The sequence below is a fragment of the Balearica regulorum genome, chromosome W (genome assembly GCF_011004875.1).
Source record: "Balearica regulorum gibbericeps isolate bBalReg1 chromosome W, bBalReg1.pri, whole genome shotgun sequence".
Classification (NCBI taxonomy): Eukaryota; Metazoa; Chordata; class Aves; order Gruiformes; family Gruidae; genus Balearica; species Balearica regulorum.
This window is the reverse complement of record NC_046219.1, coordinates 26781025-26853113: the sequence shown is the minus strand read 5'-3', so window position 1 is coordinate 26853113 and position 72089 is coordinate 26781025.

Genomic DNA, 72089 nt, shown 5'->3' with positions numbered 1-72089 from the left:
GATAAAAACCACAAATATTTGATCAGAACATGCCTTTCATCACAGCAATGTAGCCACATATCACAGCAATGTCATGGGGATGGTTTAAAGCAGAAATAGCAGTAGCCAACGCATGGTTTCACAGCTGGGACAGTGGTAGGACTTAATCTTTACAGTGTTGATACCGAAGAATCTTATAACCATGAGCAAGAGCAAAGCACAAGCAATGTGAGCCCAGATGGCTCCACCACAGGTGAGAAGACATGGATTTCCTGAGAATATAAATATTTTTGCTCACCAGGATTCCTCCAAGGTAAAAGTTTGTAGTTTCTCTATCCCTTGACCAAGAATTATGTTACTTACTCAGCAAATAGTAGGCACATGCTGGAATTATTATTCTCATGGACAGACTCACTGATTTGAAAATGCAAGGGTTTGGCCCTGCCTTTTTTTTAACTAAAAAAACCCCAACTACGATCATTTACACTATTTCAGTAGTATGAAAAATGACAAAAAAAACTGTACAGCAAGTCTGGTTTATACAACCGCAAAGGTGGAAAAAAGATATAGGATGTTTCTTTATTAGGACAACTGATTTGTTCTAACCAAAACATTAATACTACCACAATACAAAATCTTAGTGAAGACAAGGCGGCATATAGCTTTCACACATTGTGGTAGACTGTGCAGATATAGAAGGAAAATCTAAGGCTATGGATAAGTGTGGTGGTTTGGCCCTGGCAAGACACCAGGTGCCCAGCAAAGTGGTTCTATCATTCCCCCTCCTCAAGTGGATGGGGGAGAGAGATTATAACAAATGGCTCGTGGGTCGAGATAAGGACAGGGAGAGATCACTCAGCAATTACCGTCCCAGGCGAAACAGACTCAACTTGGAGAAATTAGTTTAATTTATTACCAGTCAAATCAGAGTTGAGTAATGAGGGGGAAATTAGGGGAAATTTAATTCCAACAAGGGGAGACCATGACCACCAACTCATTGACCATCCACCCTAATTACACCACCGACTCGAAAGATAAAGGCAGAGAAAAGAACTGAGCATGCGTTCTAGTTTGCATGCTAGACAAAGAAATCTAAACCAATCATTTAATAGAATAACAATGCATATCTATTAGAAAGATGAATATGTTAATGTTTTATGTATAAATAAGCACTGATTGGGAGCTTTGGTGTGCTGTCTTAGGACAGACACCCATATCTGCGCAAATATGCAATAAAATGCCTCTGCTCTGTGTGCATATTGACGTATTGCACACCGGGTAAACGAACCCCCAGTTTTGGGACAACAGTTTTTGGCGACCCAGATGGGACCGCGCTGACAGCCTTGCCCGGATTGTCTTGCCATACCTGATGGGGAGAAGCGGACTGACTGGAATCCAGTGCGCACTGACCTGTTGATCAGGGACTCCATCGGCTCCTCTCCTGCAGTCGGGCGGTGAGTGACACAATGGTGCAACACTACTAAAAAGAGGTGGGTTTTGTTTTGTTTTTTTTTAATAAGAGAAAAGGACTAACCTCTGGGAAGTAGCTTGCATTTGGGGGACATAGGGTCCCATTTGAACTCTGCATAAGACGCATCAATGGAAGATATGTGGCAGTAGCATAGTATTGTTTCCACACATTGTTTTGGGTAATGAAGGGAGACGTCCCTCATTTTGGTTAGTGCATGAAACATTGGATTACAAAATTCTTTTTCCGTACCAATATGGGCATTGCTACTTCCCAGGAGACTCCCCTTTGTTCTCCCTTAGGATGCATCCTGAAAAATTGGAATAAGTTTGGAGGGGAGCCCATGACAAAAGATAAATTGATACAGTATTGTAATGAATGGTGGCCACAGTATAAATTAGATGATGGTGAAAAATGGCTTAAGTATAATACCTTATTACAATTAATGTTATTTTGTCAAAGGACTGAAAAATGGGATGAGATACCTTATGTGGATTTGTTCTTTGCTCTACGAAATGATTGGGAAGTTAGAAAAAATTGTGGACTTGTGGATTCTAAATATCAAAATGGCATTTATTTGATTAAGAAAAAGGATAGTAATTCTTGTTGTACAAGCTGTAAATCGAAAAGGAAGGGATGTATAGCACTATTAAAACTGTAATGATGACTCATAATCCTAATTGGGGTGGCATTCAAGCTCTTTTGGAATATTTGTTTAGTACAGAGGAAAAGAGAACAGTTGTAGAAAAAGCTAAAGAAGGAGTAACCCAGGAATATGGGGGAATGCCTAACATGGATATCTATCTCCCAAGGGGGGATCCCAGGTGGGATCCAAATACTGGTGGAGGTTTACAAAAAAATAAAAGAGTACCAAAAATTTATCCTGTATGGTATCCAGCATGGAGTCCAGAAATAGCAGAATTGGGCAAAATTGTATGAAATATGACAGGGAGATAAGGAACCTCCATTTGTCTTTTATGAAAGATTATGTGAAGTGGCTCGGAAGTGGACTAACCTGGACCTCGAGGACAGAAATATTTCTAAACTTTTTAATGTGTTGTTTATTGGTCAAGCAGCACCCGACATTAGAAAGAAATTACAGAAAGCAGACGGTGCTGATGGCATAACAATATCTCGATTGTTATCGATTGCTTATAAAGTCTATAATAATCGGGATTTAGATGTAGAGGAGGAGGTCGTGGAAATATTGGAAAAAGCCACTGTGATATTCCTGTAGGAGTAAATCAGTGTGGCTATTGTAGACGAAAAGGGCACTGGAAAAAAGATTGTCCACAGAAAAAAGGAATGGAAGCAGCTACCGGGGTATTGGCAGAAATAGGGTTGGATTGAAGGGGACCGGAGGAATCTATTAAAGTCTCCCCAGCCAATCTTCTGGTTCCAGCAAAGCTGGGGAATGAAGCAGTAGATTTTTTTAACAAATAGTGGAGCAACTCACTCATTACTTACTGATTGCAAGGGACCTTTAAGTAAAATTAGAACCAGTGTAATTGGTGCCACTGGGAAAAGATCATTTTTTACAACCAATGGAGCGTACTATTGGAAAGACTACGGTAACTCATTCATTTCTCTACATGCCAGAGTGCCCCTTGCCACTGTTGGGACGAGATTTGTTATGTAAGTTAAATGCACAAATAACCTTTTCTGAAAATTTGGTACAGTTACACATTGCCCCAGAAAACACCTGGAAAGCACAGATGTGCCTTACTGACTCAAGGTGAAAAAGATGAAAATGCAGACATTCCGGAAGAAGTATTGGATGTTGTAATAATACCAGTGGTATGGGCATCAGGGAAACCAGGACGAGCAAAAAACATTACTCCAGTCAGAATTGAACTGAAAACTGGAGCCCAGTCGGTAAGATATGGACTGTTACGGGAGTGCCAATTGGAATTTAATACCCCCATTTTGCCAGTAAGAAAGCCTAATTCTCAAGAACATAGATTGGTACAAGACTTGCAGGAAATAAATACTCGGACAGTCGATGTCCACCCTGTGGTGCCAAACCCATATGCATTACTTGCTTCCATCCCTGAAAGTAACACGTGTTTTACAGTTTTAGATTTAAAAGATGCTTTCTTTTGCATTCCATTGGATGAACAGAGTCAGCTCATCTTTACTTTTGAATGGGAAATCCCAGTTACTGGATGAAAGACTCAACTATGTTGGACTGTATTACCACAAGGATTCAAAAATAGCCCGACGTTATTTGGTAACATATTGGCAAAAGAATTGGAACACTAGCAAAATAATAATGGGCGTATAACTTTGTTGCAGTACGTTGACTGAATTTTTTGGGATTTGCAGGATATCGTGTTTCTAAGAAAAAAACGCAAATAGCAAAAGATAGAGTCCGATATCTGGGATTTGAAATTATGCAGGGACAGAGGAGACTGAGTGCAGAGCGAAAGGAGGCAATTTGCAGAATTGCTCTACCAACATCAAAGAAACAACTGAGAGGATTCCTGGGTATGGCTGGATGATGTTGGTTGTGGGTCCCTAATTTTGGATTGATTACTAAGCCACTATATGCTTCCACCAAGGGTCCAGAAGGGCTATTGGAATGGCCTGCTGAATGCCAAAAAGGGTTTGATGAAATCAAGAAAAAGCTTATGGAAGCTCCTGCATTAGGACTTCCAAATTTAGAAAAACCCTTTCAGTTATATGTGCATGAGAGGCAACAAGTGGCCTTAGGAGTCCTAACTCAATTGTTGGGAACTTGGAAGAGACCTGTGGGGCATTTCTCCAAACAGTTAGATGACATCAGTAAAGGATGGCCTGGAAGAAGCCAGAAAACTGACTTTGGGACAACCTATAACTGTGTTTGTACCCCATGCTGTGATCTCTCTCCTAGGAAACAAGGGATACCATTGGATTTCTCCTCGCAGACTAGCTACATACCAAGCTGTTTTGCTGGAGCAAGATGATGTCACCCTTTCAATATGTACCACTTTAAACCCTGTGACTTTGTTGCTGATCTCAGTGTCACTGAAATCGGGAATAAAACTCCTTAACACCAATGTAGTATTAAAGAGCAGGCATTTTTTATTGCGGCGCCAGATGCACGGGGGATAGCTCCGCCTGTCATGCATGCCGCCAACTGCAACCAGTGAGGGTTATATTGCCCCAAATCATACATATTCATTATGTTTCCCAGAACTCATTATAATATTTGCATCTTAATTACGCGTGCGCTTTAAGTCTCTGGTGGTCCCTAGTGTTTTTATTGAAGAGGCGCTTTTGGTGTCCTTTTTCATGAACTTCCGAGTCTTTCTTCCACATATGGTCATGAGTTGGCTCATCGAGCAATCTCGTCACAGTGTGTTGCAAGAGGTGTTTCCTGACTCTTATCTGGTGGTCTTATCTGGCATCTGTTGTTGGGTCGTTTGTAAGTAACCCCCCCCCAGGATGGACGTTCTTGCAACATCAGAACAAAGTGAACTATAACAGGATTGTCTGACAACAATCAAGCAAGTTTATTCCAGCCGGTCAGATTTACAAGATACTCCTCTTTAGAATTATATACAGATGGAAGTAGCTTTATGTCTGGAGGAAAGCAATGTGCTGGATATGCAGTAGTGACGCAAGACCGTGTTCTGGAAGTCGAACCTTTATCTTATGATACTTCAGGCCAAAAGGTGGAGTTAATTGCTTTAATTCGAGCTTTAGAAATAAGTACTGGAAAAAGAACTAATATCTTCACAGATTCAAAACATGCTTTTGGAGTTGCCCATGCTGGTGGGGCAATCTGGAAAGAAAGAGGACTTTTGAATTCACAAGGAACTCCTGTTAAATATGGAACTGAGATCATGAAATTGCTACGAGCTGTATTACAGCTGAAGAAAGTTGCAATAATTCATTGTCGGGCACAACAAAAGAGGGAATAAATCGGAGAGCTGATAGAGCTGCACAGGAAGCAGCCCTGAAAAGACTGGATCCAAAAAGAAAGATCAATTAGCTGAACAATTAGATTGTACCAAAATTGAACAAGGGTGGTTGGTGATACCTTTAAAGCAACTCCTAATTCCTGAAAGAACAATGGAATCTGTGTTAAAGAAATTGCACCAAGAAACACATATGGGCTCTGATGCACTAGTCCTTGCTGCTAAAAAATATGTTATAGGGCCGAAAATGCAAAGTATTGCTGACATAGTGTTGAACAAATGTTCAACACGCTGTGCTAATAATCCAAAGGTGAAGAAGAAAACAATAGGGGGAAATGTAAAACGAGGAATAACGCCTGGGGAATACTAGCAAATAGATTATTCAGAGTTACCTAGGCATAACCTGTTTGTTAATGTTAATAGATACCTTTGCTGCACCAATAAGGCAAGAGAAGTAATTAAGGTAATGTTAAAAGAAATAATTCCTGGGTTTGGTGTCCCAGAAGGAATATCTTCTGACAATGGACCTCACTTCATAGCGGAAGTGGTGCAAGGAATATCAAAAATTTTGAAAATAAAATGGGATCTCCATGTTCCATGGAGACCTCAGTCTAGTGGGAAAGTAGAAAGAATGAATCAGATCAAATGCACCTTAAAGGACAGGAAATAATTAAAGAATACTTAATTTCTTTTTGGCAGACTTTATCTTCTTTGTATAGGTATTTAAATCAGAGAGCACCGTTGTCATTGGATACCCCTGTTGTGGTGGGTTGACCCTGGCTGAGGGCCAGGTGCCCACCAGAGCCGCTCTATCACTCCCCTCTTTCATTAGACAGGGGAGAAAAGGTACAATGAAAAAAAAACCTTACGGGTCGAGATAAGGACAGGGAGAGATCATTCTCTAATTATCATCACGAGCAAAACAGACCGAACTTAGAGAGGGAATTCATCTTATTTATTACTAAGCAAAACAGAGTAGAGGAATGAGAAATAAAACCAAATCTTAAAACACCTCCCCCCACCCCTCCCATCTTCCCAGGCTTAACTTCACTCCCGGCTTCAACCTCCGCCCCCCCAGCGGCACAGGGGGACGGGGAGTGGGGGTTACAGACAGTTCCTCACGCGGTGTTTCTGCCGCTTCTTCATCCTCAGGGGGAGGACTCATTGTTCCCCCGCTCCAGCGTGGGGTCCCTCTCACGGGAGACAGTCCTTCACGGCCTTCTCCAACGTGAGTCTCCTCCACGGGGTGCAGACCTTCAGGAGCAAACTGCTCCAGCGTGGGTCCCCCACGGGGTCACAAGTCCTGCCAGCAAACCTGCTCTGGCGTGGGCTCCTCTCTCCACGGATCCACAGGTCCTGCCAGGAGCTTGCTCCAGCGCGGGCTTCCCACGGGGTCACAGCCTCCTTCAGGTGTCTCCACCTGCTCCGGCGTGGGGTCCTCCACGGGCTGCAGGTGGAATCTCTACACCCCCTCATCCTCCCTCCATGGGCTGCAGGGGGACAGCCTGCTTCACCATGGTCTTCACCACGGGCTGCAGGGGAATCTTGCTCCGATGCCTGGAGCACCTCCTCCCCCTCCTTCTGCACTGACCTTGGTGTCTGCAGATGTTCTTACATCTTCTCACTCCTCTCTCTGGCTGCAAAAGCGCTCTCTAACTGTTTTTCTCTTTCTTAAATATGTTATCACAGAGGCGCTGATTGGCTTGGCCTTGGCCAGCAGCGGGTCCGTCTTGGAGCCGGCTGGCATTGGCTCTGTCAGACACAGGGGAAGCTTCTAGCAGCTTCTCACAGAAGCCACCCCTGTAGCCCCCCTGCTACCAAAACCTTGCCACACAAAACCAACACACCTGTTCATCCCTTTCAGCCGGAAGACCTTGTTTATATTCGAACTTGGAAGGAAAGAGTCTAATTACTAAACAAATGCCTCAGTCTTATGTATTAGTTGTGCAAAATGGAAGTGAGACTTGTCGAAAAATAGGACTTCAATAAGTCTCAAAGGGGGGAAATTGTTACAGTAAAACCAAATGTAAAATGTGATATGAATCAAGTTGTCATGCTGCTGCAAAAGTCCATTGTGTAGCCCTACCCCTGCTGGTCTAAGGCCAGGCAAGAAATATCTAAATAATGTACCTTCGTCTGTTAAGTAGGATGTGATTGTCAAAAGGCAGAAGCATAGCTGATATATTGCTAGTTTTACCAACAAACCGTGAAGAATCGTTGAGGATTGCCAAAGAAGAAGGAAATTAGGGGAAATTTAATTCCAACAAGGGGAGAACGTGACCACCGACCCATGGACCACCCACCCTAATTACACCACCGACTCGAAAGATAAAGGCAGAGTAAAGAACTGAGCATGCATTCTAGTTTGCATGCTAGACGAAGAAATATGAACCAATCATTTAATAGAATAACAATGCATATCTATTAGAAAGATGAATATGTTAATGTTGTATGTATAAATAACCACGGATTTGGAGCTTTGGTGTGCTGTCTTAGGACATATCTGCCCAAATATGCAATAACATGCCTCTGCTCTGTGTGCTCAGCTGGGGGGAGGAGGTAGAGAAAACTGGGAGTAAAGTTAAGCCCGGGGAGGAGCGGGGGGAAGATGGTCTTAAGATTTTGTTTTATTTCTCATTACTCTACTCTGATTTGATTGGTTATTAATTAAATTAATTTTCCCAAGTTGAGTCTGTTTTGCTCGTGACAGTAAGTGCTGAGTGATCTCCCTGTCCTTATCTTGTCCCACAAGCCTTTCATTATATTTTCTCTCTCTTCTCCAGTTGAGGAAAGGGACTGATAGAGTGGCTTTGGTGGGCACCTGGCATCCAGCCAAGGTCAACGCACCACTTAGCAATATAGAAATTTTAAAACCAATTAGAAAAGGAGCTGAAATGGGAATAATTAGATAATATAATTGACGTTGTTTAGCCCCAGCTGGCAGGTGAGCACCACGCCGAGCCTGCCCCTCCCCGACTAGCCTTTTCTGGTGAGCATGATGTCACATGGTATGGAATAGCCCCCTGACCAGCTTGGCTCACCTGTCCTGGCTCCTTGGGAAAATTAACTCTATCCTAGCCAGAACCAGGACATTATCCACCCCTTATTCTATACCATCTATTTATTATCAATTTATTGGCTATTCACACCCAAAATCAAATCCCCTTGGGGTACACTTCCCCATCCTTTCTCATCACCCACCAAGTGCACCCTGGTTCCTGAGCAAAAGGAATCCAGCAGATGGGCTTGCCTTTGCCTGAAGCAGGGATAACCCAAACTGTCTTCCCCAACATATTCTTCATGCGCACTACAGGAACTTTATCCCCTTCTACTGGGTGTGGAAATTTTGATTGGGCAGGGCCAGCTCGATTGGCAGATCCCCTAGTGTTAACTAACCAGGTGGCCTTTGCTAACTGTGTGTCCCAGTGTTTGAGGGTCCCACCACTCATTGCTCTCAGGGTAGTCTGTAGCAGTCCATTGTACCTTTCAATTTTCCCAGAGGCTGGTGCATGATAAGGGATGTGATACACCCACTCAGTGCCGTGTTCTTTGGCCCAGGTGTCTATGAGGTTGTTCCGAAAATGAGTCCCATTGTCTGACTCGGTTCTCTGTGGGGTGCCATGTCGCCACAGGACTTGCTTTTCAAGACCCAGAATAGTGTTCCGGGCAGTGGCATGGGGCACAGGATATGTTTCCAGCCACCCAGTGGTTGCTTCCACCATTGTAAGAACATAGCGCTTGACTTGGCGGGTTTGTAATGTAGTCAATTTGCCATGCTTCCCCATATTTATATTTCAACCATCGTCCTCCATACCACAGAGGCTTTACCCGCTTGGCTTGCTTGATTGCGGCGCACGTTTCACATTGATGGATGACCTGTGAGATGGTGTCCATGCTCAAGTCCACCCCTCGATCACGGGCCCATCTATATGTCGTATCTCTTCCTTGATGACCTGAGGTGTCATGGCCCCACCGAGCTTTATAGTTCACCCTTATGATGCCAGTTGAGATCCACCTGAGCCACTTCAATCTTGACAGCCTGATCTACCTGCTGGTTGTTCTGATGTTCCTCAGTGGCCTGACTCTTGGGTATGTGGTAGAGAGGGCTTACTATCAGACTATAATTCGGAATGTGCATTTGCCAGAAACCCACAACACCTAAGAAAGCCTGTGTTTCCTTTTTGTTGGTTGGTGGAGACATGGCTGCTCTTTTGTTGATCACATCCATTGGGATCTGACGACGTCCATCATGTTATCTTATTCCTGAAAACTGGATTTCCTGCGCAGGCCCCTTCACCTTACTTCGTTTTATGGCAAAGCCAGCCTGCAGCAGGATTTGGATTATTTTCTTCCCTTTCTCAGAAACTTCCTCTGCTGAGTTGCCCCATACAATGATGTCATCAATGTATTGCAGGTGCTCTGGGGCTTCGCCCTTTTCCAGTGCAGTCTGGATCAGGCCATGGCAAATGGTGGGGCTGTTTCCACCCCTGGGGCAGTCGATTCCAGGTGTACTGGACGCCCCTCCAAGTGAAGGCAAACTGTGGCCTGCACTCTGCTGCCAAAGGGATCAAGAAAAATGCATTAGCGATATCAATTGTGGCATACCACTTGGCTGCCTTTGACTCCAGTTCATATTGAAGTTCCAACATGTCCGGCATGGCAGCACTCATCGGCGATGTGACTTCATTCAGGCCACCATAGTCTACTGTCAGCCTCCACTCTCCATTGGACTTCTGCACTGGCCATATGGGACTGTTAAAGGGTGAGTGGGTTCTGCTGATCCCTGACCCTCCAGTTGATGAATTAGCTTGTGGATGGGAACCAGGGAGTCTCTGTTGGTGCAGTATTGCCACCGGTGCACAGTTGTGGTAGCAATTTGAAATACTCTAGCATTTTATCAGGGTCTTGCAGTTGTTCGGGAGTGAAGCTCCAAACCATTGGGGGTGAAAAGGTCTCTAGATACCCGCCCATACTCTCCCACATGCCATGCCAGCCCTGACCATTCATCTTCAGGGCAGATCCCTCAGTGGTATTCTTAAAACAATTTTTTGCTAACCCTGAACAGGACTTGGAAAACATTCAGGAGACCTAGCAATAGGAATATACTGGCCTGAACATTCCAAGGGTATTCAACGTTCTCAAAAATTGTTGTAACCAACCAAAAGGGAAAAGGGGAGGTGAAAGAGTGGGAGAAGGTATCCCCCCCCGTCTTCCCCATAGATTGGGTCCAATTATTAATCAATTCTGAGACATGTTGACCAAGGTACGGGCATGGCAGAAATGATACATACAAGTACCAGCTCAGACTCATGACCATCGATGATATCTTATCATAAGTCGATATCACACAATAAAACAATATGAGAACAGGAACCCCTCTCCCAGAGGTGATAAAGAGCACCACAGGGATTACATAGAGTAAACACGGGTTTACAGACCAGAGCCATGTGACCAAACAGAACATCATTATGACCAGCGACTGTTTCAATAACATTATAAATGCTTATAACATTATGCTTTGTTTCCAGTTGATGAAGGATTGAATAAAATTTATTTGAAACATATGGTGAAACATATTGCAGCTTTTTGTTTGCATCTGTTATACTTGTTAGTACTTGCTTCACAAGTTGCTTTTTATTTTATTTGTTGTATTTTTTTAATATATTAAGTGAAAACAGAGACGTTTTAGCAGATGCACAAATGAGAGGATAAGCATCTCAGAAAGCTTTGAAGCTATTTTATGTTTTTTCTCCAGTTGTTTTGTATCACTTGGACTACACACAGGACTTTCTGCTGATGAACATGTACATGGGCATAAGTCTTTTTTATGGGGTCACCTGGATCTGGTGAGAAAAGGTTCTGTATCTGAAATCTTATTATAGCATTTTTCTGAAAAATAAGATTTTAAGAGAACCTAAAGTAGTAGAAACTTTTCCTCTGGTATATCTGTATTTTTAAAAGAGTTGACTCATTGTATCAGACTTTAAGGAAGTCCTAGAGTGTTTATTTAGCTAAAGCCAAGGCACTGTCACATGATTAGTCCTTTTAAAATGCCTTCAAACTGCGAGCAACCCAATATTTAAAGTTAATTCTTAAGGATGCAATGCAGTGTATTCACAACAGTTTCACATCTTTATATAAGGATAAGGAATTGGCTGGATGGTCGCACTCAAAGAGTTGTGGTCAACGGCTCAATGTCCAAGTGGAGAACAGGGACAAGTGGTGTTCCTCAGGGGTTGGTACTGGGACCAGCACTATTTAAAATATTTGTCAGCGACATGGACAGTGGGAACGAGTGCACCCTCAGCAAGTTTGCTGACGACACCAAGCTGTGTGGTGTGGTCAACACGCTGGAGGGAAGGGATGCCATCCAGAGGGACCTTGACATGCTGGAGTGGTGGGCCCGTGCAAACCGCATGAAGTTCAACAAGGCCAAGTGCAAGGTCCTGCACGTGGGTCGGCACGATCCCAAGCACAACTATCGGCAGGGTGAGGAATGGATTGAAAGCAGCCCTGAGGAGAAGGACTTGGGGATATTGATCGATGAGAAGCTCAACATGAGCCGGCAGTGTGCGCTTGCAGCCCAGAAAGCCAACCATGTCCTGGGCTGCATCAAAAGAGGTGTGACCAGCAGGTCGAGGGAGGTGATCCTGCCCCTCTACTCCTCTCTGGTGAGACCCCACCTGGAGTACTGCATCCAGCTCTGGGGGCCCCAGTACAAGAGAGACATGGAGCTGTTGGAGCGAGTCCAGAGGAGGGCCATGAAGCTGATCAGAGGGCTGGAGCACCTCTCCTATGAGGACAGGCTGAGAGAGTTGGGATTGTTCAGCCTGGAGAAGAGATCTAATTGTGTCCTTCCAGTACCTGAAGGGGGCCTCCAGGAAAGCTGGAGAGGGACTGTTTATCAGGGAGTGTAGTGACAGGACAAGGGGTAATGGGTTCAAGCTGAAGGAGGGTCGATTTAGATTAGATGTTAGAAAGAAATTCTTTACTGTGAGGGTGGTGAGGCACTGGAACAGGTTGCCCAGAGAGGTTGTGGAGGCCCCCTCCCTGGAAGTGTTTAAGGCCAGGTTGGATGAGGCTTTGGGCAACATGGTCTAGTGGAGGGTGTCCCTGCCCATTGTAGGGGTGGTTGGAACTAGATGATCTTTGAGGTCCCTTCCAACCCAAACCATTCTATGATTCTATGATTCTCTTGTCAGACCATGAAGAACAGTTAATCATAACCCCATGATCTGTGAGTGTAGACCATGACAAGCCTAAAAGCCAGTGTGTGTGCTTCAGTACAATCAATTTTGTTTGTTATTTCAGTGGCATGATTCCTGTTTACAGCAATCATGCCAGCATGAAACACAGAATAAATCCATAGGGTGATAATTTAGCTGTTTACTGTTCTTACAGAGTTGCCTGTGACCATGTCTAGGACTCACCATACCTTACAATGCAATGCTCTTAATTTTTATTTCCCTTTGGATTGAGGTTGACATAATTCACAGGTACTAGCAAATCCTACCATGCTATAAAATGTAACATTGATAAGAGATACATCTGGTACATATTTATAGTGAGTAGAATAAGGACTTGTTTTAATTATGCATGTGCATTACCTCTTTGAAGAAAAAAAGTAGGTGTTACCTGATGCCCATATAAATCCTGTAGTAAAATATGCCTAAACCAAAACTCTCTTTATGTGTCATTACTTGTACATGCACCTTAATGTGTTTCAGACACAGCTCTTAACAAGATACACAGACATATGCTGCTATGAATCTTAGAGAATGCACTGTGCTTACATTTTTCAAGCTATGCAACAGTTCCTGCAATAGATTTATGTTGTGCCAAAAAGGGACAATATATGGATATCCTGTGGGCATAGAACAACATATTTTCAATATACATTAAATGCATATAGGTAGATGAGTAAGTTACTGTTTTACTAAGGTAAATTAGGAAGTGAACATGCAGCGTTTCAACTGTTTGCAGTAGCATCCCATGCACACACTATTACCTACTGTATCTTGTAGTGTACCCCGGGCATCCCATCAATCTTTCATTGAGATGTAAACAACATAATCTGTGGTAGAGGACACTGCAGAATAATATTGTGTCAGTCCACTGTGACAGATTAAATGTTTTGCCACAAATTTACTCTAACTTACTCTGCAGCAGCTAGCTCATTAGAGAAAAATTAACAACAGTAAAATTGGGTCAGCTAATTGCTATTAAGAGTTTGTGGATATCCATTCCATAGAATGGAAATTGCAGACTGGGGTCCCACATCCCTTTTCTGGGAGGCACAGGAGGATCAGGGAGAAGCAGGAGCAGGACAGCATGCTGCAGAACCTCCATGCAGAATACTGCTTCCCAATTCAGCACATAATCTATCAGATAATGGCACTGCTATATCTCAGATTTTTATGATTTTTCATGAAGGTTATGTGCAGCCACTTTCTAAACCATGTTTTTTCTGAAAGGAAAAAAAAAAAGCAGTTAAAAGCAGCATTACTTTCCAGTTACATGGAGGCAAAATGGAGATTAATGATGCCAAACTTTCTGCTTCCCTTGTCTGTAACTAAGTTACATTTTTCTTTCTGTATTCTCTTGAAATGAATTCATAAGGTGTGATATCTTGAAGACTCCTAGCGTTATTTGCAGCATGAGCTTTTTTGGAAATTAGTGACACTGATTCTCTCTTCTTGAATGTCTCCTATTTCAATTACTTCTAGAGCGCAGAACCACTGCCTCCACAGTGTGCCAATAGAAAGAAACTGTAACGTGTCATGGTCTGAAAACTTTACAAGAGCATGCTAGGTTGGCGGTTCTCCCTCTATCTTCCACAGACTTCCAAATATTCACTTGAGGGGAGCATTCTTTGGCAATTCCCTAAGTAAACCTTGCTTTTTTACCTAGGGTTTCTGCCTCTCTTCCTTAGGTTTTGCTCTGTGTGAATACACTATAGTCATGAGACTCTTGGCAGATGATGGTCCATTCCTATAGATTCCTGTAGGGTCTCTTTCAGGGTCTAGATCATACCAGGTAGCAACATTTCTTTTGGTTTTGTGATAGCTTTTCTATAATAACTTTGCATAATAAGCATTTCTAAAATAAAATTTAAGTGTTTAATAAAACTAATACAATTTTTTTTCAGAAGATTTGACATTTTATGGAATCCCATTGTCCTGGTTTCGGCTGGAATAATTTTCTTCCTAATAGCTGGTATAGTGCTGTGTTTTGGATTCAGTATGAAAAAATTTTAACACAGTAATGTTTATTTGTTGCTAAGCAGTGTTTACAATTAAGTCAAGGACTTTTCAGCTTCCCAGGCCCTGCCAGTGAGGAGGCATGAGCCTTCCACAGCAGGTGCACAAGAAGCTGGGAGGGGGCACAGTCAGGACAGCTGACCCAAAATGGCCAAAGGGATATTGATACCATATGACGTCATGCTCAGTATATAAGCTGGGGGGAGTTGGCCAGTGTATTGGGTCTGGCTGAGATGGAGTTCATTTTTCCCATAGCAGCCCTCATAGTGCTGTGCTGTGTATTGGTAGCGAGCAAGGTGTTGATAACACACCAGTGTTTTGGCTACTACTGAGCAGTGCTGGCACACATCAAGGCTGCCTCTCCAACATTTCTCCCCCCTCAGCAGTAGGCTGATGGAAAGTAGAGAATAATCTTTTGCTTTTTGCTTTGCGTCCGCACGCAGCCTTTTGCTACATTAAACTGCCTTTATCTTGACCCATGAGTTTGGGGTTGTTTTTTCCATCTTATTTTCCTCCCCTCCCTGCCCTGCTGAGGAGGGGAGTGATAGAGTGGTTTGGTGGACACCTGGCGTCCAGCTGAGGTTAAACCACCAGAGCCAGGGAGCACCACAGGTCAAAAACTAGTTAGGCATTGGTCAGTGGGTGGTGAGTAATTGTGCTGTGCTTTCATATGTAGATTGAACTTCCTGTGTTCCAGTTTGTGCCCATTGCCCCTTGTCCTGTCACTGGGCACCACTGAGAAGAGTCTGGCCCCTTCCTCTAGACACTCGCCCTTTAGATATTTATAAGCATTAAGATCCCCTCTCAGTCTTCTCTTCTCCAGGCTCAACAGACCCAGCTCTCTCAGCCTTCCCTCATAGAAGAGATGGTCCAGTCCCCTAATCATCCTTGTAGTCCTCTGCTGGACTCTCTCCAGTAGTTCCCTGTATTTATTGAACTGGGGAGCCCAGAAGTGGACACAATATTCCAGATGTGGCCTCACCAGGGCAGAGTAGAGGGGGAGGATAACCTCCCTCGACCTGCTGGCCACACTCTTCTGAATGCACCCCAGGATACCACTGGCCTTCTTCGCCACAAGGGCATACTGCTGGCTCATGGAGAGCTTGTTGTCCACCAGGACTCCCAGTTCCTTCTCTGCAGAGCTGCTTCCCAGCAGGTCAACCCCTAACCTGTACTGGTGCCTGGGGTTGTTCTTCCCTAGGACTCTATATTTGCCCTTGTTGAATTTCATATGGTTCCTCTCTGCCCAGCTCTCTAGTCTGTCAAGATCTCGCTGAATGGCAACACAGCCTTCTGGTGTGTCAGCCACTCCTCCCAGTTTAGTATCATTAGCAAATTTGCTGAGGGTACACTCTGTCCCCTCGTCCAGGTCATTGATGAATATGTTGAATGAGACCGGACCAAGCACTGACCCTTGGGGCACACCACTACACACAGGCCTCCAACTAGCCTCTGTGCTGCTTATCACAACCCTCTGGGCTCTGCCATTCAGCCAGTTCTCAATCCACCTCACTGTCCACTCATCTAACCCACACTTCCTAAGCTTGCCTATGAGGATGTTATGAGAGACAGTGTCAAAAGCCTTGCTGAAGTCAAGGTAGACAACATCCACTGCTCTCCCCTCATCCACCCAGCCAGTCATGCCATCATAGAAGGCTATCAGATTGGTCAGGCATGATTTCCCCTTGGTGAATCCATGTTGACCACTCCTGATAACCTTCTTTTCCTCCACATGCTTGTAGATGACCCCCAGAATGAGCTGTTCCATCACCTTTCCAGGGATGGAGGTGAGGCTGACTGGCCTGTAGTTTCCTGGGTCCTCACTCTTCCTGCCCTTTCTGAAGACCGGAGTGACATTGGCTTTCCTCCAGTCCTCAGGCACCTCTCCTGTTCTCCATGACCTTTCAAAGATGATGGAGCATGGCATAGCAATAACATCTGCCAGCTCCCTGAGCACTCGTGGGTGCATCCCATCAGGGCCCATGGATTTGTGGATGTTGAGATTGCCTAGATGTTCTCTAACCCTATCCTCCTCCACCAAGGAAGGTCTTCCTTTCTCCAGACTTTCTCTCCTACCTCCAGGGTATGGGATTCCTGAGGGTCAGCCTTAGCAGTAAAGACTGAAGAAAAGAAGGCATTCAGTAACTCCGCCTTCTCTGTATCTTCCATCACCCGGGCACCCACCCTATTCAGCAGCAGGCCCACATTTTCCCTAGTCTTCCTTTTGCTGCCGATGTACTTGAAAAACCCCTTCTTGTTGTCCTTGACATCCCATGCCAGTTTTAATTCCAAGTGGGCCTTAGCCTTCCTCGTTGCATCCCTACATATTCTGACTACATCCCTGTATTCCTCCCAAGTGGCCATTCCCTTTTATTATTTCCCATATTCTTTTATCATTATTATTATTATTACTATCATCAGCAGCAGCATCAGCAGCAGCATCATAATCATCTTCCTTTTCTGTCCTATTAAACTGTTTTTATCTCAACCCTGAGTTTTACTTTTTTTTATTTTTTGTTTTTCTCCCCCATCCCACTGGGGTTGTTTAGCTGCCTGCTCAGTTAAACTACAACACCCATTTATTTGTGTTTCGATCCATTTTGTTAACGATGGCAAAGTTAGTAATGATGTTTGGCAATAAAAACATTTTATGAAATATTTGAACAATACAAGGTTAGTTAAGTTAAAGGAGATGTTGTGCAGAGCATTTCAAATTGAATTTGGATAGTGGCAAGCATCTGTGTGTTTGGAAATCCTTAAGTTTCTGCCTGAAGGATAAATTGAGCTTATATAAACAAGAACTTGTGATCTAATGTTTGAGCTTTTACTGACACAGACACAAAGACACACACAAATCCACACACATAAACCTCTATGGGAGGTTACAAAAGATAGAAAAAAAGAGAGAAGAGGTAGAGGAAGAGATGAGACATGTTAGCTGTCTATTTAGCATTTTTCACTCATGTAATACAAGCGGGCAAGCCTTTTTCCACAGTTCCACCAAGCCAGACATGTAAAAGCAATTATCTGTCATCAAAACATGAATCAAGCTTGCAACTGCTGTGGTTCTGAAAAGTGTGTCAAACCTAACTGAAATTTACGCAGTGAATAGTTTTCACTTCCTGAGATAAGGTGTGTTTTCAGGGTAAGTTTATTGCTATTTTGTCTTTAACTATTCTTAAGGCTCTTGTTAAAGGATTTGTGTTATTTCTGTAGGTGGATCATAGTCTCATCCAATTATGACTTCAGTAGAGCCAAACTTTGTGTCATATGCTTTACCAGCCAATACTGGTTTGCACATTCCTCTCACTTCACAAGAAGATTTAAAAAAAAAAAAGGCAAAAAAAAAATCTCTCAAGTGATTACAAACAGTACTTTGGAAGTATCAAATTGTGGTTAAACTTCATTTCATTCCAAAAATATCGTTTTGGTGGTTTAGTGGTGTATTGTTTTAGTAGCTACAATAAAATTGTTTGAAATCTGGCAAATTCTCAGCCCAAAAGCCAAATGTGAAATATTCCTACATTTTCTTGGCTAGTTATAATCTCCTGATTGTAGAGCAGCATGCATTCACTTTATACCTTTTTAAAAGTGATCTCTGTATTAAAATGGCTTACTGTTAACAACTGAAATTCTGAAGGCATTCATGGCATTGGTACTAGTGCAAGTAATTTAAGACTATGGCAAGGAAACTGGAACTTTCTGAGTCCCCGGGGTATATTACATGCCTGATTCTCTTTTTAGCCCAGTTTTGCTCTAATATCATTCCACTGACTTGCAGTGGAGTTGTTCCACAGCATGATCTTGTAAGATGCTCAGTATCCTCAACCCTGACTGAAAGACTACACAAGAAAATTAATTCCTCACTCCATTAGTGGGGGGGGGCAGCAGGGATGGGGAATTTCTGGAACTTCTTGGTGCTGAATCAGAAGAAATATCAAGTTTACCATCTGATTTTTGGGGAGGTTTTTTTAGACCTGATTATTTTGATACATTTGAAAATTTTATATTGATGTTGGCCCTTAGTTCTTGCTCTTGGGGTTTTTTTATTTGTCACATACAGAAATTTTTTAGTCTCTTTGAAGAAAAAAAATGTTCTGAAGAATTGATACAATGTTACTAAAAAATCTGTCTTGTGAAAGTAGACTTATTATTTCAGTGCATCAAGAAGAGTGTGGCCAGCAGGTTGAGGGAGGTTATCCTCCCTCTCTACTCTGCCCTGGTGAGGCCACATGTGGAGTTCTGCGTCCAGTTCTGGGCTCCCTAGTTTTAGAAAGACAAGGAACTACTCGGGAGAGAGTCCAGCAGAGGGCTACAAGGATGATTAGGGGACTGGAGTATCTCTCTTATGAGGAAAGGCTGAGAGAGCTGGGTCTGTTGAGCCTGGAGAAGAGAAGACTGAGAGGGGATCTCATCAATGCTTATAAATATCTAAAGGGCAGATCCTCCTGGAAACCATGCTCAGGCACATGGAAAATAAGGAGGTGATTGGTGACAGCCAACATGGCTTCACTAAGGGCAAATCGTGCCTGACAAACTTGGTGGCCTTCTATGATGGGGTTACAGCGTCGGTGGACAAGGGAAGGGCCACTGACATCATCTACGTGGACTTGTGCAAGCATTGAACAGTGTCCCACACGACATCCTTGTCTCTAAATTGGAGAGACATGGATTCGATGGATGGACCACTCGGTGGATAAGGAATTGGCTGGATGGTCGCACTCAAAGAATTGTGGTCAACGGCTCAATGTCCAAGTGGAGAACGATGACGAGTGGCATTCCTCAGGGGTCAGTACTGGGACAAGGGCACTGTTCAACATCTTTGTCGGCGACATGGACAGTGGGATCGAGTGCACCCTCAGCAAGTTTGCCGACGACACCAAGCTGTGTGGTGTGGTCGACACGCTGGAGGGAAGGGATGCCATCCAGAGGGACCTTGACAGGCTGGAGAGGTGGGTCCGTGCGAACCGCATGAAGTTCAACAAGGCCAAGTGCAAAGTCCTGCACGTGGGTCGGCACAATCCCAAGCTCAGCTATAGGCTGGGCGAGGAATGGATTGAAAGCAGCCCCGAGGAGAAGGACTTGGGGATGTTGGCTGATGAAAAGTCAGCAATGCACGCTTGCAGCCCAGAAAGCCAACCGTGTCCTGGGCTGCATCAAAAAAGACATGACCAGCAGGTCGAGGGAGGTGATCCTGCCCCTCTACTCCGCTCTGGTGAGACCCCACCTGGAGTACTGCATCCAGCTCTGGGGGCCCCAGTACAGGAGAGACATGGAGCTGTTGGAGAGAGTCCAGAGGAGGGCCACGAAGCTGATCAGAGGGCTGGAGCACCTCTCCTATCAGGACAGGTTGAAAGAGTTGGGGTTGTTCAGCCTGGAGAAAAGAAGGCTCCGGGGAGATCTAATTGCAGCTTTCTAGTACCTGAAGGGGGCCTCCAGGAAAGCTGGAGAGGGTCTGTTTATCAGGGAGTGTAGTGACAGGACAAGGGGTAATGGGTTTAAGCTGAAGGAGGGTCGATTTAGATTAGATGTTAGGAAGATATTCTTTACTGTGAGAGTGGTGAGGCACTGGAACAGGTTGCCCAGAGAGGTTGTGGATTACCCCTCCCTGGAAGTGTTTAAGGCCAGGTTGGATGAGGCTTTGGGCAACGTGGTCTAGTGGAGGGTGTCCCTGCCTGCAGCAGGGGGGTTGGAACTAGATGATCTTTGAGGTCTTCCAACCCAAATCATTCTATCATTCTATGATTCTATGAAGAGATACCAGTAATATACGTAGGACCCATGGCTACTCAAGACATTTGCAGAGTTAAGCCCTAAATAAGAGCAGGAAGCCTTAGTCTTCCTGTCAAACCCCATATAACATAAAAGGCCAAAATAGCATTAAACTACAGCTGTATGAAGATTTCCTCTCAAAAACACTAAGCCTCTTTATGGCAGCCTCCTGCAACTCCCATTTCATCTTCCCTCTGACCTCCAGCATTCCCCAAATATGTCTGAGGCAAGAGTGAGGATGCAATGAGGGTCATACTGGACTCTAGTCTAGCAATTCTGGGCGGTTATGAGGCTCCCAGGACTACTGCAAGACCTGACATCACTACCTGAGGCTTAAATTTAATCTCACTGAAGTTCATTAGTGTCCAAACTGATGCCATGGAAGTCAATCCAGCTTTTAGGGACAGCAAAATGTTTTAGAGCATACAGAACAGGCTTCCATGAACTAATAATTTGACCAGAACATGTTTCCTTATTTTAATTTTTTTTCAGATGAACCTGTAGAAGATCTGCATGCCCCAGATCTACTCAGACTTGCTGGGTATTTGGGGCTAATGCACAGAACTGAGCATCTCAAAATTGAGTCTGAGCCTGGGAAACCAGTGGAATTGCACCTGAGGAAAAGTAAAGCCCAGTGTGTGAGCAGGCACTGTTGGACAGGATGAGCAAAAGACAGGCATGCAGCTAACACTGCAATGGTAGCATTGTCCTTTCCCACTGCTCTGCCAAATGCACTTATTTGATTATAACAGTTCTAGTTAGGCCCATCATAATGCAATGGACATTTCCCAGGACAGACTTCATTGATAGAAATAGGCTAAATGAACCTTACTGGAAGTGTTCTTTCCCTGTAAAGTAGTGTCGTGGTTTTACCCCAGCTGGCAGCTGAGCACCACGCAGCCACTCGCTCACTCCCTCCCCATCGGGATGGGGAAGAGAATTGGAAAAGTTAAAGTGAGAAAACTCATGGATTGAGATAAAGACAGTTTAAGAGGTAAAGCAAAAGCCGCGTGCACAAGCAAAGCAAAGCAAGGAATTCATTCACCACTTGGCAGGTGTTCAGCCATCTCCAGGAAAGCAGGGCTCTGTTACGCGTAACGGTTACTTGGGAAGACAAACGCCATTGCTCCGAATGCCGCCGCCCCCCCTCTCTCTTCCCCCAAGCTCCTTACAAACTGAGCACGACGTCATATGGTATGGAATATCCCTTTGGTCAGCTGGGGTCACCTGTCCTGTCTGTGTCTCCTCCCAACTTCTTGTGCACCCCCAGCCATCCCGCTGGCAGGGCAGTGCAAGAAGCAGAAAAGGCCTTGGCCCCGTGTAAACACTGCTCAACAATAAGTCCATAGAACAAAAACGTCTCTATAGTATCAACACTGTCTCCAGCACAAATCCAAAACGTATCCCCACACTAGCTACTATGAAGAAAATCAATCCTCTCAGCTGAAACCAGGACAAGTAGTTATATTGTTTTCTTTCTTGCTTCTGGTGCAAGCTCTAATGTTGGACATGCAAACAGCTTTACAGTTTTTCCCCATTTCCTTTACCCTCTCCAAACTGTTGCATTTTTGTACACTGAAGCACATGCATTAGTTAAGTATTACATTTCTCCTATCTGGCCTGCAGCCATGCCCCCTTAGGCAGTGAGCTCATTGGATCTCATAAACCGTGGCAGGGTTAGACTAGATCAGCACATATCAGAGAGGATCTCCAAGGAGGAGCCGGGTGCTGCAGGAACTGTGGGTGGAAGTTCAATAGGTGGCACCCTTTCCTATGGAGTTCACTCCAAAATACAGTTGCCTGGTGCGAACCAAGTTCAAGCTGCCCTCCCCAGTGCCACAGGTCCACCAGGTTGCAAGCAGAGTGGCAAGTGCCCTCTCTCTTTCCCAGGGTTAGCATCATCGCTGCCAAGCCCCACGTGGGCACCACTGGCAGGATGGCACCACTGTCCATCAGCAAGATGTGCCGCCATGCAGTCCCTCTGTGAGAGGCGCACCAGGTAGGCTCGGAGATGATGAGGCCCACACGCTCTATTGCCTGCTACCCCCACCTGCAAAGAAAACATCTTGAGGAGCAGGGAAGAAGAAACCCAGGGAAGCTCTCCTTCAGGGACATCAGGACCTCACAGGAGCTGGGAGGAGTGAAGCCAAGATTAAATCTGGCCTAAGTAATGAGATATGACTGCCCAATCTCTCCAAAGTGTGACGTGGCTTCCAGCCCCCTCTGTAACTCTTTGGTTGTGCTGCTCTGCATCATCTGCAGCTCTGCTTTGTCTTCCCTTGAAAAGGCTTAAAGCTTTCTGGCTGCTATAGACACCGAAAATGTAAACCAGTGTCCAAAACCCAAACGTTAGCAGTTTTTTCCCACAAAAATTAAAGTAGAAGGGTTCCCCAACCCAATGGCATCCCAGGTTTTTTTGCTCTGGAGACCATTCACACGAAAATAAAAAAAATTGCCTTCTCAAGCACTCAGTTCCCTTCCCCAAGATCTGTCAGGTATGGTGTAGCTCCCAAAATGTTTAATTCCCCAGACCACCTGGGAGAGTCCCAGAAATCACTGGTGGTCCATAGACCGCAGTCTGAGTGCTGCTGTGTTAGGCTACTGGTTAAAGAAAAGGAAATAAAACACAGAAAGCTGTTAAAATGACATTGCATGTGAGTCATGGCTCCACATTAAGTAATGCACTTATAGAGCACTTGTCCCCCTGGATGAAAGCTCCCCACCTTCTCTCTCTAGTCTCTACCTCAGTAAATAAATATCATGTTTTATTATTAAAGAAATGAAAGAAATGCTAATGCTTTGAGAAACAATGAAGTGTTAGCAATAGAAATATAATGAGAGGTATACGACAATACAGCATTCATATTTCTGCTACTGACATGCAAAGAATTCTTTAAATTTCCATTGAAGGCTATTTAAATGAGATTTGCCAAAGAATACTTCTTTTTCACATTCTCCCTTTCCAAAGTGCACCCTAGTGCAACCAGACTCTGTCTGTTCATTTAATATTGTGCTGTAACAAGCTTGCTTCAGCCCTGCCTGCTAACTGGTGGGGTCATGCAGAGAAAGGGTCTAGCAGCCACAGGTTTGTACAGTTCCCTGTCTCATTTTTAAGCCATTTTTTAATGAGTTAATTTTTATGATTGCAGACTCAGGCTTTAAAAAAAAATGAATTTAGACCTGGGGAAAGGCTGCCATGCAACAATGGCCCATTACAGTTGCAGTTTATTGTTATTATTCATCTTTCATCATATCACAAATATTGCCCCCTCAAACCCCAGGTCTGAAGATGCACAATACAGATGCACAACCCTACAGACGACATCAGAAGGCGGCTTTTTTTCCTTGGCATCCTCCCACTTTCAGGTGCTGAACCTAACACACTCTGCTAGTTTGCAAAATGGTCACATCCATAAACAGATATCTCAGTTCAGCCCCTGCCTGTTGACATGCATGGAGTGAACAGAGCTCCAGATTTGGCTGATTCCTTCTGAGAAGCAATGGGGCCAAGGTCTGGATTTGTCACGCTTGGGACCTACTCCCAGCACTGGGTGGGGTGATCTTGTGCAACTCATGGTAAAGGGGAAGGGTCAGAATGATAACTGCCTGCCAGCAGGGATATAAAAAATCTAAGTGTCAAAAATATGGTTTGTGATAATTGTCATCCCTTTGAAGTGGTAAAGTCTAAACATTATATTTTCAGCTCAGTGCCTTATCCCTAAGGTTATTGGTTACCTTCTCTCAATATTGCACTGGAGGTACAGATAGACAAGGCAGGACTGCCAAATCCCTCAGTTGTATGAGGCACATGGACTTTGGCAGGCTGGCAAGAAGCTGGCTGTGCTATTGTCCTGATCCAATATCGGGGAGGTTTCAATACGATCCCAAGAGCGAGATTAAGACACAAACGAGGTCAAATGCCGTACACCAGAAACAGTTTTTATTATGAAAAGAGTAAAAAAGAAAAGGTAACCGATAAGAGCGATAGGACAGGGCAGAAAAGAAAGGCAGAAAACCAATTGCAAGAATAGTCACCACCATGAGTCCACAGTGTCTCGGTGGGGGGGAAAGGGGTCCAAATCTCTCGTTCTGCGACGGCGGACGAAGAGGTGGGTCCACAGTGTCTCGGAGGTCTGTCTCGGGAGAGTCCAAATCTCTTGCTCTGTGGCGGTGGGCGAAGGCACGCCATCCTCATCTTGGCGGTCCCCTTTTATACTGGTGGTGGTCTTCACGATGGCACGTACGACACGGCTTCCACATTCCTGCACATGCATACACACAGTTCCAGCCCCATTCTTCACACGACTGTTATCTGACTCCGTGGCGCGTGATCCGGCAAGGCGTTTTTCGAAGGTTGAAAGTCTCGACGACCCGGCAATCGTCCTTACGACCCGGCAATTGCCCTTATCGCACTCAGTAGCTGAAGGGGTTTCCCGCTTGAGCAAAGCGATCTTTGAGACAAAAGTTCTTTCAGTCCGGTTTCTCACAGCTGTCACAGCAGTGGGGCAATGATCCCTGCCCTTCTCACCCCAGAGCTGGGATCTTAGCAGCTGCCTGCCAACAGAAAGGTGAGATTTCTAACTTTTGTGCTTCCAGGTGTTTCACATAAGCTGCTGCTTTTGTGTTATCACTTTGTGAGAGCATGACTTGGTTCACTTTTATTGTTTAGAAAAGAAAGTGTGTTTTTAAAGCATTTCCCAGCAAATGAATGATAATGACAACATTTCAGCAAGGCCTGACAGCATAAAGCTGGTAAGAAAGGGAGGAATGATATAGGCAGGACTCTCCAGAAAAGCTCCTGTTAGGAATGACTGAATGGTCCAGCTGGTATTCATTGCCCATCTCTCCAGCAAAGGTTACACAGCATCCAGGCAATCTCTGGTTGGAGACCACCAACACAGTTCCTCTGTGATATGTGTACAAAGGGGTGAGTCTGGAGAATTTGAGGGAATTTCCAGGAGTATGTTGGCTACTTCTGAATTTTGGTATTGATGTTCTGAGCTTGGATGGTAGACCCATGATATCCATCAATGATAACTTATTACATTAACAGTAATAATAGTAACAGGAGTAATTGATGGTAATAATACTAAGGAACAATATTTTTTTCAAAAGAATTCTCAGAATCACTGTTCAATATGCAGATATGGAAACTTTCACTGTGCCTCCAGCAGTGAACAGGATATATCCTAACCTTCCAGAATTAACTCTAGAACATTTTTTATAGTAACAAGCACACATTTTCTTTGGCTACTTTTAGTAGATTTTCATATCAGTGTGTCATGGTTTAGCCCCAGCCGGCATCTGAGCACCACGCGGCCACTTGCTCACTCCTTACCCCCCCCAGTGGGATGGGGAGGAGAATTGGAAGACAAAGGTAAAACTCCTGGGTTGGGATAAGGACACTTTACTGGGACAGGAAAGGGAGAGGGAAACAACAACAACAGTACTGATAACAGAATACACACAATGGGTGATACACAATGAAATTTCTAACCCGATGACTGTACACTCCGATTGTCCCGGAGCCAGTCCCAGAACAGCACCCCCCTCCCCGACTAGCCCCCTTTTATGCTGAGCATGACATCATATGGTATGGAATACCCCTTTGGTTAGTTTGGGTCACCTGTCCTGGCTGTGTCCTGTCCCAGCTCCTTGTGAAAATTACCTCTCTCCTAGCCAAAACCAGGACACAGTGTAATGCAAATGAAATGTCAAACTGCTGTTCACTGCCAGACACTTTACTATTTACACTTGGAGACAAGGTTCAGAAAGTAAATAATTTGCATTTCTAATTTTTACTTTGATGAGGCATTTGAGTAATGTTAGTAATGTTAGAGGTAGCAAACAGAAAATTATTAAGAAAGCACTGGAAAACCACTTCCAGAGCTTCTGGCATAGTGTGGAACTTGTGTCCCTGTCATGTAGGGCACAGTTAGCACAGAGCCTGGTGGAACAGTTTTTTTCCCATAAGCTAGGCTTCTGAATTTGTTGGCCTCAATACAGGACATCAGCATTAGAACATGTGAGGTACCTGAGGGAGGGCATCTGTGAAAGGACAGAGATCTGGCCAGAGCTGCAGAGAATCCACAGAGCAGCCGCTCACTGCAACCACTGCCCAGATTGAATCCAAAGCTGAGGCTGAATGGATAGGGATGGAGACCCACAGAAGGACCCAGGAACCTCATACAGCTCTCTGTGATCCAGCAACATGTGCAGAGGAAGAGCTGGAAATGCTCCAGTTTTGAATTTGAAGCCTGGCAACTTTTATGTTTGTATGGACAAGGAATGCCAGAATTTGGGTAATGGCCACTACCTGGGGAAAGCCAAATATTCCAGAACATCAGGAGTCGAGCTCCAGAACAAAAAATTTATGCTAATTGGAAACATTGTAGTATAAGCAGAAATACTATTAAATAATACTGGAGTTTGAGAATGGGTTACAAAATGCATATGGACATAGCCCACAGCAAAACTATTCAATGGATATTTAACACATTCTGAGTTAGTTCCATCATCTCCACCACCTTAGTACATCAAACTCTTTGGCATAGGGATGGTCTGGATTACTGTGGAAGCTAAATGAACCTTTGTCGTGGTTTAACCCGGCCGGCAACTAAAACAACCACACAGCCGTTCATTCACTGCCCCCTACCCCTCACAGTGGGATGGGGGAAGAGAATCAAAAAGGAAAAAAAAAAAGTAAAATTTGTGGATTGAGATAAAGACAGTTTAATAGGACAGAAAGGGAAGATACTACTACTAATAGTAATAATGATAAAAGAATATACAAAACAAGTGATGAATAGCACAATTTCTCACCACTCGAAGCCGATGCTCAGCTAGTTGCCATGCCACCATGCCTCCCGGCCAACTACCCCAGTTATATATGGAGCATGACGTGATATGGTATGGAATATCCGTTTGGCCAGTTTGGGACAGCTGTCCTGGCTATGTCCCATCCCAGCTTCTTGGGTGTCCCCTGCCTTCTCATTGACAAGCCAGTATGAGAAGCTGAAAAGTCCTTGACTGCCTGGCAACAACTAAAAACATCAGTGTGTTAGGAACATTATTTTCATACTAAATCCAAAACACAGCACTATACCAGCTGCTAGAAAGAAAATTAACTCTATCTCTGTGTATTGGGTTTGCGTGGCAAGGTTTTGGTAGCAGGGGGGTCTACAGGGGCGGCTTCTGCGAGAAGCTGCTAGAAGCTTCCCTGGTGTCTGATAGAGCCAATGCCAGCCGGCTCCAAGAACGGACCCACCACTGGCCAAGGCCAAGCCAATCAGCGCCTCTGTGATAACACATTTAAGAAGGGAAAATAACAAGTTAGGGGGAGCTTTTGCAGCCAGAGAGAGGAGTGAGAAGATGTAAGAAACTCTGCAGACACCAAGGTCAGTGCAGAAGGAGCAGGAGGAGGTGCTCCAGGCACCAGGGCAGAGATTCCCCTGCAGCCCATGGAGGAAGGATGAGGGGGTCTAGAGATTCCACCTGCAGCCCGTGGAGGACCCCACGCCAGAGCAGGTGGAGGCACCTGAAGGAGGCTGTGACCCCGTGGGAAGCCCATGCTAGATCAAGCTCCTGGCAGGACCTGTGGACCCGTGGAGAGAGGAGCCCATGCCAGAGCAGGTTTGCTGGCAGGACTTGTGACCCCATGGGGGACCCACGCTGGAGCAGTTTGCTCCTGAAGGTCTGCACCCCATGGGAGAGAGCCACGCTGGAGCAGTTCATGAAGGACTGTAGCCTGTGGGAGAGACTCACGTTGGAGAAGGTCGTGAAGGACTGTCTCCCTTGAGAGGCACTCCACGCTGGAGCAGGGGAACGATGAGAGGAGTCCTCCCCCTGAGGAGGAAGGAGTGGCAGAAACAACGTGTGATCAATTGACCGTAACCCCCATTCCCCATCCCCCTGTGCTGCTGAGGGGGGAGGAGGTTGAAGCTGGGAGTGAAGTTGAGCCTGGGAAGATGGGAGGGGTGGGGGGAGGTGTTTTAAGATTTGATTTTATTTCTCATTCCTCTACTCTGTTTAGCTTAGTAATAAATTAGATGAATTTTCTCTCTAAGTTCAGTCTGTTTTGCTTGTGACGATAATTAGTGAGTGATCTCTCCCTATTCTTATCTTGACCCACAAGCCTTTCTTTATACCTTTTCTCCCCTGTCTAGTGAAGGAGGGGGAGTGATAGAGCAGCTCTGGTGGGCACCTGGCCCCCAGCCAGGGTCAACCCACCACACTCTGCCAAAACCAGGACAACCCTTAACCATAATAAATATGGAATGGTGTGGTATTCCCTTGTTTATTTCATGGAAAACAGGGCATGATAGCATGTACGACTTCCTTGCTTTTTTACATTGCTCTGTTTACTTCCTGCACCTGGTGCCTTTTGATGATTAATTTTAATGTATTCAACACATGCTTGTACACAGACTGAGCTCGTGACAGAGAAGCACTGCAGTGTGAGTATCCAGGGATCTATGCCTAATCAGTTGTTGACAGTGAGAGAGTGACAAATGCTGTCAATATTGTATAATGTGAAAAAAAAAACCTACTAGAAAATTCAGTCCTGGAAAATTCTGAAGAATGTAGATGGTTTCAGTACTTAAAGTCAAGCACACACATATGTTCTGTGGTGATCCAAAGCTGTTACCGCTGAACGTGTATGGCTTTATCTCGGTTCCCCTTCTACTGTGATAATTTGTCAGATTTAGGATTTACTGTAGATTTATGACATATACCAGACTGTCATTCTTCATAAGTAGATAGCTGAATATTTAGCATTATACCTAGAACATGCATTGATGGTACTCAGTAAGTTTTGCTGAAATGTATGCAATTCCTTATAAGGGTATGCAGTACTCAGTGCTGAAGAGGAATCCAGGGATGGAAAATAATGTGTCCTGTTATTCCGAAGTACTAAAGGCTGGCTTTGGAGTGCATTTTCAGTCTTGTTTCTTTACCTTTAGGAGCACACATTACTTTTATTAGATAGGCAGACAGACAGACAGATAGATAGTTATGGCTAAAAGTACCACCACAGGAAAACAATGTTTTTCATTTAAATTGTTTTGCTTTTCGTTCAGTTTGTCTTATTCAAAAGCAACAGAAGACCCTTGACTTCATTTATATTTCAAAGCATAGTTGCTCTTTGACATCTGTTTTGGTGGAAGTTTAAACTATGCTGACTTTGTTACTTTATATAAATGTTTAAAGACAATTCAACAAAGTGCAATTTCTTTGAGACAGGTACTATCATGTCAGTTTGAGGTAATCATGACCGTGCCTGCTTACATGTTTTTAATGCCATTTGATAGGTGTCACTGACTTTTATGAAAATCTTTGAGGCACTTCCTCATAGACTGCGTTTGGAATTACTGTAGATATCTCTTTCCTGGCCTCTGGCTGAATGTTACAATGTAAATAGGTGCATATGGCTGGCACAGAGAGGGATAATGTGTGTTTTACTAGAGCAAATACTTCAAAGGGGTATGCATGGTTTCAACCAAAATTAAGAACAGGAGAGTCCTGTGTAGACACTTTTCTTTTTTCCTTTCCCTTTTTTCCTAGTTCCCTCTTTAAATGAAGAATGTCTGGGGTGAAACTTTCCAAAGAATTCTTTTAAATAATGTAAATAAAGTTATGTCTTATCTTACTTGGTCATTTTTTTTCTTTTGAAATTGTTGGTATTGAGACATAACAGCTTAGGGATGTTAGAACTTCTCAGATATATTTATTACTGAATTACTAGCATGTTGAGCCAAGGAAAAATACAAATGCCAGTACTTGTTATTAACAACGAAATAAAATATTTTTAAAATATGACTACCAGAAAAAAAGAGTCAACTATACAAATACTTTTAAAACCACTGTAAAGCTCTATACAGTAAAACACCAAACCCATCATCTGTAACTGTGCTATTGGAGCAACCTGTATTCATTAATATCTTATTCCCATTTAAAGGTAAGAACTGTAAATGAATTCATAACATGAAGACGTTCATGTAACATATAATATGACTTTATACACTCTTAATGTCATTAGAAGAGTGAAAAGAAGTATTCTGTTGTTTCATTTCAGGCTGGGAATGAAAACTATGCAACAGCAAATAATTTTTTTTATGCTTTCACTGCAGCTAAGGAGACACAACTGTTTGAAATTAATTGCACTTGATCTCATCAACACTGAATTTGGTCTGTAAGCACCAGTATAATGGATGTGCCCCAAATGCTATTATTACACTTATTTTGTATTGCAATCATAAATAGTATTTTTTTGCTTGGGCAAGGCCCAGAGAAAATTTATCTCAATTTAGAGTGGATAAACCTCAAGGCCAGGCTAGAGAAGAGTACTATACTGTTACAGAAATAACAGGAATTACAAAATGTTTAAAACTTTCTTCTATAGTTCACACTAAATTATCTGATGCCAGATGTGTATGCATCTGGGGTTTGGCCAAAGCTTTCCACTTAATAGCTTTTTTCTTCTCTTTCCTTTTTCAGCATGTATTTTGGGTACTATTTCTGGGGTTATTGTCACAACATCAACTTACATTTTAAAGGAAAAAAAGAAGGCTTTTACTTCTGAAGCCCCAGTGGTTATGGGGGAAAAAAAGCTCAGATATAACCAGTTTAAGTGTATCTGTTCAGATAGAGAATAGCAGCCCTACAACAGCTTTTGTCCTATATACAGACAGGATGTGGGTAATCCTAATTCCCTGCATGAATGAATAAGGCATTTTACAACCGAGTTTTTCCAAGGCCACTCAATCTCAGCTACAACAACACAGCAGATGAAGAATATGCACTAACATCCAGACAGTAACACCTCTTGTCTAAAAGCAATTTGTTGGAAACAAATATTGAAACACTATTTTTATTTCACAGATAATACATCCTCTCATTCCTACTATATGTAAACAAAACAAAAAAGCAGCAAATACTTTTCCTTAATAGAATTATGTGCAAGACATTAAACCAAGTGAATAATAATTATGAAGTGACAAGAAAAATAAGTTATGCTTATATTTGTAGAAGATGAAAATCCTAAAATATCATCTGCAAATTGTGCATCATACAGCATCTGATAGCTTTGATTTTTTTTCTCTGAATATTAAGAAAATATGGTTACATCAGCTGAAAGCAAATGCTGCTTTAATCTTCTGTATGCTGTGAAAGAGAAATCATCTTCAGTTGCATCCTGTAGGTATGATCTATAGCCTATTGAAGTCTATAAAAATCTTTATACTATTTCAGTGAAGAGCTGGATCAGGTCCAATAGTAGATACTTCAGAAGAGCAATAAAGATGGGATTTGATTGTTTATTTAAGTCAGAAAGTCACAAGGACCTGACTTACAGCATAGTAAAGAAACATAAGTCTTCCTAATGGTAGGAATGTAAGGAACATCTGTCAAGACAAATTGGAAAAATGCTATCAATGCAAACATTGGGCAACATAATACATCTGGAGAAATAAATAGTATGGGGGACCATTCACACTAAAATCAGATGCTGAACTTACATATGAGTATCATTGAACCATTAGAAATCATGGGTGTTTTTTTTTTTTAAAAAAGCTAAGAATCAGATTATTTGAAAAAGTAAAATGTATCTGATATCCATAAAGTAGAATTTTCCACTTTACAGGGACAGAAATGTGTTTGGGTTAGTGCTTAGACACTGTTTAATTTAGGGTTAAATGCACTACTTGCTTTGCTGACGACTATACCTTTGAAGAAGAGCCAAAAGACTGATAAAAAGCATACTTTGCTAAAGAGCATCCTTGAAGGAGAGCTGAAAAACTGATAAAAAGCAAACATCCTGCCCCAGAAGGCACCCAGAGCTAGGCGATTGCCAGAGAGGCCTGAAGTCAACAAGAATCACCAGTAACCAGGGGATGGGAAAGATGGCTGGGGGACAGATTCACCACCACCTGCCCAATTAAAGGACTGTGCAAATTACACCCCTCCACACCCTCAAGGAGCATGCCCGCTAATTTAAAGATGCTTGACCAATAGTAGATGATGTGGCAATTAATAACCAATTAGCATAAATTTAGGTGGGCTTTTCTAATCCTGTAACAAGTTAAATATGTGGTAGATTCTGGGTGTAGTGTGCTAGCTTTGTGGAATTACCGCCTAGCACCCATCTCTGTGCAGACATGAAATAAATAAAATACCTCTGCTCTGTGTGTATATTGGTGTCCTGCACACCAGGTAAATAATCTCACTTTTGGGACAACATATCCATACCTTTTTCCTATTGGAGATATCACCAAAATTTGGGAATAAAAGAAAACTCCTTAATGCCAATTTAGCATTAAGAAGCAGGCATTTCCTTTTATTGCAGCGCTGGGTGTCAGGAGGATAGTTCCTCTAATCAGGCACACTTAACGCTGGTTCTCTTGTCATATTTATACACAAATGTTACAAAGATTACAAAGTGGTACACTCCCCATTACAATAATTGGTTCATATTTCTTTGCCTAGTATGCAAACTAGAACGCATGCTCAGTTCCTTTCTCCGCCTCTATCTTTTGAGTAGGTGGTATAATTTGGGTAGGGGGCTTATGGGTCGGTGGTCGTGGGGACCCTGGCCCAAATTACCTTTCCCCTAGTTTCTCAGTATTTCAGTGTTGGTAATTGTTTGCTATATGCCTCAGCAAGATAAGGATGCTGCTGGAGGCAATTAGTGTCCTCCCTTTCTGAAAAGTATGTACATAAGGGCCTTGAAGTGCCTTGTGTAGCTCCTCCTTTTTATCATGATGTGTAGCAGGTGCTCATTCTAAGAATCGTTAGCCTTCTTCCTAAAGTAACAATGAATAGTTTCTTATCACATATAATACAAGCAGGCCTTCATCACAGGCCTATCTTTTTGGCTACAGAAACACTAAATCTAAAATACTGTAAATCACTGTATTGCCATCTAAGAAAACACTAGTGACTCTCACAATTTGCTACATTAGATTCTGTTCCAGAAAGTTATATGAAAATTTTATTTGCAATACAGACAACTCTGAAATGAAGGCCCAGAATGAAGAACATTATTGTGTTTTCTATCTCTTAGAGTTCTAATTAGGCCATGGATTTGTTTAATTAAATTATTACCTTTTATCTGTGTGCATCAGAGTATTCCCATTAGCTCTCAACACTCCTATGTTCCTTTGCTAGTCAGTAACAAAACAGTTTACTGCTATTTTCAGTTAAACCTTGAATTGTAATCTCTGTTCCCCAAGCTGACTTTTGTTCCTGACAATGCTGTATACTTTTCTCTTCCACCATGAGCCCCTTTTTTTCTTCATGTTGTACTGGGAGACTAGTGACTTCCTTCCTTCATACAGACTAATTAATTATTTATGTAATTTATGTCCAGCTACCTGCACAGATACAGGATTGCATCCTAAGTGGCTTAAGTCTAAAGGTCCTGAATGGCTGGAGAATGCTAGACTTGCCACTTTCATAGTCCAGAACCAAATTTTGGTGAGCAATTGCCTGCCCTTTGAAGAGGTCTCTTCCCAAACGAGTATACATGCTGCTCAATTTAATGCGCCAATACAAGATCAGTAAGACTTGTCTGATGTTTAATGATTTCTACTACTTAATTTAGTTACTTTAATTTAATTTAGTCTTAATTAATAACATTACTAACCACTTGCACTCAAACCACTGGCAAAACCTTGACATGAATGAACTGTCCTCATCCAAACCCAGCCTCCTCTTCTGGTGTTTTGGGTTTGTGTGGCGAGGTTTTGATAGTGGGGGCGCTACAGGGGTGGCTTCTGCGAGAAGCTGCTAGAAGCTTCCCCTAAGTCTGACAGAGCCAATGCCAGCCGGCTCCAAGATGGACCCACCACTGGCCAAGGCTGAGCCAATCAGCAACCATGGTAGCATCTCTGTGATAACATTTAAGAAGGGGGGAAAAAACCCAACTAGGAGAAGCTTTTGCAGAGAGAGGAGTGAGAAGATGTGAGAAACAACTTTGCAGACACGAAGGTCAGTGAAGAAGGAGGAGGAAGAGGTGCTCCAGGCGCTGGAGCAGAGATTCCCCTGCAGCCTGTGGTAAAGACCATGGTGAGGCAGGCTGTCCCCCTGCAGCCCATGGAGGATGATGGTGGAGCAGAGATTCCCCTGCAGCCCATGGAGGAACCCATGCTAGAGCACGTGGAGGCACCTGAAGGAGGCCGTGACCCCGTGGGAAACCTGTAATGGAGCAAGTTCCTAGCAGGACCTGTGGACTCGTGGAGAGAGGAGCCCATGCTGGAGCAGGCTCTTTGGCCGAGGTGTCTATGAGGTTGTTCCGAAAATGAGTCCCATTATCTGACTCAGTTCTCTCTGGGGTGCCATGTTGTCACAGGACTTGCTTTTCAAGACCCAGAATAGTGTTCCGGGCAGTGGCATGGGGCACAGGATATGTTTCCAGCCACCCAGTGGTTGCTTCCACCATTGTAAGAACATAACGCTTGCCTTGGCGTGTTTGTGGGAGCGTGATGTAGTCAATTTGCCATGCTTCCCCATATTTCTATTTCAACCATCGGCCTCCATACCACAGAGGCTTTACCCGCTTGGCTTGCTTGATTGCGGTGCACGTTTCACATTAATGGATGACCTGTGAGATGGCGTCCATGCTCAAGTCCACCCCTCGATCACGGGCCCATCTATAGGTCGCATCTCTTCCTTGATGGCCTGAGGTGTCATGGGCCCACCGAGCTAGAAATAATTCACCCTTATGCTGCCAGTTGAGATCCACCTGAGCCACTTCAATCTTGGCAGCCTGATCCACCTGCTGGTTGTTCTGATGTTCCTCAGTGGCCGGACTCTTGGGTACGTGGGCATCTACGTGACATACCTTTACAACCAGCTTCTCTAGCCAGGCAGCAATATCTTGCCACAATGGTAGAAGCCCAGATGGGTTTGCCTCTGTGCTGCCAGTTGCTCCGCTTCCACTGCTGTAACCACCCCCACAGGGCATTGGCCACCATCCATGAGTCAATAGAGAGGTACAGCCCTGGCCACTTTTCTCTTTCAGCAATGTCTAGAGCCAGCTGGATAGCTTTCACCTCTGCAAACGGGCTCGATTCGCCTTCTCCTTCAGCAGCTTCTGCAACTCACCGTGTAGGACTCCATACAGCGGCCTTCCACCTTCGATGCTTTCCCACAATGCGACAGGACCCATCGGTGAAGAGGGCATATGGTTTCTCATCTTCTGTTAGTGTATTATACAGTGGGGCTTCTTCAGCACGTGTCACCTCCTCCTCTGGCAACATTCCGAAATCTTTCCCTTCTGGCCAGTCTGTGATCACTTCCAGAATTCCTGGACAATTGGGGCTTCCTATTCGAGCCCGCTGTGTGATGAGTGCAACCCACTCTACTCCACGTAGCATCGGTTGCATGATGTGTAGAAGTAGTCCTCTCTTTGAACATCCAGCCCAGCACCTACAGTCAGGGTGCCAGGAGGAGCTGTGCTTCAGTGCCAATCACCTCTGAAGCAGCTCGAAACCCTTCGTAGGCTGCCAATATCTCCTTTTCCGTTGGAGTGTAGCGGGCCTCGGATCCTCTGTATCCCCAACTCCAAAACCCCAGGGGTCGACCTCAAGTCTCCCCTGGTGCTTTCTGCCAGAGACTCCAGGTAGGGCCATTCTGCCCCGGCTGCAGTGTACAGCACATTTTTCACATGTGGTCCTGCCCGGACTGGCCCAAGAGCTACGGCATGAACTGTTTCTTGTTTAATTTGTTCAAAGGCTTGTCGTTGCTCAGGGCCCCATTGGAAATCATCCTTCTTTCAGGTTACGTGGTAGAGAGGGCTTACAATGAGACTGTAATTTAAAATGTGCATTCACCAGAAACCCACAACACCTAAGAAAGCCTGTGTTTCCTTTTTGTTGGTTGGTGGAGACATGGCTGCTGTTTTGTTGATCACATCCATTGGGATCTGACGACGTCCATCATGCCACCTTATTCCTGAAAACTGGATTTCCTGCACAGGCCCCTTGACCTTACTTCGTTTTATGGCAAAGCCAGCCTGCAGCAGGATTTGGATTATTTTCTTCCCTTTCTCAGAAACTTCCTCTGCTGAGTTGCCCCATACAATGATGTCATCAATGTATTGCAGGTGCTCTGGGGCTTCACCCTTTTCCAGTGCACTCTGGATCAGGCCATGGCAAATGGTGGGGCTGTGTTTCCACCCCTGGGGCAGTCGATTCCAGGTGTACTGGACGCCCCTCCAAGTGAAGGCAAACTGTGGCCTGCACTCTGCTGCCAAAGGGATCGAGAAAAATGCATTAGCTATATCAAGTGTGGCGCACCACTTGGCTGCCTTTGACTCCAGTTCATATTGAAGTTCCGGCATGTCCGGCAAGGCAGCACTCATCGGCGGTATGACTTCATAGTCTACCATCAGCCTCTACTCTCCATTGAACTTCCGCACTGGCCATATGGGACTGTTAAAGGGTGAGCGGGTTCTGCTAATAACTCCCTGACCCTCCGGTTGACGAATCAGGTTATGGATGGGAACCAGGGAGTCTCTGTTGGTGCAGTATTACCACCGGTGCACAGTTGTAGTAGCAATTGGCACCTGTTGCTCTTCAACCCTCAGCAACCCTACAACAGAAGGGTCCTCCGAGAGACCGGGCAAACTAGACAATGGTTCAATTTCCTCCGCTTCCAAGGCAGCTATTCCAAAAGCCCACCAGTAGCCTTCAATGCCCCCTTCCCTAGACAAGGATCCCAGCTGCTTGGCCTCCCTGCCCTCCAGTTCCAGGCTACTGGCCCTGTTATCCCAGCAGCGGAGCAGCCAGGTAATGATGTGCTCCCCTGGAAGGTGGCTGAAATCTTTCCACATATCTCGCAGATCCCTCAGGGACAGGGATCGGGTGATCACTTCTGGTTCTGGCTCTTCTTCCTGTTCTCGTGATGGTCTTGGTTCATCATCCTCCTTCACTGAGCGAACCGATTTCCTTGTGTATTTCTTTTTGTGTATAGGGGTGACTGATACTGGTATGGGTTGGTCTTTTGGCTCAGCTGCAGTGCCTGTTGCAGGGGTTTGGGTAGCTGCAGTGCCTGTGGGTTCGCTCTCTCTCTCTCCTCCTGGATGGTGCTGTCTAATATCAAGCAATGTTTGATAGATTGTGGCCAGGGCCCAGCACAGCGCAGTAAGTTGTGTCTCCTTAGAATACCCACAGCATTTTTCTTTCAAATATTCTACCATTTTATCAGGGTCTTGCAGTTGTTCGGGAGTGAAGCTCCAAACCATTGGCGGTGTGAAGGTCTCTAGATACCCGCCCATACTCTCCCACATGCCATCCCAGCCCTGACTACTCAGCCTCAGGGAAGATCCCTGGGTGGTATTCTTGAAACAATTTTTGCTAACCCTGAACAGGACTTGGAAAACATTCAGGAGACCTAGCAATAGGAATATACTGGCCTGTACATTCCAAGGGTATTCAACATCCTCAAAAATTGTTGTAACCAACCAAAAGGGAAAAGGGGAGGTGAAAGAGTGGGAGAAGGTATCCCCCCCGTCTTCCCCATAGATTGGGTCCAATTATTAATCAATTCTGAAAGATGTTGACCGAGGTACGGGCATGACAGAAATGCTACATACAAGTACCAGCTCAGACTCGTGACCATCGATGATATCTTATCATAAGTAGATATCACACAATAAAACAATATGAGAACAGGAACCCCTCTCCCAGAGGTGATAAACAGCGCCACAGGGATTACATAGAGTAAACACGGGTTTACAAACCAGAGCCATGTGACCAAACAGAACATGATTGTGTCCAGCGACTATGATGATAACTTTGTTTTAACACACTTGGGTCAGACTTGTCATTATCACAACCCCTCGAGCCCCACGTTGGGTGCCAAAAAGGACTGACTTGGTCTAGCCCCAGCTGGCAGCTGAGCACCACGCGGCTGCTTGCTCACCCTCCCCCAGGGGGATGGGGAGGAGAATGAAAAAACAAAGGCAAAGCCTCGAGGGTTGGGATAAGGGCAGTTTACTGGGACACCAAGGGAGAGGGAAACAATCAACAACAGTACTGATAACAGATATTCACAATGGGTGATAACAGAAAACAATTTACCCATCCGACCGGGTGCTCAGCCCATCCTGGAGCCACACTGAACCCACTCCTGCCCAACTAGCCCCCTTTTATGGTGAGCATGATGTCACATGGTATGGAATAGCCCCCTGGCCAGCTTGGCTCACCTGTCCTGGCTCCTTGTGAAATTAACTCTATCCTTGCCAGGACACCATGGCAGGGGTAGTGGAATTATATGATCTTTAAGGTCCCTTCGAACCGAAACCATTCTATGATTCTATGAAATGCTTTGTGTTAGCTGGCGCACTGCAGTTATTAACACCTAGAACTTCTGATTAGTAAAATCCAAATTATAAAGCAGAGGCTTCTTTATGGCCATGAACTGCTACTGACTGCATTTAGTACTTTTGATATGCTTACCCCAAAAACTACATTTACTCGTCAACCTTACGGTGTGTTCCCTGACTCCTTTTGAGTCTTTTAAGTCTATGAGAGACTTCCCCTCATTCACTGCGTTTGTCTTGATGTGTCTCTCCCTTCCTTTATTCTGCATAGACAAAAAGAGAAGCATCTTTGTGCTGTCAGAATGAAAAAGACTGAACCAAAAAGACCTCTGAAAGTTAGAAACTTGCATCTTCTTTTTATCTTCTTTGTGACTCCCAGGCCTGACTTTGTTGCTATTACAGCTTCTGTGTTTTAATAAATTTATGGACCTTTAGTCAAAATGATACTCCAGTGAACCCCTTTACAGGCATCTAAATAAAAACCTACTTCCTTAGAGCTACTGAGCCCTCTCATCTGCCCAGATTTCAAACAGGTCAGTAAATGGTGGGTTTCCTTCCAACATAACATTGGAAATTCATGTTGGACTATAACAACCACTGTCTGGGAAGACAGAATGCAATTTAGAGAAACCAAATTACTAGGCAAGAAGAATACCATTCATGAATTCCTGACAAACAGACGTAAATCTGAAAAGGCAAATGAGTCATTAATGTTATGTTAAAATGAAAACTGTAATCTACTAAACTTTTTGAGCTACTGTACCAACAAAGAACAAGTTTTCCATACAAATGTCATGAGATTGGCTTCAGCAGAAGTCTGACTAATGAATCACTAATGTGATGCAACAATGGTTGATACCTTGTCTCATAACATAGTACTAGAGAAGTATTAATTTCTCAGAATTGATTCAAAGTATTAAGTATGAATTATTCTAACAAAGAGATAAGATCCAAAATTTTATTCATTAATGAACATGAGAAACAACTTCATATATTTTGTAGGCTAAAGGTTAAGATAGCTAATGAGTTTCTTAATTTATTTTGGAAACTGGAATCATTATAATATCACAGGGCCCTCGGCCTACTGCTCAGAGACGTGCTGGATGCGCTACAGCATGCTCGAAGCCTAGAGGAGACGAGCCAGGGGGTCTGGATGCAACAGGAACCAATGGGGTAACACTGGGAAGATGCATCAAAAGAATTCCAGCCACCCCAGCCAATAAGTCAGCCTCATCAGGGGCACAACTGAAATGCCTCTACGCGAACGCACGGAGCATGGGGAATAAACAAGAGGATCTGGAGACGTGTGTGTGCCTGCAAGGCTATGACCTTATTGGCATTACAGAGACATGATGGGACAGCTCCTATGACTGGAGTGTTGGGATGGAAGGATACAGGCTCTTTAGGAAGGACAGGCAGGGGAGACAAGGAGGGGGCGTCACCCTCTATGTCAATGACCAGCTGGAGTGCATGGAGCTCCACCTGGGGATGGATGAGGAGCTGACCAAGAGCCTATGGGTCAGGATTAAAGGGAGGGCTGGGGCAGGGGACATCATAGTGGGGGTCTGCTACAGGCCACCTGACCAGGGGGACCGAGCAGATGAGGCCCTCTATAGGCAGATAGGAGCAGCCTCACACTCACAAGCCCTGGTCCTTATGGGGGACTTCAACCACCCTGACATCTGTTGGAGGGACAATGCAGCTGAGTGCAAGCAATCCAGGAGGTTCCTGGAATGTGTCAATGACAACTTCCTCCTCCAAGTGATAGAGGAGCCCACGAGGAGAGGTGCCATGCTGGACCTTGTTCTCACCAACAAGGAGGGCCTGGTAGGGGATGTCAAGCTCAAGGGCAGCCTTGGCTGCAGTGACCACGAAATGGTGGAATTCAGGATCCTCAGGGCAGCGAGGAGGGCATGCAGCAAGCTGACTACCCTGGACTTCAGGAGAGCAGACTTTGGCCTCTTCAGGGACCTGCTAGGTAGAATACCATGGGACAAAGCCCTGGAGGGAAAGAGGGGCCCAAGACAGCTGGCTAATATTCAAGGGTCACCTCCTCCAAGCTCAGGAACGATGCATCCCAACAAAGAGGAAGTCAGGCAAAAAATGCCTGGAGGCCCCCGTGGATGAACAAGGAGCTCCTGGGCAAAGTCAAACAAAAAAAGGAAGCCTATAGAGGGTGGAAGCAAGGGCAGGTAGCCTGGGAGGAATACAGAGAAACTGTCCGAGTAGCCAGGGAGCAGGTTAGGAAAGCCAAAGCCCTGATAGAGATTAGAATGGCCAGGGATGTCAAGGACAACAAGAAAAGCTTCTATAGGTATGTTAGTGAGAAAAGGAGGACGAGGGAAAATGTGGGTCCCCTCCGGAATGAAACGGGTGACCTGGTTACCCAGGATATGGAGAAGGCTGAGGTACTCAATGACTTCTTTGCCTCAGTGTTCACTGGCAAATCCTTGAGCCACACTGCCCAGGTCACAGAAGGCAGGGACTGGGAGAATGCAGAACCACCCACTGTAGGAGAAGATCAGGTTCGAGAATATCTAAGGAACCTGAAGGTGCACAAGTCCATGGGACCTGATGAGATGCCTCTGCAAGTCCTGAGGGAACTGGCAGATGAAGTGGCCAAGCCACTCTCCATCATATTTGAGAAGTCCTGGCAGTCCGGTGAAGTTCCCACTGACTGGAAAAGGGGAAACATAACCCCCATTTTTAAGAAGAGAAAAAAGGAAGACCCAGGGAACTACAGGCCTGTCAGTCTCACCTCCATGCCTGGCAAGATTATGGAGCAGACCCTCCTGGAATCTATGCTCAGGCACATGGAAAATAAGGAGGTGATTGGTGACAGCCATCATGGCTTCACTAGGGGCAAATCGTGCCTGACAAACTTGGTGACCTTCTATGATGGGGTTACAGCGTCCGTGGACAAGGGAAGGGCAACTGACCATCTACCTGGACTTGTGCAAGGCATTTGACACTATCCCGCATGACATCCTTGTCTCTAAATTGGAGAGACATGGATTCGATGGATGGACCACTCGGTGGATAAGGAATTGGCTGGATGGTCGCACTCAAAGAGTTGTGGTCAATGGCTCAATGTCCAAGTGGAGAACAATGACGAGTGGCATTCCTCGGGGGTCGGTACTGGGACAAGGGCACTGTTCAACATCTTTGTCGGAGACATGGACAGTGGGAACGAGTGCACCCTCAGCAAGTTTGCCGACGACACCAAGCTGTGTGGTGTGGTTGACACGCTGGAGGGAAGGGATGCCATCCAGAGGGACCTTGACAGGCTGGAGAGGTGGGCCTGTGCAAACCGCATGAAGTTCAACAAGGCCAAGTGCAAGGTCCTGCACGTGGCTCAGTGCAATCCCAAGCACAACTACAGGCTGGGCGAGGAATGGATTGAAAGCAGCCCTGAGGAGAAGGACTTGGGGATATTGATTGATGAGAAGCTCAACATGAGCCAGCAGTGTGCGCTTGCAGCCCAGAAAGCCAACCGTGTCCTGGGCTGCACCAAAAGAAGTGTGACCAGCAGGTCGAGGGAGGTGATCCTGCCCCTCTACTCCACTCTGGTGAGACCCCACCTGGAGTACTGCGTCCAGCTCTGGGGTCCCCAGTACAGGAGAGACATGGAGCTGTTGGAGAGAGTCCAGAGGAGGGCCACGAAGCTGATCAGAGGGCTGGAGCACCTCTCCTATGAGGACAGGCTGAGAGACTTGGGATTGTTCAGCCTGGAGAAAAGGCGGCTCCAGGGAGACCTAATTGTGTCCTTCCAGTACCTGAAGGGGGCCTCCAGGAAAGCTGGAGAGGGACTGTTTATCAGGGAGTGTAGTGACAGGACAAGGGGTAATGAATTTGAGCTGAAGGAGGGTCGATTTAGATTAGATGTTAGAAAGAAATTCTTTACTGTGAGAGTGGTGAGGCACTGGAACAGGTTGCCCAGAGAGGTTGTGGATTACCCCTCCCTTGAAGTGTTTAAGACCAGGTTGGATGGGGCTTTGAGCATCGTGGTCTAGTGGAGGGTGTCCCTGCCCGTAGCAGGGGGGTTGGAACTAGATGATCTTTAAGGTCCCTTCCAACCCAAACCATTCTATGATTCTGTGATCATTCTATAATTTCAAATTGTTACTATAGTCTCTTAATAATGCACTTCAGATTATCAGGAATCTATGCTTAGTGTTAAGTAAATACAATAATTATACTCTGTATTTTCTTTGCTACTCTCTCCTCTTTCCTTTTGGGCACCTAAAAATTTTTACTGGCAGTAACAAATGGAATCTCACAATATATGGAAGTACACAATGAAGCTGGCTGCCAGAGCAGAGAACTGGATTGAGCATTTGTGTGACTCCGGCCCTGTATTGCTAATGTCTCTGCGTGTTTGCTAAACCTAAGCACAGGCAGGCTGCATCAGATATAGTCAAAGAAATAGCAAATAACTAAAAATGCATGTGCAGCCTAACAGGGTTCAGTATCTAACAGGAGTTAGACCCTAAACTAGCTTTGGAGCTTTTGAAAAATCTAATTAGATGCTGCTTTGCACTGTAAGTATCTAAAAGCCTTTGAAAATTCTGTTTTAAGCAATTTGTCCATACACATCAGCAAATTTGTAACAGGATCTGGACAAGTATAAACAGCAGAAATAGCATCTCAAAGCATATGGAGACCTGCAACTTCAACTACTTAATGTGGAGAAAAAAATATCCACAAACCAGTAGAATCATAGTATCATAGAATCATAGAATATCCTGAGTTGGAAGGGACCCATAAGGATCATCGAGTCCAACTCCTGGCTCCACACAGGACCAGCCGAATCAGAGCATATGACTGAGAGTGTTGTCCAGACGCTTCTTGAACTCAGTCAAGCTCGGTGCTGTGACCACTTCCCTGGGGAGCCTGTTCCAGTGCCCGACCACCCTCTCAGTGAAGAACCTTTTCCTGATATCCAATCTAAACCTCCCCCTTCGCAGCTTCATGCCATTCCCTTGGGTTCTATCACTGGTCACCAGAGGGAGGAGATCAGCGCCTGCCCCTTTGCTCCCCCTCATGAGGAAGCTGTAGGCCGCGATGAGGTCTCCCCTCGGTCTCCTCTTCTCTAGGCTGAACAAACCAAGGGACTTCAGCCTCTCCTCATACGTCTTCCCCTGTAGACCCTTCACCATCTTTGTTGCCCTCCTTTGGACACTCTCCAATAGTTTTATGTCCTTCTTGTACTGTGGTGCCCCAAACTGCATGCAGTACTCAAGGTGAAGCCGCACCAGCGCAGTGTAGAGTGGGACAATCACTTCCCTAGACCGGCTAGCAATGCCATGCTTGATGCACCCCAGGATACGGTTGGCCTTCCTGGCAGCCTGGGCACACTGTTGGCTCATGTTCAACTTGCTGTCGACCAAGACCCCCAAGTCCCTTTCAGCATGGCTGGTCTCCAGCATCTCATCGCCCAGTCTGTATGTACAGCCAGGGTTGCCCCTTCCCAGGTGCAGAATCCAGCACTTGCCCTTGTTAAACCTCATGCGGTTGGTGATTGCCCAGTTCTCCAGTCTGTCCAGATCTCTCTACAAGGCCTCTTGCAAGGCAGTAACATTATTAAAAATGAAGTAAAAAAAAAAAAAAAAAAAAAGAAAGCATCTGCCTGCTATTGACTTTACAGTGATTTTTGTAAGTCTAAGACATTTCCATTTAACATTTGTAAAGTGTCAGTTGTTTTCAAAATATAATCTTCATTACTCAATCTTTACATGGACATTTAGTCTTAAATACTGCATGTACATTGGTCCTATATCCATGCAATATGTAAGAATGAACATCTGTATAAAGCCTGTGAGGCAATGAAGACTAATGCTAACTTTATCTGTGAACTTTTCATAACTCCTACCAAATCAGCTGCCCACAAACCACAGGAGTTCACCCCATAAGCAGATAGAAATGTTGTTTGGAAAGGACAGGATGATGAATTTCAGTTCATAAGATATTTATCCCAAGGCACATTAATTCATCTGTTGCACATTTAAATGTCTGCTTTTAGCCACTTGCTGGAGCAATACTGAATCAAAAGAGTATCTCTCTAATAACAACTTAATTCTGCACTGACTTAAAAGTAATCAGAGTATAATCTAAAGCAGTAGAAACAAAGTGTGAGTTCAGGAAGTCCAAGCCACAAGGAAGGAGATTCTGCACCAAAGATGCAGCTACCCAGGGGTGATTAATGGGAGTGTGGAGTCCAAATCCCACAGGAGGAAAGGAAAAGAGAAGGAAGGCCACGTAAGGTACTCCTCTTTGCAAGGAGTGTCTGTAAACTTGCCTGGTGGCTATCAAAGCCTGAGGTTCATATGTTTCCTTAGCACATCACCAGACAGCTTTCACTCAAGGTTTAGTGTGCAATCCACGATTGGTCCAATGATAAGAGTTTTGGTTGTTTTTAGGAAGAAAATTAATGGAAAGAATATGAAGTATCTTTGTAAGGTTTATGGACTGATTCAGCTAATGCAGTATGAGAAATAACAATTATAATATTAATTACATTTAATTTCAATAAAAAACATTTTTATGTGGGCATTTAAATCAAAGAATATTTGGAAATAATTTATTGCAGTTTGAATGCTTTCAAACTGCTTTCAGACATTTATTAGCTACCAGTAGCCTTCATTTTTAAGCAATACATACAGTCATACATGAACAATTACATCCTGCAGATGGAATTTATTCACATACATCCTTCCTAGGATGGAATGTGTTCCTGAAACAGGTTATGGTTTGGTCTAAACACTGTCAGTTTGGTTCACATTGATCACTTTCAGTAAGGAGTTCAGTAACAAGTTCCTGAAACAAGAATTCTTCACCCTCAGAGACCACTATTCCAAATTGGTGCTTTGTGCTGCAGCTTCCACTAAGGATGTGTTTAATTGGTTTGTGATGGATGTTGAAGGTTCTGAGACTGTAAGACTGATTTATTAGGAGCTTTGCAGACTAGTCCATGGCTACATATTTGTTTTGACCTGAATAGTCATATGTTTCTTAAACAATTTTTGCATTGACTATAGCATTTACTCCTGTGTGCTCTTGATGTTGCTATTTCTGCTCAGCGGTCTTATTAAGCCCTGAATTGGACTATAAATTGCCTTTGACTAAGATGCAAATAAGAAAAGAGAGCCATTGCCTAGTAATAACAGGTCAATAAAGTATGAATGTTTTGCTTACCCCTGAGAAGCTTATTTTGTGAATTTCTTACTCTCTGTTTTATCTGTGCATTGGGGTTTTTTTTCAGATGCATCTGGTCTTACCATATAAACCTAAAGCAGTACTGTCATTTAAAAATTACTCTGATGATGTTTTCTGTCTAGTGATCTGTGATACTGACCTTTAAACTAAAGAAATTTTGCAGTATTTCAAGGGCTCTACCTGTATTTCTCTGCTCATACCTTTATATGAGTATTGCTAAGTCATAAGCTAAACAGGGATAAACTTACAGGGACCTTTGGGGAAATTTCATATTCCCCAGGAAAAAAAATTCAGTCCCAAATGTTTTTCACAGTCCCATATGATTTCCTTATGCAAAATCATATGCAACATGTATACTTTCTATTGTCTTAGCTGCCAAAATCATTGTTGTATGTACCACTTCAGTTGTCTGGAATAAGCACTAACTGCAGCAAGACATATCGCTAATTTCCCCCCTGCAAAATCAACATAAGATCTTTGCCAAGACATAGTATCCCATAAAGATGGCTTTGACATATTTTCACTATTTCCAGGAAGTTGTGATTGCCTCATTAGAATATTCTGGCCACCTGAAGAACATTTTGTCAAGTATCTTTATACCTCCCTGTCACGTGTAGGTACCTGCTATCTCCCAGCTATGTTTTGCTTCCAAAGAACCTGGCTAAAATAATCTCATCTTTATGGCCAGAGGTTTTCTTATGTCTCCCAAAATCTTGATCAGGTGTATGCTGTTTAAACTGACTAGGGCCACAGCTGCAAAGAAGCAATGTGCTAAATGATTCTCAACAAGGATTTATCATCCAGTGATAATTCTATCGCTCTGCAAGTCTGTATTTTGTTTGGCAAAGAAACCGTAGTGAAGATCAGAATAATAAATAGAGATTATTAAGAATTTCTTAGATTTCCAAAGAAACAGAACTGGGCTCAACATCTTGGGAAGCACAAATTGGTTCTTGGGAATAACTGTAGGTTATACACTAGATACCTTTATTGATAGCCTAGAAGAGATTCCATCTCTAGGCAGACCTCCAGGAACAAATATGCCACAAAAGGGTAGGAACTCTTCTGCCTTCAAAGCATACGTTGGTACTGTTCTTGTCTGTACTTTCTTCCAAGTAAAGATTAAAACTCATCCCACAGTCAGTTCTCGCTGCCAAGACACTTACAACACAATGGACTCAAAAGCTGCACGACGTACAATGTTGGAAATCCTTGTTTACCTTAATTAAGTGTGTCCTCCGGGAGCACATTAGCAACAAGGTGACAGAAATATTTATTTTCCTTCTCTTTTCCAAGTTTTTTCACCTTTAAGATCTAAGGCCCAATCTGCTTTCACTGTGAAGTTAGTCATGTAGTCATTGATGTAGACTATTTTGGTAAAAAACTCATAAATCATAGAATCATAGAAACTTTAAGGTTGGAAAAAACCTCTAAGATCATCAAGTCCAACTGTCAACCCAACACCACCATGTCCACTAAACCAGGTCCCAAAGTGCCACGTCTACATGCTTTTTGAACACCTCCAGGGATGGTGACTCCACCACCTCTCTGGGCAGCCTGTTCCAATGCCTGACCACTCTTTCGGTGAAGAAATTTTTCCTAATATCTAATCTAAACCTCCCCTGATGCAACTTGAGACCATTTCCTCTTGTCCTTTCGCTAGTTACTTGGGAGAAGAGAATCATAGAATCATAGAATCATAGAATGGTTTGGGTTGAAAGGGACCTCAAAGATCATCTAGTTCCAAACCCCCCTGCTGCAGGCAGGGACACCCTCCACTAGACCACATTGCCCAAAGCCTCATCCAACCTGGCCTTAAACACTTCCAGGGAGGGGGAATCCACAACCTCTCTGGGCAACCTGTTCCAGTGCCTCACCACCCTCACAGTAAAGAATTTCTTTCTAACATCTAATCTAAATCTACTCTTCTTCAGCTTAAACCCATTACCCCTTGTCCTGTCACTACACTCCCTGATAAACAGACCCTCTCCAGCTTTCCTGGAGGCCCCCTTCAGGTACTGGAAGGACACAATTAGATCTCCCTGGAGCCTTCTTTTCTCCAGGCTGAACAATCCCAACTCTCTCAGCCTGTCCTCATAGGAGAGGTGCTCCAGCCCTCTGATCAGCTTCGTGGCCCTCCTCTGGACTCGCTCCAACAGCTCCATGTCTCTCCTGTACTGGGACCCCCAGAGCTGGATGCAGTACTCCAGGTGGGGTCTCACCAGAGCAGAGTAGAGGGGCAGAATCACCTCCCTTGACCTGCTGGTCACACCTCTTTTGATGCAGCCCAGGACACGGTTGGCTTTCTGGGCTGCAAGCGCACACTGCCGGCTCATGTTGAGCTTCTCATCAATCAATACCCCCAAGTCCTTCTCCTCGGGGCTGCTTTCAATCCATTCCTCACCCTGCCGATAGTCATGCTTGGGATTGCCCCAACCCATGTGCAGGACCTTGCACTTGGCCTTGTTGAACTTCATGCGGTTTGCACAGGCCCACCTCTCCAGCCTGTCAAGGTCCCTCTGGATGGCATCCCTTCCCTCCAGCGTGTCGACCACACCACACAGCTTGGTGTCGTCGGCAAACTTGCTGAGGGTGCACTCGATCCCAACACCCACCAACACCCACCTCACTACAACTTCCTTTCAGGTAGTTGTAGAGAGCAATAAGGTCTCCCCTCAGCCTCCTCTTCTCCAGGCTAAACAACCCCAGCTCCCTCAGCTGCTCCTCATAAGACTTGTGCTCCAGACCCTTGATCAGCTTTGTTGCCCTTCTCTGGACATGCTCCAGCACCTCAATGTCTTTCTTGTAGTGAGGGGCCCAAAACTGAATACAGTATTCAAGGTGCGGCCTCACCAGAGCCGAGTACAGGGGGACAATCACTTCCCTACTCCTGCTGGCCACACTATTCCTGATATAAGCCAGGATGCTGTTGGCCTTCTTGGCCACCTGGGCACACTGCTGGCTCATGTTCAGCTGGGTATTGACCAATACCCCCAGGTCCTTTTCCGCCAGGCAGCTTTCCAGCCACTCTTCCCCAAGCCTTTAGCGTTGCATGGAGTTGTTGTGACCCAAGTGCAGGACCTGGCACTTGGCCTTGTTAAACCTCATACAGTTGGCCTTGGCCCATCGATCCAGCCTGTCCAGATCCCTCTGCAGAGCCTTCCTACCCTCAAGGAGATCGACACTCCCACCCAATTTGGTGTCATCTGCAAACTTACTGAGGGCGCATTCAATCCCCTCATCCAGATCATTGATAAAGATATTAAACAAGACTGGCCCCAAGACTGAGCCTTGGGGAACATCACTTGTAACTGGCAGCCAACTGGATTTAACTCCGTTCACCACAACTCTCTGGGCTCGGCCTTCCAGCCAGTTTTTTACCCAGCGAAGAGTGCACCCGTCTAAGCCATGAGCCACCAGCTTCTTTAGGAGAATGCTGTGGGAGACCATGTTGAAGGCTTTACTGAAGTCCAGGTAGATAACATCCACAGCCTTTCCCTCATCCACTAGGCGGGTCACTTGGTCATAGAGGGAGATCGGGTTGGTCAGGCAGGACCTGCCTTTCATGAACCCGTGCTGGCTGGGCCTGATCCCCTGGTTGTCCTGCATCTGCCTGGTGAGCACACTCAAGATGAACCGTTCCATAACCTTCCCTGGCACTGAGGTCAGGCTGACAGGCCTGTAGTTCCCTGGATCCTCCTTCCGGCCCTTCTTGTAGATGGGTGTCACATTGGCAAGCCTCCAGTCATCTGGGACCTCCCCTGTTAACCAGGACTGCTGATAAATGATGGAGAGTGGCTTGGCAAGTTCCTCTGCCAGCTCCCTCAGTACTCTCTGGTGGATCCCATCCGGCCCCATAGACTTGTGAGTGTCCAGGTGGCATAGCAGGTTGTTAACTGCTTCCTCTTGGATGATGGGAGGTTTATTCTGCTCTCCGTCCCTGTCTTCCAGCTCAGGGGGCTGAATGCCCTGGGGGCAGCTGGTCTGACTATTAAAGACTGAGGCAAAGGCGGCATTAAGTACCTCAGCCTTTTTCTCATCCTTGGTGGCCATGTTCCCCTCTGCATCCAATAAAGGATGGAGATTCTCCTTGGCTCTCTTTTTGTTATTTGTGAAAACATTTTTTGTTATCCCTTACAACAGTGGCCAGATTGAGTTCTAGCTGGGCTTTTGCCGTTCTAATTTTCTCTCTGCATGACCTAACAAGATCCCTGTATTCTTCTTGAGTTGCCTGCCCCTTCTTCCAAGAGTGGTAGACTCTCCTTTTTTTCCTGAGTCCCAGCAAAGCTGCCTGTTCAGCCAGGCCCGTCATCTTCCCCGCCAGTTCATCTTATGGCACATTGGGACGGCTTGCTCCTGCGCCTTTAAGACTTCCTTCTTGAAGGATGCCCAGCCTTCCTGAACCCCTTTGCCCTTCAGGACTGTCTCCCAAGGACTCTCTTAACCAGTGTCCTGAGCAGGCCAAAGTCTACCCTCTGGAAGTCCATGGTAGTGGTTTTGCTGATCCCCCTCCTTCACCATGAATCAAAAACTCTATCATTTCATGGTTGCTAAGCCCAAGACAGACTCCGACCACCACATCTCCCACCAGTCCTTCTCCATTTGTGAACAGCAGGTCGAGTGAGACACTTCCCCTGGTAGGCTCACTTACCAGCTGTGTCAGGAAGTTATCTTACACACACTCCAGGGACCTCCTAGACTGTTTCCTCTCTGCTATGTTTTATTTCCGGCAGATGTCTGGTAAGTTGAAGTCCCCCACGAGAACAAGGGCTAGCGATTGTGAGACTTCTGCCAGCCCCTTGTAGAATGCTTCATCTGCCTCTTCATCCTGGCTGGGTGGTCTATAACAGACTCCCAGCAGGATATCTGCCTTGTTGGCCTTCCCTCTCATCCTTATCCATAAGCACTCGACCTTATCATCACAATCGTCGAGCTCTATACAATCAAAACACTCCCTAACATACAGAGCCACCCCATCACCTCTCCTTCCATGCCTATCCCTTCTGAAGAGCTTATAGCCATCCATTGCAGCACTCCAGTCATGAGAGTCGTCCCACCATGTTTCCATGATGGCATCTATATCATAGTTTTCCTGCTGCACAATGGCTTCCAGCTCCTCCTGTTTGTTGCCCATGCTGCATACATTGGTGTAGATGCACTTGAGACGGCTATCGATTTCACCCCCAACATTGGCATGCCACCCCTAGGCTCCTCTCTAGTGAGCCTGATTATATCCCCTTCCCCCTTCGATCCTAGTTTAAAGCCCTCCTAAACTGCCAAAACAGAAACAATCTACCTTCTTAGAAAGAAAGCAGAAACTGAGACATCACTCCTGTGTACCAGGATAAGCTATTTTAAGCAGGGAGGAAATTAAGGGTGTCAACCTGCAAAGCTATCGTCTTCTCTGTCCTTCTCATCCCTTTCTGTACCTCATGTATCCTTGTGTTCTGATAAGAGATTACCAGTAAATAATGACAGATTCAAGAAGCTGACCCACTGCCCTTTCCTTAATGACGTTTAATTTTCCCCTTACTCTGTCTCATTACATGTTGTCTTGATTGAGAGTGCCTTGGGGCCCGGTCTGTGTGTGTTTATATGTTTAGAAAGGCCCAAGCACACACCAAGTGCTACCAGAATCCAACTGTTGTAGTCATTTTCATTGTTTGTGATCAGCTTTGTAGGCTGGGAGGGACCACACTGTTCTGTATTTGGCTGGAAGTTCAAAAGGGAATACAAATAAGTCCCCCAGCCTGACATTCTCTGAGTCTGAGCCCTCAACCTGGTATCTGTCAGACCAGAACAGGTCTGCTTCAACTGCTGTACTGTTTGACATATACGTAGACAGCTTCTGCTCCATCTGGAGCTTGTAGATGATCTATCTGGCTCCATCCATGCTCAAAGTCTGGGGGATTAAGATGTCAATCTCAAGGAAGTTGTTGGAGGAGTGGCTCTGGGATGATCTGAGTATGGGCTGAGCATCTGGTCAGTCATCATCGGGTCAGTAAATTGCCTTGTGTTATCATTCATTTTGTATATACTGTTATAAGCACTGATGTTGTTATTTCCTTCTCCCTTTGCTGTCCCAGTAAACTGTCCTTATCCCAACCCACAAGGTTTTGCCTTTGCCTTTCTTGTTCTCCTCCCCATCCTGCTGGGGGAGAGGTGAGCCAGCGGACACATGGTGCTCAGCTGCTGACTGAGGCTAAAGCACGACACAGGGCTAACTTAGACTGTCTTCCCTAACATATTCTTCATGCGCACTATGGAGACTTTATCCCCTTCTACATGGCACATGCCCTGGCGAGTTTGTGAGAGTATGATGTAATCAATCTGCCAGGCCTCTGCATATTTAAATTTCAGCCATCGTCCTCCATACCACAGAGGCTTTACCCGCTTGGCTTGCTTGATTGCGGCACATATATCACATTCATGGATAACCTGTGAGATGGCGTCCATGCTCAAGTCCACCCCTCAGTCATGACCCCATCTATATGTCACATCTCTTCCTTGATGACCTGAGGTGTCATGGGCCCACCGAGCTATAAATAATTCACCCTTACGCTGCCAGTCCAAATCCACCTGAGCCACTTCAATCTTGGCAGCCTGATCTACCTGCTGGTTGTTCTGATGTGCCTCAGTGGCCGGACCTTTGGGTACGTGGGCATCTACATTATATACCTTTACAACCAGCTTCTCTAGCCGGGCAGCAATATCTTGCCACAGTGGGGCGGCCCAGATGGGTTTGCCTCTGCGTTGCCAGTTGCTCCACTTCCACTGCTGTAACCACCCCCACAGGGCATTGGCCACCATCCATGAGTCAATAGAGAGGTAGAGCATCGGCCACTTCTCTCTTTCAGCAATGTCTAGAGCCAGCTGGATGGCTTTCACCTCTGCAAACTGGCTCGATTCACCTTGTCCTTCTGCAGCTTCTATAAGTAATCGTGTAGGACTCCATACAGCGGCCTTCCACCTTTGATGCTTTCCCACGATGTGACAGGACCCATCAGCGAAGAGGGCATATGGTTTCTCATCTTCTGTTAGTTTATTATACGGTGGGGCTTCTTCAGCATGTGTCACCTCCTCCTCTGGCGACATTCTGAAATCTTTCCCTTCTGGCCAGTCTGTGATCACTTCCAGAATTCCTGGACGATTGGGGCTTCCTATTCGAGCCTGCTGTGTGATGAGTGCAACCCACTCTACTCCATGTAGCATCAGTTGCATGGTGTGTAGAAGGGGCCCTCTCTTTGACCATCCAGCCCGGCACCGGCAGTCCGGGTGCCAGGAGGAGCTGTGCTTCAGTACCAATCACCTCTGAAGCAGATCAAACCCCTTCGTAGGCTGCCAATATCTCCTTTTCCGTTGGAGTGTAGCGGGCCTCGTATCCTCTGTATCCCTGACTCCAAAACCCCAGGGGTCGACCTCGAGTCTCCCCTGGTGCTTTCTGCCAGAGACTCCAGGTAAGGATATTCTCCCCAGCTGCAGTGTAGAGCACGTTTTTTAACATCTGGTCCTGCCTGCACTGGCCCAATGGCTACTGCATGGACAATTTCTTGTTTAATTTCTTCAAAGGCTTGTCGTTGCTCAAGGTCCCATTTGAAATCATTCTTCCAGATTACATGATAGAGAGGGCTTACAATCAGACTGTAACTTCGAATATGCATTCACCAGAAACCCACAACGCCTAAGAAAGCTTGTATCTCCTTTTTGTTGGTTGGTGGAGACATGGCTGCTATTTTGTTGATCAAATCCATTGGGATCTGATGACACCTGTCATGCCATTTTATTTGAAAAACTGGATCTCCTCTGCAGGACCCTTACTCTTTTGACATTACTTTGTTTTATGGAAAAAACAGTTTTCAGAAGGATTTGGGCTACTTTCTTCCCTTTCTTAGAAAGTTCTTCTGCTTTGTTGCCCCATACAATGATGTCGTGATTTAGCCCCAGCCAGCAGCTAAGCACCATGCAGCCGCTCACTCCCTGCTGGTGGGATGGGGGAGAGAATAGGAAGAGTGAAAGTGAGAAAAACTCATGGATTGAGATAAAGACAGTTTAACAGGTAAAGCAAAAGCTGCACACAGAAGCGAAGCAAAACAAAGAATTCATTCACCACTTCCCATTCCCAGGCAAGTGTTCGACCATCTCCAGGAAAGCAGGGCTCCATCATGACTAATGGTTACTTGGGAAGACAAACACCATCACTCTGAATGCTGCTGCCCCCCCCCGATCTGTCCTGGTTCTGCTAGGATAGAGTTAATTTCCCAAGGAGCCAGGACAGGTGAGCCAAGCTGGCCAGGGGGCTATTCCATACCATGTGACATCATGCTCACCATAAAAGGGGGCTAGTTGGGCAGGAGCGGGTTCAGTGTAGCTCCAGGATGGGCTGAGCACCCGGTCGGTCGGTCAGTCTCGGATGGGTAAATTGTTTTCTGTTATCACCCATTGTGAATATCTGTTATCAGTACTGTTGTTGATTGTTTCCCTCTCCCTTGGTGTCCCAGTAAACTGCCCTTATCCCAACCCTCGAGGCTTTGCCTTTGTTTTTTCATTCTCCTCCCCATCCCCCTGGGGGAGGGTGAGCAAGCAGCCGCGTGGTGCTCAGCTGCCAGCTGGGGCTAGACCAAGTCAGTCCTTTTTGGCACCCAACGTGGGGCTCGAGGGGTTGTGATAATGACAAGTCTGACCCAAGTGTGTTAAAACAAAGTTATCATCATAGTCGCTGGACACAATCATGTTCTGTTTGGTCACATGGCTCTGGTTTGTAAACCCGTGTTTACTCTATGTAATCCCTGTGGCGCTGTTTATCACCTCTGGGAGAGGGGTTCGTGTTCTCATGTTGTTGTATTGTGTGATAATGACTTAGGATAAGATATCATTGACAGTCATGGGTCTGAGCTGGTATGTGTATGTAGCATTTCGGTCAGGCCCGTACCTCGGTCAATATCTTTCAGAATTGATTAATAATTGGACCCAATCTATGGGGAAGACGGGGGGGATACCTTCTCCCACTCTTTCACCTCCCCTTTTCCCTTTTGGTTGGTTACAACAATTTTTGAGGATGTTGAATACCCTTGGAATGTACAGGCCAGTATATTCCTATTGCTAGGTCTCCTGAATGTTTTCCAAGTCCTGTTCAGGGTTAGCAAAAATTGTTTCAAGAATACCACCCAGGGATCTTCCCTGAGGCTGAGTAGTCAGGGCTGGGATGGCATGTGGGAGAGTATGGGCGGGTATCTAGAGACCTTCACACCGCCAATGGTTTGGAGCTTCACTCCCGAACAACTGCAAGACCCTGATAAAATGGTAGAATATTTGAAAGAAAAATGCTGTGGGTATTCTAAGGAGACACAACTTACTGCGCTGTGCTGGGCCCTGGCCACAATCTATCAAACATTGCTTGATATTAGACAGCACCATCCAGGAGGAGAGAGAGAGAGCGAACCCACAGGCACTGCAGCTACCCAAACCCCTGCAACAGGCACTGCAGCTGAGCCAAAAGACCAACCCATACCAGTATCAGTCACCCCTATACACAAAAAGAAATACACAAGGAAATCGGTTCGCTCAGTGAAGGAGGATGATGAACCAAGACCATCACGAGAACAGGAAGAAGAGCCAGAACCAGAAGTGATCACCCGATCCCTGTCCCTGAGGGATCTGCGAGATATGTGGAAAGATTTCAGCCACCTTCCAGGGGAGCACATCATTACCTGGCTGCTCCGCTGCTGGGATAACAGGGCCAGTAGCCTGGAACTGGAGGGCAGGGAGGCCAAGCAGCTGGGATCCTTGTCTAGGGAAGGGGGCATTGAAGGCTACTGGTGGGCTTTTGGAATAGCTGCCTTGGAAGCGGAGGAAATTGAACCATTGTCTAGTTTGCCCGGTCTCTCGGAGGACCCTTCTGTTGTAGGGTTGCTGAGGGTTGAAGAGCAACAGGTGCCAATTGCTACTACAACTGTGCACCGGTGGTAATACTGCACCAACAGAGACTCCCTGGTTCCCATCCATAACCTGATTCGTCAACCGGAGGGTCAGGGAGTTATTAGCAGAACCCGCTCACCCTTTAACAGTCCCATATGGCCAGTGCGGAAGTTCAATGGAGAGTAGAGGCTGATGGTAGACTATGAAGTCATACCGCCGATGAGTGCTGCCTTGCCGGACATGCCGGAACTTCAATATGAACTGGAGTCAAAGGCAGCCAAGTGGTGCGCCACACTTGATATAGCTAATGCATTTTTCTCGATCCCTTTGGCAGCAGAGTGCAGGCCACAGTTTGCCTTCACTTGGAGGGGCGTCCAGTACACCTGGAATCGACTGCCCCAGGGGTGGAAACACAGCCCCACCATTTGCCATGGCCTGATCCAGAGTGCACTGGAAAAGGGTGAAGCCCCAGAGCACCTGCAATACATTGATGACATCATTGTATGGGGCAACTCAGCAGAGGAAGTTTCTGAGAAAGGGAAGAAAATAATCCAAATCCTGCTGCAGGCTGGCTTTGCCATAAAACGAAGTAAGGTCAAGGGGCCTGTGCAGGAAATCCAGTTTTCAGGAATAAGGTGGCATGATGGACGTCGTCAGATCCCAATGGATGTGATCAACAAAACAGCAGCCATGTCTCCACCAACCAACAAAAAGGAAACACAGGCTTTCTTAGGTGTTGTGGGTTTCTGGTGAATGCACATTTTAAATTACAGTCTCATTGTAAGCCCTCTCTACCACGTAACCTGAAAGAAGGATGATTTCCAATGGGGCCCTGAGCAACGACAAGCCTTTGAACAAATTAAACAAGAAACAGTTCATGCCGTAGCTCTTGGGCCAGTCCGGGCAGGACCACATGTGAAAAATGTGCTGTACACTGCAGCCGGGGCAGAATGGCCCTACCTGGAGTCTCTGGCAGAAAGCACCAGGGGAGACTTGAGGTCGACCCCTGGGGTTTTGGAGTTGGGGATACAGAGGATCCGAGGCCCGCTACACTCCAACGGAAAAGGAGATATTGGCAGCCTACGAAGGGTTTCGAGCTGCTTCAGAGGTGATTGGCACTGAAGCACAGCTCCTCCTGGCACCCTGACTGTAGGTGCTGGGCTGGATGTTCAAAGAGAGGACTACTTCTACACATCATGCAACCGATGCTACGTGGAGTAGAGTGGGTTGCACTCATCACACAGCGGGCTCGAATAGGAAGCCCCAATTGTCCAGGAATTCTGGAAGTGATCACAGACTGGCCAGAAGGGAAAGATTTCGGAATGTTGCCAGAGGAGGAGGTGACACGTGCTGAAGAAGCCCCACTGTATAATACACTAACAGAAGATGAGAAACCATATGCCCTCTTCACCGATGGGTCCTGTCGCATTGTGGGAAAGCATCGAAGGTGGAAGGCCGCTGTATGGAGTCCTACACGGTGAGTTGCAGAAGCTGCTGAAGGAGAAGGCGAATCGAGCCCGTTTGCAGAGGTGAAAGCTATCCAGCTGGCTCTAGACATTGCTGAAAGAGAAAAGTGGCCAGGGCTGTACCTCTCTATTGACTCATGGATGGTGGCCAATGCCCTGTGGGGGTGGTTACAGCAGTGGAAGCGGAGCAACTGGCAGCACAGAGGCAAACCCATCTGGGCTTCTACCATTGTGGCAAGATATTGCTGCCTGGCTAGAGAAGCTGGTTGTAAAGGTATGTCACGTAGATGCCCACGTACCCAAGAGTCCGGCCACTGAGGAACATCAGAACAACCAGCAGGTGGATCAGGCTGCCAAGACTGAAGTGGCTCAGGTGGATCTCGACTGGCAACATAAGGGTGAATTCTTTATAGCTCGGTGGGCCCATGACACCTCAGGCCATCAAGGAAGAGATACGACATATAGATGGGCCCGTGATCGAGGGGTGGACTTGAGCATGGACGCCATCTCACAGGTCATCCATCAATGTGAAACATGTGCTGCAATCAAGCAAGCCAAGCGGGTAAAGCCTCTGTGGTATGGAGGATGATGGTTGAAAAATAAATATGGGGAGGCCTGGCAGATTGACTATATCACACTCCCACAAACCCGCCAAGGCAAGCGTTATGTTCTTACAATGGTGGAAGTAACCACCGGATGGCTGGAAACATATCCTGTGCCCCATGCCACTGCCTGGAACACTATTCTGGGTCTTGAAAGTCCTGTGGCGACATGGCACTCCAGAGAGAATTGAGTCAGATAATGGGACTCATTTTTGGAACAACCTTATAGACACCTGGGCCAAAGAGCATGGTATTGAGTGGGTGTATCACATCCCCTACCATGCACCAGCCTGTGGGAAAATCGGAAGGTACAATGGACTGCTACAGACTACCCTGAGAGCAATGGGTGGTGGGACCCTCAAACACTGGGACACACAGTTCGCAAAGGCCACCTTGTTAGTTAACACTAGGGGATCTGCCAATCGAGCTGGCCCTGCCCAATCAAAATTTCCACACCCAGTAGAAGGGGATAAAGTTCCTGTAGTGCACATGAAAAATATGTTGGGTAAAACAGTTTGGGTTACCCCTGCTTCAGGCAAAAGCAAGCCCATCTGCGGGATTGCTTTTGCTCAGGGACCAGGGTGCACTTGGTGGGTGATGAGAAAGGATGGGGAAGTCCGGTGTGTACCCCAAGGGGATTTGATTTTGGGTGAGAATAGCCCATAAATTAAATTGTATGATGTTAATAGCGATATACTGTATCAACGGTATGACCATAAGAACCACCCAAAACTAATGAAGGATGGACTTTGAAACTGAGCAAAGTGCCACGATGATGGAACTAGAACTGACTTCAGCAACCAGTGCCCAGGAACTTCATTGAAAATCACATAATCGACGCCCAGACTGTGAGCATGGACCATGCCAGATACACCAGCCGTGAAAGCTCCGGATGCAGCGTGCAACAATCCAGCAGCACGCACCGTTGCTCCTGCCCTGAGAGACTCTAATGACAGATGGAACCCAAAGCCATGGACTAAATGAACTCGACGGACATTTTAGAGCGATGGCCCATAGACTAAGGGAATGGTGTCTGTGAAATAATCTGGGCATAACGTAGATGGTATAGAATAAGGGGTGGATAATGTCCTGGTTCTGGCAAGGATAGAGTTAATTTTCCCAAGGAGCCAGGACAGGTGAGCCAAGCTGGCCAGGGGGCTATTCCATACCATGTGACGTCATGCTCACCATAAAAGGGGGCTAGTCGGGCAGGGGCAGGTTCAGTGTGGATCCAGGATGCGCTGAGCATCCGGTTGGTCAGTCAGTTGTCGGATCGATACATTGTTTTCTGTTATCACCCATTGTGAATATCTGTTATCAGTACTGTTGTTGATTGTTTCCCTCTCCCTTGCTGTCCCAGTAAACTGCCCTTATCCCAACCCTCGAGGCTTTGCCTTTGTTTTTCCGTTCTCCTCCCCATCCCGCCGGGGGAGGGGTGAGCGAGTGGCGCGTGCTGCTCAGCTGCTGGCTGGGGCTAAACCATGTCACCATCTTTCCTCTTCTCCAAGCCCCTTAAAAGCTGAGCATGACACCATATGGTATGGAATATCTCTTTCAGCAGTTGAGGTCAGCTGTCCTGACTGTGTCCCATCCTAACTTCTTGTGCATCCTGAGCCATCCTTCTGGCAGGGCAATGTGAGAAGCAGAAAAGGCCTGAACTCTGTGTGAGCAGTGCTCAGCAACAACATCTTTCTATTATCAACAGCGTTTTTCAGCACAAATCCAAAACATAGTCCCATACTAGCTACTATGAAGAAAATTAACTCTCTCTCAGCTGAAACCAGGACAGATGATGTTATCAATATATTGCAGGTGCTGTGGAGCTTCACCCTTTTCCAGTGCACTCTGGATCAGGCCATGGCAAATGGTAGGCCTGTTTCCACCCCTGGGGCAGTCAATTCCAGGTGTACTGGACGCCCCTCCAAGTAAAAGCAAACTGTGGCCTGCACTCTGCTGCCAAAGGGATCGAGAAAAATGCATTAGCGATATCAATTGTGGCATACCATTTGGCTGCCTTTGACTCCAGTTAATATTGAAGTTCTGGCATGTCTGGCACAGCAGCACTCATCGGCGGTGTGACTTCATTCAAGCCACAATAGTCTACTCTCAGCCTCCACTCTCCATTGGACTTTCACACTGGCCATATGGGACTGTTAAAGGGTGAGTGGGTTCTGCTGATCACTCCCTGACCCTCCAGTTGACGAATTAGCTTGTAGATGGGAACCAGGGACTCGATTCATGCAATATTGCTGCCAGTGCACCGCTGTGATAGCGATTGGCACCTGTTGCTCTTCAACCCTCAGCAACCCTACAACAGAAGGGTCCTCTGAGAGACCAGGCAAGGTAGACAGCTGTTTAATTCTCTCCGACTCCGAGGCAGCTATTCCAAAAGCCCACTGGTAGCCTTTTGGGTCTTTGAAATACCCTTTCCGGAGGTAGTCTATGCCCAGGATGCACGGACCCTCTGGCCCAGTCACAATGGGGTGCTTTTGCCACTCATTCCCAGTTAGACTTACTTCGGCCTCCAACAGAGTCAACTGTTGGGATCCCCCTGTCACTCCAGAAATAGAGATGGGTTCTGCCCCTTCATAGCTCGATGGCATTAAAGAACACTGTGCACCGGTGTCCACTAGGGCCTTGTACTCCTGTGGGTCTGACGTGCCAGGCCATCAGATCCACACAGTCCAATAAACCCGGTTGTCCCTTTCCTCCACCTGGCTGGAGGCAGGGCCCCTCTAATCCTGCTCATCATATTCACTACTCACCTCTTGCAAAAAGGACTTAGAAGTCCCTTCAAGAGGATTATAAGTGCGATCAGGCCTTCCACTCGGTCTAGGGAACTGCGCGCTGGACACTGGAGCAGTGTTTTTCCTGGAAGAATCCCATTTTGTGATTGTTTTTCCTTGCATCTCATGTACTCTTGCCTGTAGGCTCAAGGTAGGTTTTCCATCCCACTTCCTGGTGGCGCCTCTGTAGTCACATAGGTAAAACCACAGAGTGCCTCATGGTGTGTGCCCTCTATATCCTCTCTCTTGAGCAGAGGAACGCTTACTCCTAACAGCTGAGATGCTGGTCTGTACAGGTGGGTAATAGGAAATATCCTCTTTGAGTTGCTGGACCTCCCGGGACAGTTTCTCCACAGCCGAGACAAGGGAGGAAGAGAGACTTTCTTTGTATTTCCAGATTTGGCCAGCCACTTCATTCATTGTTGGCGTCTCTTCCTCTTTCCAGTCCATTGCTGTCAATGAGTTGGTGTACAACGATGGTGTGCTCTGTACAAACCTCCACCACATGAGTCACGTGCATTGGATGTCATCAGAATCTGTGGGTAACTGAGCATTGTCCAGGTCATAATAAACCATCTCCCACACAGCTAGTTCCCTCAGATATTGGATACCTCTCTCTATGGTAGTCCACTTGCCTGGCCGACATACAACATCTTCACTGAAGGGATACCTTTCCTTCACACCTGACAGGAGTCGCTTCCAGAGGCTGAGTGTTTGTGTCTTTTTCCCTCTAGTTCCAGGCTACTGGCCCCATTATCCTAGCATCAGAGCAGCCAGGTAACGATGTACCCACCTGGATGGCTGCTGAAATCTTTTCGCATATCTCGGAGCTCACTCAGGGACAGGGATCAGGTGATTACCTCTGGTTTGCCTCTTCCTCCTGTTCTCACGATGGTCCTGGTCCATCATCATCCCTTATTACACGACCTGGGTTATTTTTGTGCATTTCTTCTTCTGTATAGGGGCGACTGATATCAGCATGGGTTGGTTTTTTGGTTCCACTGCAGTGCCTGTTGCAGGGGTTGGAGTAGCCACAGTGCCTGTCACTCTGTTTTCCCTCTCTTCTCCCTGAGGGTGCTGTCTACTGTCAAGCAGCGTTTGGTAGATAGTGGCCAGGGCCCAGCACAGCACAGCAAGTTGTGTCTCCTTGGAATAGCCACAGCATCTTTCTTTCAAATATGCTATCATTTTATCAGGGTCCTGTAGTTTTTTGGGAGTGAACTTCCAAACCGTTGGAGGTGAGAAGGTCTCTAGATACCTGCCCATATTCTCCCACATGCCATGCCACCCCTGACTATTCAGCCTCGGGGCAGATCTCTGGGTGGTATTCTTAAAACAATTTTTTTGTAACCCTAAGCAAGACCTGAAGCACATTCAGGAGACATAGTAATAGGAATATACTGGCCTGAACATCCCAAGGGTATTCAAAATTCTCAAAAGCTGCTGTAACCAGCCAAAAGGGAAAAGGAGAGGTGAAAGAGCACGAGAAAGTATCCCCCCTTACCTTCCCCATAGATTGGGTGCGATTATTAATCAATTCCAAGAGATGTCGTCTGAGGTATGGACATGACAGCAATGCCACATACAAATACCAGTTTAACCTCATGACCATTGATGTTTTCATATCATAAGTCAATAATACACAGTACAGCAAAATGAGAATCCATGCCCCTCTCCCAGAGATGATAAACAGCGCCGCAGGGAATATATACAGCATGTAAGGATTTACATACACAACCATGTGAACAAACAAAACACTGTTGTGATCAACAACTATTTAACTAATACAAGAAATGCATATAACAACATGCTCTGGTCAGCTGTGTCATTATCTCAACCCTTTGACCCCCACATTGGGCACCAAAAAGGACTGCCATGGTTTAGCCCCAGCCAGCAGCTAAGCACCAGGTGGCCACTCGCTCACTCCTTTCCCCTCCCACCACCCCCCCCCACCTTCCTGGGGAGAATGGGAAGACAAAGGTAAACCTAGTGGGTTTGGATAAGGACAATTTATTAGACCAGGAAAGGAAGAGGAAAATAACAACAACACTTAGGACATACAAAGTGGGTGATACACAATGCAATTTGCTCACTGCTCCCAAACTGATGCCCAGCCTATTCTGGAGCAGCAACCTCTCCTCCCCAGCCAGCCCCCTTTATATCCAGTGCATGATGTTATATGGTATGGAATACCCCTTTGCATAGTTTTGGTCAGCTATCCTGGCTGTGCCCTCTTCCAGCTTTTTGTGAAAATTAACTCTATCCTAGCTGAAAACCATGACAGCATCCTCACAGTTTATCAGATTGATTTAGGTTTGTTCCATATGTATATTTACAGCCTCCACCTCCTCACTGTGATATAGACCGACCCTTAAGTCAAGAAAGATTACTTTTTGTCTGCTTGCCATGTCCTATACCAAGGAGGACCTTGGGATATCTGTAATATAACCAGTCTATCTATAAACTAAATATGTTTTTAACCATCCACCTCTAACAATCTTTAAAAGAAATAAAGTAACATGTATGTGAAGGGGAAATATCATCATAATTAAGATTTAGCCCAGTGTTTATGATTGTTAATATTCAGAGCAGAGATTCAAAGCACAAGTGGGAAGTTTCATGTAACAGCCTCCCAACTTTTTGTATCAGACCTATCATAACTCATGATTTGTCTTTCAGCTTCTCAGATTGACAACATGGATCTACTTTTTCCCATCTGTGTTCATGTCACCGAAATCAGGAATAAAACTCCTTAACACCAATGTAGTATTAAAGAGCAGGCATTCTTTACTGTGGCACCGGATGCACGGGGGATAGCTCCACCTGTCATGCATGCTGCCAACTACAACCAGTGAGGGTTATATTGCCCCAAATCATACATATTCATTATGTTTCCCAGAAGTCATCATAATATTAGACTGACCTGGGATTCCACCAGCCCATACCAAGGGTGTTACTGCATTCTCTACTTCTGCAGGAATTTCTTCCTCTGGTCTTTGTGCGTCCTGTAACATAAAAATTCTCACTTCCACAGCTTTTGATTCAGGTATTAACAGTTGCACTTCTCCATTCTTAAAAGTTATCTGTGTGTCTAATTTGCTCAATAAGTCTCTTCCCATCAAGGGCATTGGGCATTCAGGCATATATAAAAATTGGTGAGTTACCCATTGTTTTCCTAATTTAAATTTTAGGGGCTGTAAAAAGGGCCAGTTTTCTTGTTTCCCTGTAGCACCAACAATGTTTACAGTTTCATGGCTGAAATTCCCCTTACACATGTTAAGTACAGAATAAGTTGTGTGTTTCTTTTCCTTCTCCCTATTATTAAAACCCGTCCATGGTACCTCTGACATCTTTCCCAAATGTCTTGAATCTGCCCCCTCCAGTTTTTGGAGTTTCTTTCTTATATCTAATCTTATGTCCCATAAAGATAGAAGCCAATTCAATGGCCTCTTCTGGTTTCTCAGGGTCCAGATTAGTATATTTCCTGGTAGTGACTTTTAACCATTCCATGAAGGCGGACAGGGATTCATTTGGTTCCTGCTTAACTTCATGTAATTTAGACCAATTGATCGCTTTTGGCATGGTGTGCCTTATGCCAAATAGTACCCATCTTTGATATCTTGTTAAAAGCCCCCGGGGTCCCGGTTGGTTGGGATCCCACCCTGGATCTGTGGCAGGAAAATTCTGATCTATTGTCCCCTGCAAATCCCCATTAGCATGTGGCCCTTCTGCCTGTTTTTGGGCAGTGTTTAATACCATTCTTTTCTCAGTATCATCTGATAATGTATCTAATATCACCTGTAAATCATTCCAATCAGGATCAGGACCCTCCTCCAGCCTCTGCCGAGGAGCAACTATCAGTTCCAAAACCTCTTCCTCCTCCCGTCCGCATTTTAAACACCTCTTCCCAATACTACAAGCAGAGCACCACCATTTTAAATTCCTTCCCCTCCCCTCCTTTTCCAAAGTCAGGACCATAGGGTCCTGCAGAATTATTCCACTATTCCTTTGCCATTCTGTAACCGTAGGATAGGGGCCATGAAACAGAAACTACAGAATCAGGTTGAGATAATTAGTTTGTAACCAAGGTAATAGGTAATGAAGCTAACTGACCATGGCAATGTACAATGCTGCTATGTTCCATATATAGTCCCTACCCAACTGGACAATAGGTTTGGGAATATTAATCTTATGAAGTAAGTTGCTATGGACAGGTGCACCTACAACAAGGATACTGCGCATGCCTGCATGAAGGGGGTCATCCAGCAGACAAGGGTGCGAGACCACTGACGACCACCAGAGACCCATGAGGACCACCGACTCAAATCACTGAGCATGCGTGACGGGGAGGAGAATATGGAAATGGATTCTAAAAATGATTATCATAGGACTGCCTTTTCTTGGAAAATAATGAATATGTATATTTTGATTCTATATAACCTGTGTGTTGGTGATCACCTGGCATGCAGGTTGGGTGGAGCTATCCCCTGTGCATCCAGCGCTGCAATAACGAATGCCTGCCTTTTAACACTACATTGGTGTTACGAGGTTTATTCCCGGATTTCGGTGACAGTTTTTGGCGACCCAGATGGGACACTGCTTTTGAACCTCGACGGATCCGTGGGATCGCAGGACCTCCAGCCGGCAGCGGGGAATTCTCGGGGAGAACCTCCGATCCCCGGACCGAAGAGCTCTGAGCAAGACCCCTGGGAGAGGTAAAGGCATTCTTATTTGATTTGAATATTAGTTTTTTTGAATATTTGCTCTTACCATCGTGGCAGGACAGGCCCGCACCAAGAGCAGAAGTTGAAGGCCTTATTCAAGGCTCTCACCACCGTGGCGGGACAGGCCTGCAACAGGAGCACGGGAGGCCTGCTCATAAGGCGCGGTGAAAGCTGCGCAGAGTTGGGCTAGGGAGACATCTCAGGTAAAAGTCTCTGCTAGGTGAAAGCCTGTGGAGCAGGGCCCACCGGGGAGGGGAAGCCTCCAAGGTTGGGATTTCTCTTACCACCGTGGCGGGACAGGCCCGCACTGAGAGAAATCCCTGAGGGAGCTCTAACACGGGTTGGGGTCCCTCTGACTAAGTGCTTGTGATAGTGCACAATCACAACCACTGAGTTCCTGGGAGATGGGTACTTTTCCGAGTAAGAAACCAATCCCACGAAAAACACCACTGGGATGTGTTTTGGAACATTGGAAAGATCTGGGAAAAATTGATCCTTTGACTCGGAAACAATTGATTGAATATTGTAATCACTGGTGGCCACTGTATACTTTAGAGAGTGGGGAAAAGTGGCCGGAAAATGGGACATTGCAGTATAACACAATTTTGCAATTGATGCTATTTTGTAAAATGGAAGGTAAATGGAATGAACTGGCATATGTAGATTTGTTTTTCACACTGCGAAATCATCCGGAATGGCAAAGGCAATGTGAATTGGTTTCACCTAGTTGTGTGGTAATGGCATTAAAGGGGCAGGAACCTGATAAGAATTTGAAAAAGGTTGCTCAGCTTGTGATATTGGTAAACGGTGGTTTAAATGTGAATTTGAAGATGATGATGTTGAATTATTGGTTGCACCTCGCAGAAGGCTAGGAAATGATCAAGGGGATCAAAATCTGGGGGCCAATAATGCTTCCGCCCCTCCTGTGGAAGGGGAGATGGAAGGATTCAGCCCGATTGCTGGGAGGACAAGGGGAAGAGGGGGAGGAGACGAATTAACTCCCCTCCAGGCCCCTCTTTGACAGGCAGTTGGCAATGAGGGCCCGGTAATGGGAAAAGTTCCCTTCTCAATAACTGATTTAAGAGCATGGAAAGAAACTGCGGGCACTTATCGGGATGATCCCGAAAGGGTTGCCAAAGTAGAAGAAACAATAATCAGAACCCAAAACCCCGATTGGGAGGATTTGCAAGTAATATTGGATACTTTGTTGGAAGACTGTCGCGTGAAAGGGTACAAGTCTGATATGTGGCTGAGGGAGGCCCTCCCGTTGGGTCACGAGGTTCAGAAAGGACCCCCTTGCTTTCTAAACTCCTTCTCAGAGAGGAGCCTAGGTGCGGCTAGGTCCAGTCTTAGTCCCAGACTTGGTCAACAGTTTATGTCTAAAGGGTTATGTGCGTAGCCACTTATCAGAGTCAACGTTTGCCTGTCAGAGCCCCACTAAGGACTTTCACTGAAACAGTTTCACAAAGTTGAAAAGAAAAAATAGGTAATTTATTGAAGCGACAGATATAAAAGTTTGGAATTGCCGTTGATAAATGCACTAACTGCAACAATTTTGAGCTCAAGTTCAGCGCTTTTGTTAATGATAGTTTTTCCTGGGGTAACATCCGACATAATCGGAGGCGCAAGTCTTACCAAAGAGGCGTCCCTGCTTGGGGAGGAGAGAGGTCCAGGCCCGTCGACCCGTCCGGATAGTTGGAGTTCTCGTCCTCAGAAAAGAGGATTCTAAATGCCAGATTTATACTTTTGGCGAGGTGGGACTAAGTCAGGTATTGTGTGTCGATTGGCCCTTCACAAGGCTTGTTGTGCAGTTGATCGGGGCTGGGGGGGGGAAGTGGCAGAGAACAAAGGCGTTCAGTACAGAGGAGCGGTGGTCTGTTTAGTTTTACCAAAGTAACGTCAAGCTGTGAAGGCTCCCCCTCACCCCAGGCGTCACTTAGTTGATTAAGGAGCAGACCCGTCAGGCGCCGCATCTTGTTAAGATGAACAAATTGCTCATCTCCTGCCCCTGTTCAGGTCCAGTGCTTATCAGTGCAAGATAAGCAAGTTGCTCAATCCCTGCTCTCACCCAAGCTGGACTCCCCCAGGGCCCCTTCTGCTGGGTCATAACGGCCCTGTATTCGGCACCAACAAGCCTGGATAAGTCTGGCACCCCACAAAGACACTGAAAAGAAAATGGTACTAAATACGGCCAGAAAACAAGTGGAAGGAGCTCATGCTAATGGGATTATACAAGGGACAGTGGATCAGAATTTTCCATCCACAAATCCTGAGTGGGACCCTAATCAACTGGGACCCAGAGGGATGTTTAGATATCAGAAGTGGATTTTGTTTGGTGTTAGACATGCAAAGCCAAAAGCAAGTAATTGGTCTAGACTTTATGAAGTAAGACAAGAATTAAATGAGTCCCCTTCAGCCTTTATGGAAAGACTGAAGGTGACTGCGAGAAAATATACTAATTTGGACCCAGAGGAGAAAAAAAAACCCACAAACAAAACCACAAGCAAACAAACAAAAAACACCACAGAAGAAGCTATAAAATTGGCCTATATATTTATGGGACAATCAGCCCTAGAAAAACCTCCAGAAACTGGAAGGGGCTGAGTCCAGAGACTTAGGTAAAATGCTTGAAGTAGCCTGGACTGTGTATAACAACAGAGAGAAAAAGAAAAAGAAGTCAGACAAATGCAAAGGGATAGAAAAATTCTGGCAATCTTGACTGAGAATAATAAACATGTAAAGGAAAACTCAGCTATAAATCAGCAGAGGGAGTTGGTGCGACGGGGCGAAAAGAGAACTGGCCTTTCCTGAAACTGTTAAAATTTAAGCTGGGAAAACAGTAGGTAACACATCAATTTTTGTACATGCCTGAATGTCCGTTGCCTTTATTGGGATGAGATTTATTAAGCAAATTAAAGGCACAAATTATTTTTAAAGATGGAGAAATCAGATTACTAATACCAGAATCAAAAGCCATAGAGGCGAGAGTGTTTATGTTACAGGATTCCTCCAAGGAGGAACAGATTCCAGAAGAAGTGGAAAATGCAGTAACCCCTTTGGTATGGGCAAGCGAAGTTCCGGGATGATCCAAACTGGCAGAACCGGTAAAGGTGACTTTAAAACCTGGAGCCAAGCCGGTAAGACAAAAACAGTATCCTATTAAGTGGGAGTCTCAGAAGGGATTAGAGGAAATAATTATAAAATTTTTAGAGTATGGGCTGTTAGTAGAATGTGAATCAGAATACAATACCCCTACATTACCAGTAAGGAAATCAGGAGGTAAAGGAATATCAATTAGTTCAGGATCTGAGGGCCATAAATCAGATAGTTCAAGATATATACCCAGTAGTGGCCAATCCATACACTTTACTGACATCTTTGAAAGAGGAACATAAATGGTTTACTGTACTGGATCTAAAGGATGCCTTCTTCTGCATACCTCTGGATACAGAAAGTCAAAGCATATTTGCTTTTGAATGGGAAAGTCCTGCTACAGGAAGAAAAACGCAACTAACATGGACTGTGCTTCCACAAGGATTTAAAAATAGCCCCAATCAATTGGCAAAAGAGTTAGAAATGTGGAAGAAACAGAATCAAGGAGAAGGTATATTATTACAGTATGTGGATGACATCCTGATAGCAGCAGAAAGCAAAGAAACATATTTTGAAATGACCATCAGTTTATTGAATTTCCTGGGCCAGGGAGGATACAGAGTCTCCAGAAACAAGGCCCAGATAGGGAAAGAAGCAGTGATTTATTTGGGATTTGAGATATCTCAAGGACAGAGACAGTTGGGAAACGAAAGAAAAGAAGCCATTTGTCAGATCCCTGAACCTAACAGTCCAAAGGAACTGAGAGCCTTTCTGGGAATAATTGGGTGGTGTCGACTCTGGATTCTAAATTATGGATTGTATGTGAAACCCCTATGTGAAGCCCTGAAGGAATCTAAAGACCAATACTTGATTTGGACACCTGAATGTCACAAATCATTTAAAGAACTCAAAAAGGCATTAATGATGGCCCCTGCATTGGGTTTACCTGATCTAACCAAACCTTTTGAGCTGTTTGTGCACAAAAGGCAATATCTGGCCCTTGGAGTGCTGGCGCAAAGGCTGGGATCTTGGAAGCGGCCGGTGGGGTACTTCTCCAAACAACTTGACATCGTGAGTAAAGGATGGCCGGGATGTTTGCGTGCCGTGGCAGCAACGGTGCTGCTGATTCAGGAAGCTTGAAAATTGACTATGGGCCAAAAGATAGTGGTATATGTACTGCATATGGTAATAACTGTCTTAGAACAAAAGGGGGGTCACTGGCTATCCCCTAGCAGAATGTTGAAATACCAGGTTGTCCTATTGGAACAAGATGATGTGGAATTAAAAACCACAGCAACTGTAAATCCAGCAATGTTCCTGTCAACAGAAAATCCTACCGAGAAATTGGAACATGATTGCCTGCTAACCATTGAACAAGTTTATTCCAGCAGACCGGACCTGAAGGACGAACCTTTGAAGGATCCTGATCTGGAGCTGTTTACGGATGGAAGCAGTTTTGTGCAAGAAGGAAGGCGAATGGCCGGGTATGCTGTTGTCACCACCGACAAGGTATTGGAGTCAGGGACACTACCTGCAAATACATCAGCACAGAAAGCAGAATTGGTGGCGCTAAAGCAGGCTTTACAGATGGCAGAAGGGAAAAGGGTAAATATATGGATGGATTCCAAATATGCATTTGGTGTGAACCATGCTCATGGAGCCATCTGGAAAGAAAGAGGGCTGTTATCAGCCCAAGGATCACCAATAAGGCATAAGGAGGAAGTTCTTCAACTCCTGCAAGATGTGCAGAAACCAAAGGAAGTGGCCGTAATGCATTGCAAGGCTCATCAATTTGGTCAGATGGCTGTAAATATAGGTAATCAGTTGGTGGATAAAGCTGCAAAGGAGGCTGCAGAACAAGGTATCCTTGCACTAGTACCAGTAAAACAGATGAAAATCCCAAATTTAACAGCAAAGTACAGTAAACCGGATGAACAATTGGCAGAGCACTTAAAGGCATCCCAAAATGCGGAAGGATGGTGGGTAACACCAGAAAATCAGGTAATAGTGACCCCACAAGTTATGATAGAACTTGCAAAAGAGAAACATGAGCAGACACATTGGGGTGTAAATTCTATGGTTACAAGTTTAAGAACATCTGTAATGTGTCTAGGATAGGAAAATATGAGTGGAAGCATTGAAAAGATGATTATTTCAAAACTTCCAAAGGGGGGAAATGTAACCGTAGGATAGGGGCTGTGAAACAGAAACTATAGAATCAGGTTGAGATAATTAGTTTGTAACCAAGGTAATAGGTAATGAAGCTAACTGACCATGGCAATGTACAATGCTGCTATGTTCCATATATAGTCCCTACCCAACTGGACAATAGGTTTGGGAATATTAATCTTATGAAGTAAGTTGCTATGGACAGGTGCACCTACAACAAGGATACTGCGCATGCCTGCATGAAGGGGGTCATCCAGCAGACAAGGGTGCGAGACCACTGACGACCACCAGAGACCCCTGAGGACCACCGACTCAAATCACTGAGCATGCGTGACGGGGAGGAGAATATGGAAATGGATTCTAAGAAATGATTATCATAGGACTGCCTTTTCTGAGAAAGATGATGAATATGTATGTTTTGATCCTACATAACCTGTGTGTTGGTGATCACCTGGCATGCACGTTGGGTGGAGCTATCCCCCGTGCATCCAGCGCTGCAATAACGAATGCCTGCCTTTTAACACTACATTGGTGTTACGAGGTTTATTCCCGGATTTCGGTGACAACTCTGTATGGTTTCTCAGGGTAAAGAATAAATCCACATATGGTACTTCATCCCATTTACCCTCCCATCTACAAAATAACATCAATTGCAATATAGTGTTATATCTCAAGCTTCCATTCCTTGGCCATTTCTCTTGATCTTCAAGAGTATACTTTGGCCACCAATTATTGCAATATTCTACTAGCTGTTTCCGAGTGAGGGGGTCCCCCCCAGTCTTTCCCCAATGCTTTAACCCACATCCTAGAGGGATCTTTTCAAAATCCTCCCTTCCACCAAGGGCTTATTGCCCATTATAAAACAACACAAAACACGAAGGCAATACAAGAACAATACAAAATAACAACAGAACAAGACATCCAAACCAAATACCAAATTCCAATCCCGGGTGTCCTACAGACGTTCCTCTGATAGGATCAAATCCTTCCCTTAGGTACCTTTATAGCCCAACCCTGCAAGGCTTTCACCATGCCTTACAGGCAGGCAACCTTAACCCATGTTCTTGGTGTAGGCCGGTCCCACCATGGTGGTAAGAGCAAATATCCAGATCAAATAAGAATGCCTTTACCTCTCCCAGGGGTCTTGCTCAGAGCTCTTCGGTCTGGGGATCGCAGGTTCTCCCCGAGAATTCCCTGGTGCTGACTGGAGGTCCTGTTATCCTGCAGATCAGTTGAGGTCCAGAAGCAGTGTCCCATCTGGGTCGCCAAAAACTGTCATGGAAATCGGGAATAAAACTCCTTAACACCAATGTAGTATTAAAGAGCAGGCATTCTTTATTGCGGCTCTGGATGCACGGGGGATAGCTCCACCTGTCATGCATGCCGCCAACTACAACCAGTGAGGGTTATATTGCC